This window comes from Lactuca virosa, chromosome 5, assembly GCF_052849685.1.
Source record: "Lactuca virosa cultivar CGN04683 chromosome 5, Lactuca_virosa_CGN04683_v6, whole genome shotgun sequence".
NCBI lineage: Eukaryota > Viridiplantae > Streptophyta > Magnoliopsida > Asterales > Asteraceae > Lactuca > Lactuca virosa.
The window spans coordinates 352,844,939-352,917,027 of record NC_136430.1 but is presented as its reverse complement, the minus strand read 5'-3'; the positions used below and the strand labels follow the sequence as shown (position 1 = coordinate 352,917,027).

At 39.5% G+C, this 72,089-nt stretch overlaps 2 protein-coding genes and 1 non-coding gene across 3 annotated transcripts; 1 reads left to right on the top strand and 2 right to left on the bottom strand.

The window, feature by feature from the left end:
* Positions 1-38,598: 38,598 nt before the first annotated feature.
* Positions 38,599-40,151, bottom strand: LOC145111331 (ethylene-responsive transcription factor 4-like). Its single transcript, XM_079047620.1, has 2 exons — positions 39,350-40,151; positions 38,599-38,817 (listed from the first exon to the last, which is right to left on the bottom strand). The coding sequence occupies exon 1, from the start codon at positions 40,037-40,039 to the stop codon at positions 39,356-39,358; it is 684 nt and encodes a 227-aa protein (XP_078903746.1). The 5' UTR covers positions 40,040-40,151; the 3' UTR covers positions 38,599-38,817; positions 39,350-39,355.
* An 8,011-nt stretch (positions 40,152-48,162) lies between these two features.
* LOC145113422 (uncharacterized) lies at positions 48,163-48,762 on the bottom strand. Its single transcript, XM_079049517.1, has one exon. It carries the CDS (start codon positions 48,760-48,762, stop codon positions 48,163-48,165), a length of 600 nt encoding a protein of 199 aa, XP_078905643.1.
* A 1,028-nt stretch (positions 48,763-49,790) lies between these two features.
* On the top strand, positions 49,791-49,897 carry LOC145118272 (small nucleolar RNA R71). The gene has a single exon (XR_013713231.1). It is a non-coding gene; the product is annotated as a small nucleolar RNA R71 (small nucleolar RNA).
* Positions 49,898-72,089: the final 22,192 nt, after the last annotated feature.

The following is a 72,089-nucleotide window of genomic DNA, read 5'->3' as shown; positions in this document are numbered from 1 at the left end:
GCATGGATGATTGGGCTTGTGCATTAGAGACTTTGAGCAGAGAAATATTATATTGTGCTTTGGGCCCTTGAGTTGGGTTTGCCATTTATATTGAGAATTGGGCCTTGGGAGAGCCCATCTATTATTGGGCCTTGGTGGGCCCAATAGGTTTTAGGTCATTGATGGGTTGGTTAGTGGACTACCTTTAGACCTAATGAGTGAAAGTTTTGGACTTAGTTCCTAATTGGGATAATTGTGGGTTTGGCACAGAGTTAGTGGCCGGTGCGTAGCAGCAGCTTCTATAGGAGCTGTTCGTCATCCGAGGTGAGTCTTCTCACTATACTTACCTAGAGTGGTAACCTTTGTGTGACCGGAGGGTCTTATGTGCTTATATTGAGTATTGTGATATCCTGCATTATGTCTATGTGATTTATGTTGTGTATTATTCTGAGCTTGCTGAGTTAGGACCGGAGGGTCCCACTGAGACACATTGACCGGAGGGTCTTATTGAGTTATGGCCTCGAGTGGCTAATGAGTTGTGTGTTGTATTTTGGGGAACTCACTAAGCTTCGTGCTTACCGTGTTATGTGATATGTGTTTCAGGTTTTTCTCAGGATCGCGGGAAGGCGACGGCTTGATTGTACACACTAGAGAAAGAGTTATGTTTTGAGGATCCTGGGGTCTTAATTAAACATTTATGGAGTTGTGATTTGTGAATTAAATAAATTAGATTTTTGTGAAATGTGTTATGAGAATTATGTGATTTAAACGAAAAATTTGTTTGAAAATTTACGGTGTTACAAGTTGGTATCAGAGCCTTGGTTTGAGGGATTCGGATGCACCTTTCGGGTAAATCTGGACTCAAACTGAAGATTTGAGAAAAAAAAATCTCAAAAGAAATGATTTTCTAAAACGAGCAAGAGTTTCTAAGAGAAAAACGAGAAGGAGCCGTGTGTACAATCAGCCAGAGCCCGAACGGTGATTTCCCAAAATATCCTTACTTTTATGTTATGAGATATTTATGAGATACTTATGAGATATTATGCATGTTATAGGGTAGGCTAGGTATTTCATATTTTAGGACTAGAGTGGCCTGATTTGTGATGCCTTAGTCTAGGAGTTGATGCTATTTGAGATGTGCTTTTGGGTATGAGTTGAGTATGAGTATTTAGCAGGAATCACCTAGAGAGTGTTCTGAGTTGAGTGATAATCTAGGAGGGATACCTAGATGAGCATTGAGGAGCCTACTGAGGGAGTAGTTAGATACCTGCGAGAGGTAGAGTTGCTTGAGTGCGGTGATACCTTTTGAGTATGAGTAGAGCAAGTGGAGTTGTAACCTAGAGTGGTTTTACGTGTTTGTGGAGACTATTTGATGCCCGAATGTTGCTTGATTTGTGCTTTGTGGAACTCTTGATGATGGGAGTCAGCTACCGAGTGAATATGATGATATTCAGGAGGTAGATGGTTGGCATCATGAGCAGTTCTTCAGCAGCTGATGGCAGAGAAGTGTGAGAACCAAGGAAGAGCCTGGGGAATGACTTTAGTCAGAAGAGTACGCTGATAGAGGAGAGTATTCGTTGGATAGCGAGTAGGTATATCGGAATTGGTGATCGAGGAGGTTGAGCAGCTACTTAGGAAATCCGGGACGATCTGTGTGGAAGGTATGTGTAGATGTGACAGGTAGTATAGGCCCATACTACTGAAAGCAGAGGACCCGTACTCGAAACAGGGAGAATCCCAGAAGTTCTAAGTAGCAGATCGAGAAGAGAGATAGCATGGTTCGAGTACCATGATTCGTAGCAAATTGAGAAGAGAGATAACATGGTTCGAGTACCATGATTGTAGCAGATTGAGAAGAGAGATAACATGGTTCGAGTACCATGATCGAGAAGAGAGATAGCATGGTTCGAGTACCATGATTCGTAGCAGATTGAGGAGAGAGATAACATGGTTCGAGTACCATGATTGTAGCAGATTGAGTAGAGAAAACATGGTTCGAGCACCATGATTCGTAGCGGAAAGTACTTCTGACTTTACCAGTTGTTCCGTTGTGATTACTGAAATCAGATGTGATAGAGTGTGGGGCTAGAGGGCCATGTTGAACGAGTTTCAGTGGGACATACCTTGAGAGGGAAATCGAGTTAGTTTTGAGAGAGTATCATTGGTGAGATGCCAGTTGAAATCGCAAGACACAGGGATGAGTAGAGATGAGACTTTATAGAGAATTGCGGCCTAAGTTGAGCAATCGGCCGATAGTTTAGATGTCACTTTATGTGACAAGAGTTGCGCTGTTTCTGCTTCCTGGGAGAAGCAAAACGAGATATTGAGATTCCGGTTTCATAGTTGGAGGTAAACCTCGTAGGGTAGCATAGGGTTGCAACCTTTTCACCAGAGTATTTAGGCAGTATGTTGCTGCGAGGTATTCCATATATCACGAGAGAGCTATTAATGGAGGCTGAGATGAGGACAAGGAGATGCCTTAATCGAGTCAGACATACTTTTAGCAGCGGTTTCAAGTGATCAAGAGGAGTATGTTGGGGCGGTGGCCCTCGTTGTCTACATGGTGTATCGACTGTGATAGTGAGGTCTCTTGCATTTATGATGGATTCTACGATGGGAGGCTGGTCGATGAATCAGAGACGAGGTGCGTGATAGTGCATTATTTCCAGATTGAGAGTCACGACTGCCTCGGAACAGTTGGGGTATCCGGCACTGTGTCGGTCTGAGGCTTCGAGATGACTAGAGGCAGTCGCGTCGAGAGGATTCTGAGATTTTTGTCTGAGTTATCAGATATTTGGAGTTGCTTGGTTTCCATCGAGAAGATCATTGATGTGATTACGTGGTACGTTCCAAGAGTTAAGTGTGATGCACCCGGTGAAACAGTCTGTGGAGTAGACTGTGAGTATGCCAATTGGTGATGGTTCGAACCCTGAGTGGGGGAGGACTGAGTATTTTATTAAGAGGATCGGAGATTTACTCAGGTTCTGTTAGAGAGCTGGTTATGGAGATCTACGGTGCGGACACAGGAAATCTGGGTTATTGGTGGATGAAATGAGGTGCAAGGTTTGCAAATGTTGAGTTCGAGGCGGCTGAGTCGCTGATTTCAAGGTGCAATTGCTGAGAGATGTGGGTATCGGTATAGATTGTGATTTATACTCCAGGAGGGGCAGCTGTTGATTTGTCAACCAATTGCAGAATCGGTATGAGTAGTTACGTATGAATGGTGATCAGTAGAGGAAGGAGCTTTGGATTTTCGTCAGCATGTTTCAGTCGTTGACGATTTCTTTCGTGTTTCAATTTGCGAGATGAGAATATTTCGAGGTTTCAAGTTGCGTAAGTGGAAGATCAGTGGTTGAGGCATGACATCGTGAGATGCTGTGATGGTGTACCGAGGTACCCGAGTGATTTTATTGTTCAAAGTGGGAACCCAACAGTTAATTGTCGTCGGAGTGGGATTGTCTAAGGGTGTATGTTCTGAGGAAAGTGCCTTGCCTACGAGGACTTACATCAGGAGTGGTTGTGCATAAATTGAGTGGGTGTGTGCACTTATCTATGTTGGGTTGCTAAGCATGAGTTAGTGAACTTAGTGTAGTGATGACTTGATGATGAGATTATGAGGTGATAACAGAGCGAATGGATCCGAGTGGGGGGGGGGGGGTAACCACTCAGGATTATCAGAAAAAAAAACCATGGAGTGAGCCCATGGCGAGTCAATGAGTAAGAGAGTTTTGTAAGACTACAGGGAGCCGTACCATCCATGGGTCAGTGAGAGAAAAAGTATCGTGTGACTGCGGAGAGCCGCAGCATACGTGAGTCAGAGAAAGAGTGTCGTGATACTGCGGGGGGCGTAGTATTCACTAGTTAAAGAGAGAGTGTTGTGATACTGCGGGGAGCCTTAGCATACTCGGGTCAGTGAGAGAGTGTCGCAAGACTACGGGGAAGACTGTAGCACTCAGTAGTCGATAAGGGTGAGTACTGTCCCGCCGGGAGCTGTAGTATTCACTAATCCGAGTATGACACAGAGGAGTCCTTAGGCTTGTGCAGCCTTACCACTTGAGTCTTCGGGAACTTGAGTGTCGAACCAGGGGCGAGACTGGGGTCTCCGTGTCGGTCGAGAATTGCTATATCCCAGGTTGAGGAGGTATTATCGTAATCGGAAGGAATTGGTGAGATGGTGTGTGTTTAAATTCGCGAATCTTGGGTCATGAGTTGAGTACCAAATTGGAATAGAGTGGTTCCAATTCTGCTGTTGAATCATACTCTCGAGCTTGAGTTTGGATTCGTTCGTGTGTTGAGTAGGCAAGATGAGGTTTCAGATTCGTAGATGGGTTCATTTTTAGAAGTATTGTTCCTCACTAGATGTCTTAGATCAGAATGAGTCAGTTTCGTCGGTATGGGAAGAACCACGAGACGCTTGGAATCAGTGGCTGGTAGACGACAGAGGTCGAAGGTGAAACGCTTCCACGGGAGTTGTAGTATTCGCTCGGGGTAAAGCGAACTTTGTGACTTGTGTGTCACTATGAGCTGAGATAGTTATTGAGAGGTGCAAGCCGGTAAGTCATTTTTAGGCATGCAGTGGGTAACCTTTGGAGGTTCAAATTGTTGGGTCGGAGTCGACCTGGTGCTCAGTGTTGGAAGGGACAATTGAGAGAAGCTGGGGCTTATGTTTAATAGTATCAGAGGATCGTTTCGAGTTGTCTTGACCGTGTTCTTGCGCCTGAGGGCAGAGTTTTGAGGAGCATTCCTTCAGAAGAGTTCTGATGGTTATTCAGGCGGTGGGTCCTTAAGGGGGGGGGGGTTAGGACCTTTCCATTTCTTTTGAGTTGCGATTGGGATCGATTAGAGAATTAGAGTTTGGAGAGTGGTCTGGCAGAGAGATAGACCACTAGAGTTTCAAGTTCTAGAGAGTCAGATCGAGTATCGCAGCGGCAGTTGGGTTTGTCCTCCTTCGGGGTCGGGAGTTCCTGTTGCGTTCAGGTGTCTTTGAAAGAGGTCGTTGTTTGATTTGGGGTCCTTTCGGTGGGGCTCCTCGGGTTATTGGGTTCGATCTATGTGTTGATAAGGAGCGATTTCGAGGGCGAAATCTAATTCAAGTGGGGGAGAACTGTAACATCCTGCTTCGGGTCGTCCGTGATTGAAGGTTCGTGGTCCGCAACCCGAGCATGTGGAAGCCTCGGGGCAGTGACGAGTTGCTAAAAGCCTAAGGCTTCTTGTCGCCTTTCCATTGATATGGGGTTCATGGGAACGGAAATATAACGAGGGAGTTATGATAGTTTGAAGTCTTGGCGAGATAAGTCCCTTAATTGAGAAAAGTCGCAGTTGAGTACACTGGGCGTACATGTGTGTACGCTTAGCGTACTCATCAGCGTGAAAATGAAGTGGAGCCACCTAATACGTTGGGCGTACCAGAGGGTACGCTGGGCGTACTAGGCACAGACGGAAAACCCTAATTGAGGGGAGTGTGTCTATATAAAGAATGATATGGCCTCATTCCTGGCCACCATCCTCAGTCAATAAACCCTCTCAAACCCTAATCCTCATTCTTGAGCTTGTGTGTGTGGCCATTGTGAACTTTTAAGTGTTCTTGTGGGATTATTAGAGTGAAGAAGGAGCATGGAAGAGAATGGAGTTGGAGTCCAGGCTTTGGATCTGAGCTTTTCTGTGGTTGGAGCATCATTTGAAGTTATAAAGCTGAAAGCTTTCCCATTCTTTTTTTTTGTGCATGATATGGTCCATTTTAGGGTTTTTGGTCCCAAAACTTGAGGCTTTATGAGTTGTTGCACTCCAGAGCTTAATATTTGTCCTTTTAAGTGTTTCTAGTGGAGAGGATTCATAAAAATGAGGTTTTGAACGTGAGAACCAGCCCATGCATGTGATATGAGCATCTTGAGTTAAGAGAGTAAGAGTTTTATGTGTTTGTGACCTTATCAGCCATGTAAAGGCTTAAAGTCACTGACTTTATGGAGTAACAGCTATTAGGGAGTCCAGATTCGAGAAATGAGCTAAGGTCTTAACGTATTAAGACCAAGAGAATGGACTAAGCAAAGTTGGGCGTACGCCCAGCATAATTCCAGTACGCCCCGCGTACTGGGTTGGTGTCCCCGATCAGATTCGTGCATGCTAGTGTACGCCGAGCGTACCAAGGGAGGTACGCCCCGCGTAACCCCACTGTGAGCTTTTGGGCTGAATTTGTTAATGGGCCTGGATGATTGGGCTTGTGCATTAGAGACTTTGAGCAGAGAAATATTATATTGTGCTTTGGGCCCTTGAGTTGGGTTTGCCATTTATATTGAGAATTGGGCCTTGGGAGAGCCCATCTATTATTGGGTCTTGGTGGGCCCAATAGGTTTTAGGTCATTGATGGGTTGGTTAGTGGAGTACCTTTAGACCTAATGAGTGAAAGTTTTGGACTTAGTTCCTAATTGGGATAATTGTGGGTTTGGCACAGAGTTAGTGGCCGGTGCGTAGCAGCAGCGTCTATAGGAGCTGTTCGTCATCCGAGGTGAGTCTTCTCACTATACTTACCTAGAGTGGTAACCTTTGTGTGACCGGAGGGTCTTATGTGCTTATATTGAGTATTGTGATATCCTGCATTATGTCTATGTGATTTATGTTGTGTATTATTCTTAGCTTGCTGAGTTAGGACCGGAGGGTCCACCCGAGTTGTGGGACCGGAGGGTCCCACTGAGACACATTGACCGGAGGGTCTTATTGAGTTATGGCCTCGAGTGGCTAATGATATGTTCGTGGTATTTTGGGGAACTCACTAAGCTTCGTGCTTACAGTGTTATGTGATATGTGTTTCAGGTTTTTCTCAGGATCGCGGGAAGGCGACACCTTGATTGTACACACCTGAGAAAGAGTTATGTTTTGATGATCATGGAGTCTTAATTAAACATTTATGGAGTTGTGATTTGTGAATTAAATAAATGAGATTTTTGTGAAATGTGTTATGAGAATTATGTGATTTAAACGAAAATTTTGTTTGAAAATTTACGGTGTTACAAAAACACAATGGGTAAAATACTAGTTATCTAGGAAATCGAATAACTTTCTTGTGTAGAAAATGATGAAATTTGACATGGTATTAAATCAAATAATCATACAATCCAATTTGTTTATCAAATTAGATCTTTATGTCATTTTAGATCAGTTATACCGGTATAATGTTATCAGTTTTTCAACTGTGTTCCATAAACTTTTATAATTACCTTTACATCATACTAATGATACAGTACACTCTTTCAAAAGTGTCATTATCTGATTTCTTTTTTTTAGATAAAAAATTTAATATATATGATTAATAAGTACTCACTAAAATATAAGTACGGATATAATAAATACTCATTAAAAACAATATACCTAAGTATTTGAAATTTTTAAACATAAAGACCTAAGCATGCATTTTAAGTATCTTTTCTGAACAATTATCATTAACTAGGTTAAAACTCGTGTGCTACAAGGTTGGTTAAAAGAATATTGATTCTAATAGAAACTTGCAAATTATATATAAGTAAATAAAATTGAAGACATGAATGTTATGGTTTCACGTAAATATTCTTGGCAAACATTTTTTATATTGAAGAAACTGTAATGTGAAATAATCCTTAATAAAGTGCTTAATTGTATCCAAACGTGTTAGAAATGATTACAAATGTTTTTACCATTTCATTATGTAATGATGAAATAATCAGTTAATGAGATGTTGAAGATTTTGATTATTTAAGCAATTATTTGATAAGATGATTAAATGTCAATTTTATGCGTACTGTGAATTATTAAGTAAAAGTAATAATTGTCGCTGAATTTGGTCCCCGAAAGAAGAGGGAGGCGGTTGGGGTAGGGTATTTTCAAATACTTTCCCAAGTCGTATTGCCCTCCATAATTGGTGATGATCTCTCTAGGGCCAGGGGCGATTAGAGGAGGAGAGAGGCAGAAGTGATGCGTGAAGAAGAAGAGGTGGGCGAAAGCAATGCGTTAGTATAGGTCACCATTCTTCCAGCGTGGAGTGGGAAGCAAGCAACCATGGTTTTGTTTACTCTGATTAAGTCTAGATGTAGGGATTCGAGGTGGTCTGGTGTGGTTCCAAACTCTCCGACGATGCAGTGGAGAGAGAGAGAGAGAGAGAGAGAGAGAGAGAGAGAGAGAGAGAGAGAGAGAGAGAGAGAGAGAGAGAGAGAGACTAGTATTGAGATAGATACGTAAGGTGTTGTCGAAGGAGAAAAAGTGAATCAGATGTAATTGTATTGAGAGATAAGTTACTGATTTGTGAATGAAGAACGATGGAGTTATTTTAATTAAGGCACAATTATTAATTGGGGAAATGAAAAAGAAAGCCATGTAGATAAAATTTTAATTGTTAATTTCGAAAACAATATAAAAAGCCACATGGATGAAGTGTTACCGGTAGAAATGGAAGTAATTTGGATGGTTCCCCTATTTAACAGGTAAAATTGATATTTTAGGGACATATTGTGTAAAAAAACATTGATGATCAATCCGGGACAAACCCAAAACTTGGTTGTGCTACAGTGTTATTTTCTCATTGATTTTCTAACTCTATAGTCTATATATTTAGAAAATTAGGAAATAATTATTTTACCAAAAGACTAATATCTAATTATCTACAAATTTAAATTGCTATAATTAAATAATTAAGTTAAAAACATATATCAAATCTTAGACAACCACCTATTTCTTACACAAGTTTCCCACCAAACAATCTAATTCTAAAACTCAACCAAACATCATTTATCATCAAAGTAGTTAGTACAACACCAATGTTGGCAACGTTTATTGCTCACGACATTTCGTTCAACTTCAGCCTCAACACTTTGATGACATATCCTTAGATGTATCTCAAAATAATATATCAAAATCAATATAAATCCCCTTAGAACCTTATCATAATTTACATGTATGCCCTTGAAATATAAAAATGAAAGTTACAATGTATTTTTTCTAATTAAAAAAAAAACTAAAAAAAATAAGAATATACATACAAATAATATATGAGATCGGAACAAAAATCAAGAAGCAAAACCTTTAACTCAGCTAGATGAATGAACACTTCAAGTGGAAGAAGCATTAGAAAAGAGTCTGAATTAATAGATTCATAAATGCCTTCCATATATTAACTCTTTTGTACCTCAATGTAATGATGCTACCAACAACATGGAAAATTTTAAGGTATCCCGGTCCATATTCTTCCGACAATCTTGCTTAAGAAAGAAAAATGTTTTCGAAATATGTTTATTCACTTAATTAAGACAAAAAAAAAATACTAAGTTGATAACTATATAACAGTTAACAAATAACATCAAAGAGCAATTATTGAGCATGTAGTTACAGACACTACAAATGTAATTAAGAACCATATAACATATTTTAACAAAGAGTAAACCATATCACCAACCATCAACAATTATAAAAATAAAGTATCAATGGGATAACGATCTACATTATCTGAGTTTTGAAAACTAACAACCAATTGTGTATGTCTTTTTGGGATTGGCTATATATCAAGTATACTTCTGTATTTTCTCACTAAAAACGCATACTAACTGTTCATTAATATGTCAGTGATGATTTAGAATTTAAGTTGCACTTTAAACTTCTCCTAACCACTAAATGCTCATACGACCTGTATTTATCACCTTTATGTAGCAAATAAACAAAATCGAAATCACTAATCTATCAAAGAAAGCACTTAACCTTCGATGCATTGCTTTGTTAAGCGTTAAACTTTAGTATCCTGAAAAAAAAAATCACAACGTTGAATTAAGATGGAGATTTAGTGAGAGAAAAAGAGATATGTGTACCAAATCTAATATTGGTAGTAACAATTTAAAAAATTGTACCAAAGATCAACAAGAAGTTCATTTTGTTGCATTATTTGTAGAAAAAGTGAAGCATGGTTGCATAAATGCATCATAGGAAAATGGTATAAGAGCAGTAGTACCTTTGCCATAGAACATATCAATAGAAGGAACCCTCGCATGGTATAAAAATGGAGCAAAGTCGAAAAATACATCACGTAGTCTCCGGATCTACAAATTTACATTAAAAAATCATTAAATAGATTGTTGTGTTTGTTAACTGCATTTGATTCGTAAATTATATGGAAGATGTTGTATTGAACATACCAAGGAGCCATTAGTAACTTGGACTGCTCAAAGAACACACGACAATGCACATTAGTCAAGGTAAGGAACATCGACATCCAACAAAATAGGAAATACACAATAAAACCTAGATAATTCAAGTAGCCAACAAACACACATCAAAAGCCATAGAAATTCTAGACTTGAAGCCCTATCTGCTTCGGATTCTTCATGTCGTTCAACTTTTTTTTGTGAGTTTTCACTTCTATTTCAAATTTCAAAATTGACAAAGAAAATTTGATGAATAAGGTGATAACTACTTTCCGAATAAAAAGAACAAAATGCATCATTACTGACCTTGGTTAGAGAGTTGAGACCGAGTCGTCGACAAAGCATCCAAAAAAAAGTAAGAGAATGTTAAGGAGAACCAATGACAACTGATCACCAAGAACAGTGGATCGACAATAGTTGTTGTCAGAGACCTTGGGGTAGGGAATGACGTTGTCGGAGGCATTTGGGGTCTATTGGAAAAATGAGAGAAAGCTTAGTAGTAAAAAGGTTAGAAAACATGAAAGTAGAGAGGGCAAGGCTTCTACGTTAGAGTTTTCCAAACCTGTGGTGCTAATATTCAAAAAAACAGAGAGATTTTAGGTTAGTTTGTTGCTGATAGACTTTGGGATTGAGATTCGGATAGGATTTTGATTTTGATATAGATGAAAATCGGATTAAATAGGCAGCATAATATTTTGAGCTGGAAAACATAATTAGGAGTGAGACAGGTGTTCTCAAAACTACTCTTTGTTTGTAGATAGAAATAGAAGTAGACGTAGATATTTTGTAACAACCCGACTCCCAGGTATAAAAATTTGAAGTTTATAGTCATGTTCTTAGACCTAATCGGCGATTTGGATGCCCCAACTTGTCGTGTAGAAACGATTCAGGCCGCGTGACTTTATGAGGTCTACTCGACGAGTAGGAGCTGGAAAATGAAACCCTAATTTCCATGGTTTTGCACCCTATTTAAAGGGTCATTAGCCTCCCTTACCGTCCCTCTTGAGCTCAAAAAACCCTAATCTCGCCTACTCTCCATTGTTGTGTGTTAAGAAGCTTAGAAGGTGGATTTTGCGAAGAAGGCTTGAAGTCTAAGGAGCTTGGAGCAAAGAGAAGCTTGTGGATCTGACTCTACTTCATCTTGGCATCATTTTGAAGGTAACAATTCGTTACCTTGACTTCTCTCTAGCTAGATCTCTTCATGCATAGGTTTAGGGCCATTTTAGCATATTTGTGAATCATTTCGGGTATTGGTCATGATCTGAAGTTGTAACTTCAGATCTGGACTCCTCTAAGTCCCTATAGTCATAAAGTTATCAGATTTAGCAAGCCTTGGCCTTTCTCTTTGGTTTAAACACTTCCCTTAGCTTGGTTTTGGCATTTAGGACCATGAATGTACGTAAAGTTTGCAACTTTACGTGGAAACCATGCCCTAGGAGGTTAGATCTACAATTTGGAGCTTTGGGGTAACTTTAAAACGTCTGAATGAGAAATGGACTGAAGGGACTCGACGAGTTACATGTCCAACTCGACGAGTCGGATGAAGATTGCTTGTATTGGTTCTGCATGAACTCGGCGAGTCAGTAAGAAGACTCGACGAGTTAGTTAGGGTTTTTCCCGACATTTGAACATCGCATGGACTCGACGAGTTGTCTGGAAACTCGACGAGTCAACTAGGGTTTTCACGATTTCTCGAGTTCTGGAAGGACTCAACGAGTTAGTGAGCTGCACTCGACGAGTTGGGTCAACATGGACTGTTGGCCTTGACCGTTGACTTTGACTTTGACCTAGGGTTGACCAGTTTGACTTCTGGGGGTATTTTAGTAAATTGGGAATTTATGGAAGCGGTCCTATGGTGAATATAGGCGGCCGAGTTCGTGGCTGTGATTCGAGAGTTTGATCTTATCACTACAGTTCGAAATTTGTGAGGTGAGTTTTCCTCACTATACTCAAGGGTCTAAGGCACCAAGGCCGGCCCTTTCTGGATTGTTATCCTGATATGTTATATGCTCGAGTATCGTATGATCTGTTAGATAGGTATCTTGGTAGATAGGATGTTATTATGCTATTATGATCTGTTAGATCGGTATCCTAGTAGATAGGATGTATTATGCTGTTATGATCTGTTAGATCGGTTTGTCTGTCTATAGATTGTTATGTGATTATCTGATATATGTGCACATGTTTGATTAGTGGTTGAGGCTTATCTGCTTTGTGCGAGAGCCAACAGACCTGGGCATTCCAACCCGATGGTTGTAGGCTGTGAGTATTCCATCCCGAGGATGATTGGACTCGTAGTATGTGGGCATTTCAACCCGATGGTTGTGGGCCGAGGGTATTCCATCGCGAGGATGACTGGACCCATAGTATGTTGGCATTCCAACCCGATGGTTGAGGGTCTGGGTTATTCTAACCCGATGGTTGATTGGACCCATAATATGTTGTTTATGATTAGTGGTTGAGGCTTATCTGCTTTGTGCGAGAGGCAACAGACCTGGGCATTCCAACCCGATGGTTGTGGGCCGTGAGTATTCCATACCGAGGATGATTGGACTCGTAGTATGTGGGCATTCCAACCTGATGGTTGTGGGCCGAGGGTATTCCATCGCGAGGATGACTGGACCCATAGTATGTTGGCATTCCAACCCGATGGTTGAGGGTCTGGGTTATTCCAACCCGATGGTTGATTGGACCCATAGTATGTTGTTTGTGATTATGTGTATATTGATGTGTGTATGGGTATTTTGGGGGAACTCACTAAGCTTCAGGCTTACAGTTTTGGATTTTGTTTCAGGTACTTCAGATGATCACGTGAAGGCGAAGGCGTGATCGTGCACATCCTCTCATTTTTATGATCTTGATTTCTGGGATAATCTAATGTTTAAACTATTTTGAAAACACTTTGTAATAACTTATTGGTTTTGATTGGTTGAAAAAGTTTTAAATTGGCCTGAATTTTATGGATGTGAGAAGTTGGTATCAGAGCCTTAGTTTGAGTGAATTGGAGGAACACTCGTGTGAATCCAGTCTCAAAGTAAGGAAAAGATTTTCAAAATGGTTTTAAAAATGTTTTCAAAATATTTAAAGGAGGATGCAGAGTGTATGATCAGCCGGAGCCAGTAAGTAGACCCCAAAATACCATGCAGTTATTTGATACTATGATATGTTAGAACAATATGCTAGTGATAGGCTAGGGATCTTCAGGAATTACATGATAGAGTTTCCTAATTATATGATGCCTGATATCCTAGGATTTGGTTATATGAAATTGACATCTTACTGTAGTTGTTTAGTGTATGCATCATAGTTATATATAATTAAGATCTTATAGGCTGAGAACGTTTGGTTTGGCCTTATTTTCTGTTCTTGTTTGATGAAGGGCTTAGGTTAGGATTAGGTATTCAAAAGTCTATATGGTCCAGCGTTATGTATGACTAGCATACACTAGTGATGCAGGGATGGTGGAAGTTTCATGGGTGAGTTATGCGGGGTCAGTAGGCCAGTTATGAGATAGTTAGACTTCCTCTAGGAGTGAGGATTGAGCGATCACCATGCATATGTATATTGTTAGGGCGTTGTTATGATACTTGAGACAAATATGGGTAGGTGTGGAAGGTAGCATGGGCCTGTACTACTGAAAGCACAGGACCCATACGCATAGCAAGGAAGTCACAACCCCTAGGGCTTAGTTGGGAGTTGCTTCCCTGTTATTTATGCGGATTATCTGATATCTTCCTGGTGTATTTTTCAGTATGGTGGTTACGAGGCATTTTGTGACTGGATCCAGATCGGGATCAAGACAGGGCAGTCAGGGTGCCCCGACAGCACCCGAGATTATCGGTCAGGATAGGCCAACATTGACAGAGGACCGTGTCAGGGAGATCATCCGCGAGGAGGTGGTCGAGATTGTATGGGGTCAGGTTCCGAAGATGTTTGCGTCTATTAAGACCGCCATGATGGAGTATTTTGATGACAGATATGCAGCCCTAGCTGAGATGGCTGCCGCAGCAGCTACAATAGCTGTAACAGCGGCAGGGGGAGGAGCCAGTCGGGTTTTTCAGTACCGGGACTTCAATAACACGAAGCCCCCGACTTTTGATGGGACTCAGGATCCGATCATATCCATGAGGTGATTGTTTGACGTGGAGGGATGTTTCTTCACGTGCTCATGTCCTGCTGACCAGAAGGTCAGATGTGGCCTGAACTTGATGAGGTCTGGGGCAAAGGACTGGTGGAGGTTGATGACCGGGTCATATACGGATGATCAGAGAGATGCAGTTACTTGGTAGCAGTTCAGGGAGATGTTCCGCGCTCGCTACATTCCACGGGTCGAGCGCGAGCAGCTGTCACAGGAGTTCTTGGATCTGAGACAGGGCACGGAGACGGTGACAGAGATCACCCGCATGTTCACTGAGAGGGCGATGTTTTGCCCGGATTTTGCTTCTGACCAGGCTCAAATGACACGTTATCTGAGCATGCTCAAGAATGATATCCGTCAGTTTGTTGCTGCCCAGCGATGTGATATATTGTTGGAGTTACAGGAGGCCGCTAGGCGGCGTGAGCTGGAGATTGAGTTACAGTTGTGGGAGCAGAGGCAGGCCCTGGCACAGTCACAACCGGTGCCGAAGTGGTCCAACACCGCTGATACTAGGTCAGGAGGACAGTCGGGCCGCACTTTTGAGAAGTGTGGGAATGCTCATTCGGTGGGAGCAGCATGTGTGGCTGAGATGACATGGGCAGAGTTCGCCATGCGTTTATATTTGGAGTTTTCACCACCTATTGAGGTGTAACGGCTAGTGAGGGAGTTTCATGAGCTCCAGCAGACCACCGAAACTGTGGCGAAGATCACCTCCAAGTTTCGGGAACGAGCATTATTGATCCCACAGTACACTACAGACGAGGATATGAGGAGGACGAGGTATCATTCCATGTTGAGGGATGATATCCGAGAGTTTGTGAGCTTTACAGGGTGCAAAACCCTGAATGAGATGGTGGAGAAGGCCCGTGAGCGGGAGATGGAGTTGGACATCCGCACCAAGCGGAAGCCTGAGCAGGCACAGACAACAGTAGGTCAGGCTAAAAAGCCTAAGACCTCAGATTCTTCTAGTAGGGGCCAGCAGGGTCGTGGCCGATGTGCCAAGTGCGGTAAACCGCACAGTGGGGCTTGTCGAGCAGCAGGCTCGGGATGCTACGCATGTGGCCAGTCGGCCCACGTGATCAGGGACTGCCCCAAGAAGGGCTTGATTTGTTTCCACTGCAACCAGACCGGCCACAAACGGGCCGATTATCCGAGGTTGCAGGGAGGGGGAGGAGCAGTGGCGGCGCCTGCGCCCACCACATTGAGGATCACTGATGGCCGCCCTGCTAAGGCGGATGCTCCAGCGGTGAAGAGCCGTGCATTTCAGTTGACTACCGAGGAAGCTCGGGCAGCGCCAGACGCCGTGGCCGGTACGTGTTTTTTCTTTCCTGCTTGATATTGAATTGTATTGCTTATGTGTATATATGTACTCATGTATATGGACCTTTTTGGTCAATGGTATGTCGGCTCACGTTCTATTCGATTCGGGGGCTACCCGATCGTTTGTATCTCTTGCACTTAGCAAGAAGTTCTGGGATGTGCCGAGGACTTTGGATTCCCCACTTAAGGTTGAGATTGCGGATGACCGCACTGTGAGTGCCGCGAGAGTGTATCGGGACTGTGTCCTGAATGTGCTTGGGGAGAGGTTTCGTGTTGATCTAGCCCCGATACCGTTGCGAGGGCTGAAGGTGATCGTCGGGATGGACTGGTTGAGGGTCAATGGGGCCATGATCGATTGCGAGCGCCAGCTAGTGAGGGTTCGAACCCCAAGTGAGGGAGAACTGGTTATTCATGGAGAGAGGGCCTCACAGGGGTCAACCCTCTGTTCAGTTGCGAGAGCTAGGGACTTCTTCATCAGGGTTGTTCGGGATTTTGGGCGTACATCTCAGAAACGAGGGTTGAGCCTAGAGATGCACAAAGACCCGATCCGATCCGATCCGATCCGGTTTTTCGAGGTCATAGCCGATCCGAATAAGCCAATAATCCGAACCGGTTTCAAACCGGATTTGACCGGTTTTCCGAGGCCCCAATCTGAATCGGTTTAATCCGATCTGGTTACAATCCGATCCGAATTTGGTTTTTTTTTTTTTTTTTTTTAAAAAAAACATTTTTTGGACCTCATATATAACACAAAATGCAACATAGGTTCATTAAAATAGTTAAAACATACATCAAACGTCGAATTAGAAAGAGTTTTTAAACTAGTTAACTAATAATAATAATAATAAAGTGGCGTTATAACGTTTAGCCAAATAGAAATAGTTTTTGTGGTCTTCCACTTCGTGTCGCCTTCACTAAAATATTCTTTAACCGCCACGCAAATAAGTAGGGGTGTCATCAATACCATATTCTTCATCTTCGTCTTCGTCTTCATCGTCATCGTCTTCGTCTTCCGGAGGTGTTGATAAGCCTTGTGCATATTCTTCATCCATGATCTCCGGTTCAACATTTTGTGGTAGTGGGCCTTCTAGTGATGCCAAGTGTTGTATACGTTCCACCGAATCCAAGTAATCCTTCAAGCAAACGCAAACCTCTACCGCAACCGGGGTAAGATTCGTCCTCAACTTTGATAAAACTCTACCACTAAAAGAAAAATCGGATTCCGAAGCTACAGTGGAAGCTTGGACGGTTAGTAAATCGCGGGCCATGACGGAGAGAATAGGAAATTGTGCTTCCTTTTCTCTCCACCAAGCCAAAAGATCCAAATTTTTAAATTGTGGTGCACTCATGTTTTAAAAAATTTGACCCCATATAAATTCCAAGTTCGCTACTAGGGGTTAATGTGCGTGCTCTTTTGTTTTGTTCCTCCAAAAGGTAGTTATAGAGGTCGATATGAAAATTCGTTCGACCCCCACCACTACCCGATGCACCACTAGTAGAGTCGGTTACACTTGCAAAAGTGTTTGACATATTGCCATACTTTGTAGCGTAAATGTCAAACAAATTAGTAAAAGTATTATTAAAAGTGTGTATTTGGTTACGGATGTAGTTTGAGTCATCTTTGTGCAAATTTAAAGACATAGAAATTTTGGTAATCAAAGCCTCTACACCCGTAACATTGATACATGGGTTTAATGCCGCGGCACAAGTAAAAAGTGGTGGCATTTCTTTGAAATATTTGACTAGTTTTTGTCTCATTGGTCTCGTAACCAAAACAAATATTTCACTTCTTTGTTCAAAACGCTCCAATTGTGCAGACATCAACCATAATTCATTTAGTAACAACGGACTTGTAGGGTAATACACGCCCGATAAAAAAGTTGTTGATTGTTTAAAAACTTTTAACATTTCCACAAACTCTTCCATTAAATCCCAATCATAATCCGAAACCGGATTTTTTCCTTTTGAAATTGTGTCGTAAAATAATTGTAAAGCGATTCTTTGACGTGTCAAACTTTCAAACATCATACATGTTGAACTCCATCTAGTGTCAACATCCCAATGAGGACTATATGGAGTTACGTTTATGGAAATGGCAAACTTTCGATATTTTTCCATTGTAGCTTTATTTTTTCCAAAAACTCTAGTTAACACAGTTTTGAATTTTTCAATCGTCGAATCTATCATTTTTAAACCATCTTGTACCGCAAGATTAATAATGTGACAAACACATCTAGTATGAAAAAACGAGCCATCCAAAATAGGTTTATATTTTGCAATTAATCTTTTTGCCGCGACGGTATTATTACTTGCATTGTCAAACGAAATAGAGAAGATTTTGTCGCGTAAATTATAAGTCTCTATAACGCTTACTAAAATTGAAAATAATCGTGCCCCCGTGTGAGGATGCGCAAAAAGTTCAAAAACAATAACTCGTTTGTTCATTACCCAAGTAGTGGGATCTATCCAATGTGCCGTGACGGCAAGATAGCTTTTGGGACAAGTACCGGTGGAGGACCAAACATCACACGTTAAAGAAACACCGGTTTTTATATTTAAAAATCCCAATTGCATATCTTTTTTGGCTATATCCCAATACTTTAAAGCATCACGTCTAAGAGAAGTGCGACTTACTTGCCGGTATTGTGGTTGCATTTTTTCCCGCAAAATCCTTGTTAATCGTGGGTTGTCGAAGTGGCTGAAAGGCAAGCCCTCTTGAATGACAAACTTGCAAAAGCTTTCACGAATGTCATCATTGTTGTAAATAAAGATCGAACCGTCGGGAGTAATATTTGGTTGATCCGGATCGCCTTGACCTTTTACAACCGGACACGTTTTTGTTGTATGACTCCTCAACGTACTATTGCCATCTTTTCCCAAAAACATCCCGCATTGCTTGCACCTTGCTTTTTCTTTCCCGTTCGACAACAAACACAAATCGTAATGTTCCCAAACATCTTTACTCCGAGTGGTTGGTAAGATTTTAACCACCGTTGCATCCGACTCTTGAGCCGCGGTAGAATTTCGGGAGCTCATTTCTTGGAAGATTATGAAAATAAAAGTATAAAGTAGAAGTAGAAAGTAGTAGAAATGTGTGTAAAATGTAAATGGAGCAAATAGGTTGTATTTATATGTGTTTGGAAGGGCAAAAAAGTCAAGAAAAGTCAAACTAGCCGTTTTTTCCCCTTTCCAACGGTTATAAAAAAAAAAAAAAAAAAAAAAAATCAAATTTCCGAAATTTCAACGGTCAAAAAAAAAACCGGATCGGATCCGGTTCTCAATCCGAGGGTCAATCCGAAATGCTGTCCGAATACTCAATCCGGTTTCGATCCGGTGGCCGGTTTAATCCGATCCGGTTCGGTCAAAACCGGTTTTGACCAAATCCGGTTTTCGGATCGGATCGGATCCTAGAGCCCAATCCGGTTTTTGTGCCCATCTCTAGTTGAGCCTATGACAGACTTGGGTAGTGTGTCAGTTGTACGAGATTTTCAAGATGTCTTTCCCGAAGAGTTGTCAGGGGTGCCTCCGGAGAGGCAGATAGAGTTCCGCATTGATTTTGTACCGGGTGCCGCTCCGATAGCCAAGGCACCGTACCGGCTAGCTCCACCCGAGATGTAGGAGCTATCTACACAGCTTTAGGAACTACTAGATCGAGGGTTTATCCGCCCGAGTAGTTCCCCGTGGGGAGCACCGATCCTGTTCGTGAAAAAGAAGGACGGGTCACACATTATGTGTATTGATTATCAAGAGCTAAACAAGCTAACGGTGAAAACCCGTTATCCGCTTCTGAGGATCGATGATTTGTTCGATCAGCTGCAGGGTGTGTCTTGGTTTTCCAAGATTGATCTTCGGTCGAGGTACCATCAGATGAGGATATACCGAAGACAGCTTTCAGGAATCGGTACGGGCACTATGAGTTTGTGGTGATGCCCTTCGGGCTCACCAATCCCCCAGCAGCATTCATGGATCTCATGAACAGGGTGTACAGACCGATGTTGGATCGGTCGGTGATCGTTTTTATTGATGATATCCTGATCTATTCTAAGACCAAGGAGCAGCATGAGCAGCATCTGAGGAAGGTATTGTAGACACTGAGAACGGAGAGGCTTTATGTCAAGTTCTCATAGTGTGATTTCTGGTTGCGAGAGGTGCAGTTTTTGGGGCACATCATCAACCAGGAGGGTATTTCGGTTGATCCAGCCAAGGTTGAGGCAGTGATGCGGTGGGAAGTACCGAAGAACGCGTCTGAGATTCGTAGCTTCTTGGGTCTAGTGGGGTATTATCGGAGATTCATCCAGGATTTCTCCAAGATCGTTGTGCCATTGACCCGTTTGACCAAGAAAATTATGACTTTCCGGTTGGGCCCAGACCAGCAGTCGGCTTTCAAGACCTTGAGGCAAAGGTTATGTGAGGCTCCGATTCTAGTACTACCTGAGGGGCTGGATGATTTGGTAGTGTACTGTGATTCATCGATCTCAGGGTTAGGCGTTGTACTGATGCGGAGAGTGCATGTGATCGCGTATGCCTCGAGGAAGTTGAAGCCTCACGAGGCAAACTACCCCACTCACGACCTGGAATTGGGGGCAGTGGTGTTTGCCCTCAAGATTTGGAGGCACTATTTGTATGGAGTCCGTTGCACCATCTTCACTGATCAAAAAAGTTTGAAGTATTTGATGGTTCAGCAGAACCTGAACATGCAGCAGAGGAGGTGGTTGGATGTACTGAAAGATTATGATTGTGAGATCTTGTACCACCCAGGGAAGTCCAATGTGGTGGCCGATTTTTTGAGCCGCAAAGCGGCAAGTGCTCCAATCAGGAATGTTTGTTTGAAGATGACAGTGATCTCTCCATTGATGGATATGATCAGGCAAGCCCAGGTGGAGGGTGTGAAGAAAGAGAATTGGAAGATAGAGCGGATTCGGGGTCAGTATCCCTTGTTTGTTCAGGATAGCCGAGGTCTTCTGACACAGTGTGGTCGGGTGTGGGTACCGGTAACTGGGGGTGAGGTAGAAGATTTTGGAGGAGGCACACAAATCCAAGTTCTCTATTCACCCGGGGGCCACGAAGATGTACAGGGATCAGAGGTTGAGTTACCGGTGGCCCTGCATGAAGTGGGAGACTGCATGGTTCGTGGAGCGGTGCTTGACCTACAGGAAGGTCAAGGCCGAGCATCAGAGACCTCATGGAAAGGTTCAGCCGTACCCGTTCCTGTGTGGAAGTGGGAATACATCACTATAGACTTCATCACGAAGTTACCAAGGACATCGAGGGGTGTGGATGCCATATGGGTTATTGTGGATAGATTGACGAAGAGTTCCCACTTTATTCCAATTTGCGAGAGCATCTCCGCTGAGAAATTAGCAGATATTTACGTGCGAGAGGTGGTGGCTAGGCACGGGTTGCCAGTGTCAGTAGTTCTCTGATCGGGATGTCCGATTTACATCTAGATTCTGGAAGAAGATCCACGAGGAACTGGGCACTAAGTTACATTTCAGCACAGCGTACCACCCCCAGACAGATGGCCAGAGCGAAAGGACGATCCAGACACTCGTGGATATGCTTCGCGCATGAGTGTTGGATTTTGGAGGAAGTTGGGATACATACCTCCCACTAGCAGAGTTTTCATATAACAATAGTTACCATGCTAGTATAGACCGTCCTCCATTTGATATGTTGTATGGTCGGAGGTGTAGGACCCCTGTTTGTTGGGGTGAGGTTGGACACCGAGTCATGGGGAGCACCGAGGTAGTGCTCAAGACTACCAAATTGATTCAGCAGGTGCGCGACCGGCTACGAGTCGCACAGAGCCATCAGAAGAGCTATGCTGACCGGCATCGATCGGACCTTGAGTTCCAGGTGGGGGACTTTGTTTTATTGAAAGTATTGCCATGGAAAGGAGTCATCAGGTTCCGGAAGAGGGGCAAGTTAGGGCCCTGATATATTGGCTCGTTCAGGATTTCGGCCCGGGTGGGCAAGGTGGCTTACCGTTTGGATCTACCGAACGATCTCAACCAGATACACAACACCTTCCATGTGTCTCAGCTTCGGAAGTGTGTCACAGACGAGGCCACGATTATTTCCTTGGACGACATTCAGGTAGATGGGATCCTGAACTACATTGAGAAGCCCGTTGCGATTCTAGATAGGTTGATTAAGGTTCTTCGGAACAAGGAGGTGAAGTTAGTGAAGGTGCAATGGCAGCACCAAAGAGGCTCCGAATGGACATGGGAGCCAGAAGAGGAGATGCGAGATCGCTACCCGGATTTGTTTGAGTCAATGGACTTCGAGGACGAAGTCTAGTTCAAGTGGGGGAGATTTGTAACGCTTGTTCCAGGTATCATTCATTTTTTTAAGTTTTTAAGGATTTTGCACTGGGACTCGACGAGTTGGAGAGCCCAACTCGACGAGTAGAGATTGAGATTAGACGCGGGACTCAGAGTCTACACGACGAGTTGGAAGGCCCAACTCGACGAGTAGGCACTGTAAAGGAAAACCCTAATTTTCCGGGTTTAGCACCCTAACTAATGGACGCGTCATTGACTAGATCAGAGTTCGACAGCGGCTTTTAAGAGCTACGATTGCTAGTCGGGATTTTGGAGTCGTACTTGCAATAATAGTTATTAGACTTATCTAAGTGGGAGACATCTGGATTAGGTGTCTAAGCCCATAACTATAATTGGTATGTACTTGTCCCGAGAGTAGCATGGTCCATTTCGGGTTGCATATCACCAGGACAATTTGTTAGGATGGACTTTTGAGAAGAGGTTATTTATGATTTATTAATATATTCTAAGTTGTAATATATTAATATGAAATCATATGATTTAATTAGTATTGATCAAGAATTAATTTGGAATTAATTTAGTGATCAAAATACACTAATTAAATTAATGGGGACTAATTGTGTAAATTAGTTATATATATATATATATATGGTTTGGGCTTACGATACATGATGGACTAAGTTTATGGATGAATCCATAAAGAGTTAGCCCACTTGAATCATGGATCATGGATAATAAGCCCAAGGGTATGAATTAGGGTTTACCCATGACTTTTGGATTCCTACATATATATACATAACCCCATGGCTAAAATCGGACAACTAGAGTTCTTGGAGTTCATTAGAGCCGATTTTGGAGTTAGCAACATCTCTCTCAAGTTTTCCTTTTTCCTAGGTGTGTTGTGAACCGTTTGAGGCATCACACTTGGGGTGCTAAGTTCTTAAAGGCCAAATACAACAAGTTCTACAAACTACATAAAGAGGTAAACTCCTAACTAGTATTTTATGTTTTTTATGTCAATTGTTTGCTAGTTGTAGGCTTAATGCTTTGGAAACAATATTGCATGTATAATTAGAGAAAACATAGATCCAAAGTATTTAGGGTTGTATGTGCACCATAGGATGTTGTAGTATACTAAAACCCAACATCTTGTTCCTTGAAGTTTTGAGTGTTGTGGTGTAATTTTTGAAGGAGGTCTTGAAGAGAGAAGTAGCAATCTTGGAGGAGTGATCTTGGATCCAGAAACTCTACATCAAGGGCTGCATTGTGAAGGTATAAAGCCATAACCTTGACATGTAGTGTTCTAGATCTCATATTTTGGTAGTTTAGGGCTTGTTTTGGAAATTTGGGTTGGATGTCCAAGATAAGAGGTTTCCAGAGGTTAGGAGTGTAGATCTGGCCTCTATAAGACCTCTAAAGGATTAAACTTGCAAACTTTAATAGCCTCCATGTCCCATTCATGCATTATGTCCACAATGAAGGCTAAAATGGATCTTAGAGAGTATTTCATGCATGCATGGACGTAAAGTTAGAAACTTTACGTGACTTATCCACCCTTGGACATCAGATCTGTGTTTTGGGTTGATGGGATGAGGGTTTAAAGGCTTAACGAGTCAATACCTTCCTCAAAGAAGATAGGGTTTGAGTTTAAGGCATATTAGATGGTCTTTGGGGGTAAAGTTGGAAACTTTACCCTTCTAGACGTCTCTATGGTTAAGGATCTATTGTATGGAGCTTTAGATTCGACTGGAAAGGACTGAATGCATGAAGACAGGGGAAACTCGACGAGTTGCCCTGACGACTCGACGAGTGGGGACGGATTTCCCTGTTTCTGAATGCTAAGCAACTCGGCGAGTTGATGAGATAACTCGGCGAGTTGGTTGGGGTTTTCCCCGATTTTCTGAACACTGAAGGAGCTCGACGAGTTGCTAGATGCACTCGACGAGTTCGGTCAACATGGACTGTTGACCTTGACTTTGACCATGGTTGACCAAGTTTGACTTTGAGGGTATTTTTGGTATTTCGGGATTTTGACAAAACCAGTCACATGATGATTGTAGGCAGTTGAGTTGGAGCTGCGCGTTGGGACTTATCTTATCTTATCTTATCAGTTCAACATTTTTGAGAGGTGAGTCTCCTCACCATACCAATGGGTCGAAGGCACCAAGGTTGGCCCATTTTATGATATGTGGTACACTAGTTGGTGTAGTGTTATGTGACATGTTAGTTGGTTATGTGCTAGGAGGTATGCTAGTCGTATATGTGGTATACTTGTATGGAAGACCATGGGAGAGCCCATGGCACTTGGATGTAAGACCATGTGGAGAGCCCATGGCTTTCCCATTAAAGACCATGGGGGGAGCCCATGGCACTTGGATGTAAGACCATGTGGGGAGCCCATGGCTTTCCCATTAAACACCATGGGGGAGCCCATGACACTTAGGTGTAAGACCATGTGGGAAGCCCATGGCATCCTGGAGTAAGACCCTGGGGGGAGCCCACGACATCCTTATATGTTGTATGCATGGCTTATGTGGTTTATGTAGCTTTTATAGCTAATATGGTATATGTGACTATGTAGACTGTGTGGGGTATGCTCTGGGGAACTCACTAAGCATTAGCTTACAGTTGGTTGATTTGTTTCAGGTACATCTGAGCCAAAGGGCAAGGGAAAGGCTTGATGGCGCGGCATGCACTCTTCGGCATTTGTTTTGATGGGACACTCTGATATTTGAAATAAAATGTTGATGTTATGGATTTTGAAAACAATTGTCATTGATATTGATGGGTTTTCAGCACTACAACAATCCTATGGTGCACATGCAACCCTAATGCTTTGGATCTAGGTTTTTCTCAAGTTATACATGCAATTTTAATTATCCAAAGCATAAACCCTAATCTAGCATACAATTTCGAGATTTATAACTAAAACAAAGTTAGATGAATACATTTTCCTTGTAGCTTGTTGATCTTGACCTTCAAGAGCTTAGTGCCTCAATTGTTGCACCTCTAACGAGTCACAAACACCAAGTAGCAATTGGAAGATTATGAGAGAGAGGGTGAGGCTTTGAAAATCGGCTAGGGTTCTTTCTTAAGTGCATTGGCCGATTTCAAGGAGCCAAGGGATTCCTTATATAGCTGAGGATCTTAGGGTTTTAGATGGAAACCCTAATCTGATTACTTAAGCCTTAAGCAGTCCATGGAAAGCTTCTGGAAGGCCCCCTTGGACGAAATATTCTATGGGCTTCCCATAGATTTCGTCCAAGCCTCTCCAAGGTGATCCAACAGCCCAATTTGCAACTATCAATGATTTGCACAACCAGTCCCCTTACTCTTAATCAGTTCCTTTAATCACAAAATTAATTTCTGATTAATACTAATTAAATAATATGATTTCTCAATTAATATATTATTCTTATAATGTATTAATAAATCCCAATTAACATCTTTCTCCATAATTCATCCTATCAAATTGCTATGGTGAAGGCAACCCAAAAGGACCATGCTACTATCGGGTCAAGTACATACCAATTATAGTTATGGGCTTAGACACCTAATCCAACAGTCTCCCACTTGGATAAGTATAATAACTATAACTGCAAGTACGACTTCAAAATCCGATTAGCAATCGTAGCTCTCAAAAGCCACTTTCGAACTCTGACCTAGTCAATGACACGTCCTTTAGATAAGGGATCATATAATCCTCCGTTCTGCAAGATATCGTGTGGACAAAGACATGGAATATAATCATTCTCATTGTCCAACAGTTTGTTTCCCGACTTCTGATTTGTTTGACATAGAACTTAACTGAACACATTAATTTTGTCCTGACCGGGCCCGACACATAAGTCAACACAAAATCATCGAGGGGCCCAAGATATCGCTTTTACCTTCTTAAGATAAAAGGAACAGATAAGCTTTGACTTATATGTTTGTACTATTTACTCGTTAAATCATGCACAACAACATGTTTTATAACATCAAGTTACTGATTCGCACGTTGAATCAGCCACAGTCTCCTCCTTGGAACTTTTCCAAGTGATCGCTCCTCCATTCAGGGTAAATACCCAGGCCGAATGAGAGCGGAAGTTATCTCTATCGGTCTAAAAACTGGCGTCACTATACCCTGTCACTCTCTAGTCATTACTCCCACCAAGGGTAAGGACCCAATCCTTAGTCCTTCGCATGTACTTAAGAATGTTGTTCACTGCGGTCCAGTGAGCTCTACCCAGGTTCCCTTGATATCGGCTAACCATGCTCAACGCAAAAGCCACATCAGGGCGAGTACACATCATAGCGTACATGATCGAGCCAATGGCAGAAGCATATGGCACTCGACTCATTTCCGCTATCTCGGCATCGGTACTCGGGCTCTGAGTCTTACTCAGCTTGGTATTGCTTTGGATCGGCAATTCCCCTTTCTTGGAATTCTCCATGCTAAAACGTTTCAGCACCTTGTCCAAGTAAGTACTTTGACTAAGTCCTATTAGTCTCCTACTTCTGTTTCTCAATATCCTTATCCCTAGAATATAAGCAGCTTCTCCTAGATCCTTCATAGCGAAACACTTCCCAAGCCAGGACTTAACCTCCTGCAAGGTCGGGATGTCGTTTCCTATGAGTAGTATGCCATCAACATACAAAACTAAAAAGCTAACTATACTCCCATTAGCCTTGACAAACACACATGACTCATCCTCGCTTCTCGAAAATCCAAACTCTTTGACTTTCTCATCGAAACAAAGATTCCATCTGCGAGACGCTTGTTTCAATCCATAAATGGATTTCTCAAGCTTGCACACTCTATTGGGGTACTTGGCATCCACAAAACCTACTGGCTGACACATGTAAACATCTTCAGCCAGCTTCCCGTTAAGGAAAGCGGTTTTGACATCCATCTGCCAAATTTCATAATCATGAAACGCAGCGATAACCAAGATAACCCTGATAGACTTGATCTTGTCCACTGGTGAGAAGGTCTCATCATAGTGAACCCTCGAGGTTTGAGTAAATCCCTTCGCAACCAATCGTGCCTTGAACGTATGCACTTTCCCATCCACGTCGGTCTTCTTTTTGAAGATCCAATTGCACCCGACCGTCTTACGACCCGGTACATTATCAACCAAGTTCCAAACTTGATTGTCATACATGGACTGAATCTCGCTATCCATAGCCTCTTTCCACTTTGCAGACTCTGGGCTGGCTTCCTTGTAGTTGTTAGGTTCATCCATATTCATCAGTGTACTATCATTGATAAATGTATCACCCTCAACAGTAATATGGAAACCATACAACACAGGTGGAACACTAACTCTACTGGAACGTCTTAGAGGTAAGGACTCGTCAACTGGTTCAACAGGAATCTCTTCCTCAAGTTGAGCGCTAGTGTTAGAGGTTCCTTCATTGCTTGATTCTTGGAGCTCTTCAAGATCAATTTGTCTCCCACTATCCTCTTGGAATATGAGTTCTCTCTCGCGGAAAACCCCTCTCCTCGCTACAAAGACCAAGTTGTCACTTGGTCTGTAGAAAAGATATCCAAAAGATTTATGTGGGTAGCCGATGAAAATACACCGCTCACTGCAAGGTTCAAGTTTGTCGTGAGTCTCTCGTCTTACGAAAGCCTCGCAACCCCAAACCTTGATATGTGCCAACGAGGGAACCTTCCATGTCCACATCTCGTGAGGTATTTTGGCAACCTTCTTAGTTGGGACTAGATTAAGGATATGGGAGGCAGTCTCTAAGGCATACCCCCAGAATGAGATAGGTAGCGAAGCTCGACTCATCATGGAACGAACCATGTCTAACATGGTTCGATTGCACCTCTCAGCCACACCATTGAGTTGCAGTGTCCTAGGCGGCGTCAATTGTGAAACAATTCCACATTCCTTAAGATAGTCATGGAAATCGATACTATGATACTCACCACCCCTATCAGATCTGAGCATCTTTATCATCCTGTCCAATTGATTCTCCATTTCTTGTTTAAACTCCTTGAACTTTTCAAAGGTTTCTGACTTGTGCTTGATTAAGTAGATATAGCCATATCTTCTATAATCGTCGGTGAACATAACATAGAAGCGGTTAGCATGCCTTGTGGTTGATCGGAAGGGCCCACACACATCAGTGTGTATGAGATCCAACAATCCCTCACCTCTTTCACAAGTACCAGTAAAAGGTGATTTACTCATCTTTCCAAGCAAACAAGATTTACACGTGTCATCTGACTTTAGGTCAAATGACTCCAACACTCCATCCTATTGGAGTTGGGCTATGCGCTTCTTGTTGATATGTCCAAGACGAAAATGCCACAAGCATGCCTTGTCCAAACCATTGGACGAATCAATATGCAACACATTATTTCCTAAGTTGTCTACAACCATCACATTTCATATATACCATTACAAGACAATGCTTCAAATAAAAAATACCATTATAGAAAGCATTAATAGAACCAACTTCATTATTAAATGAAAATCTAAAACCTTGTCTATACAAACCATGAAAGGAAATAATATTCCTCGTCATTTCTGACGAGTAGCAACAATCATTCAAATCTAATCCTAACCTACTATTAAGCACTAAATAATAAACTCCAATATTGGTGACATGCGACGCTCTCCTATTCCCCATGATTAAGTTCATCTTCCCATGCTCCACATCCCAACTTCTTCTTAGCCCCTGCAAATCAGAACAAATATGAAAACCACATCCTGTATCAAGGACCCAAGAACTAGCATGCAATGAGTTATTAGATTGAATAGTATAAATACCTGCGAATGTGGGCTTTATCTTCCCATCCTTGATATCTTGCAGATACTTCGGGCAACTTCGTTTCCAATGCCCTTTGTCGTGACAGTAGAAGCACTTTGCATCTTTTGGATCGGATGATGGAGCAGCAGAACCACCTTTTCCTTTGGACCCATTTGAAGAAGATCCATCATGAGACGTTCCCTTATGATTCTTAGAGGGATCTTTCCTATTCTTCCCCTTCCCATGTCCAATAGCCAAGACTGGGGCAGCAGCAGTAGGAGTGGTTGCGACAGCTTTGCCTTTCAACCCACTTTCATCAGTTCTTAACAACCCTTGAATCTTGCTCAAGGTGACTTCCTCCTTGTTCATATGATAAGTCATCTTGAACTGATCATAACAGGGAGGTATAGAGTGGAGGATGATATCAATCGCCAGCTCTTCGTCAAAGTTGACATTCAACTTGAGCAAAGATCCACATACCTTTGCATTCTTTGCAAGTGGCTCGTGATGGACTCACCATCTTTCATCTTGGTCGTTATCAACGAGGAGACAATCTCGTACCTTTCTTGACGCGCACTTTGATGGTATTTTTCCATCAAATCTTGGCACATCTCGTAAGGCCAGTAGTCCTCGTAGAACCGCTGGAGCTCAGGAGTCATAGTGGCTACCATTATACACGACACCTTTGTCGCGCCTTTTTCGTGAGCCCTATACTCAGCTATCTCTTCAGAAGAAGCATTGGTTTCGTCTGTCTCTTTGAGCTTTTCGTTGAGGACGTATTCTTTCTCCTCGTATTGGAGGGCCATGCGGATGTTGCGGATCCAATCATTGAAATTGGACCCATCGAAGGTGACCCTCCCACAAATTTTCATAAGAGAAAAGGAGCTTGAGGGGTTCGAGCTAGAAGCGTTGTTTGAGCCAGACATCTAAAAAAGAAAAGAGACAAAGTTTAGATTAGATAAGCAATCCTTAATATAACACCCATATGAAATATTAAGGCTAGGACCCAACACTATAATTCACATTTCGGAAGAGGGATGCCGTAATCCAACTGCAAATTATATGAAGGTAGGTAAATGACGATTTACCAAATCCACCACGAAAAACGAAATGAACAATTAGGTTTTAAATGAAATGATATTCCTAGATTCTTTTGAGATTCATTGAACTTTTCAATGACATGTTTAATCTCGATTATGCCCTTCAAGTTTGTGACTGGGATACCGAGGATCACAAACAAGGTGTGAATAACCATGCAAATTAGCTTGGTACTCTCGAGTCATTTACCACCTAATCAACGTGCCGGTTAACCACACACGCTCCATTGATCTATGATAATTCTCGAGCTACCCTTTGCCACCCTTGTTAGTCCAAGTTTGTGTGCCGATTAACTACACACACTTCACTAACGACTTTGACAATGTGCAAAGTGCAATTTCATGGAATAACATCATTTTCACATTTTTCCTAAAGTAACTAAGATTTGAAATTTATAAAAACATTTAGTTACTTTATAATAATCATTATACTTATTAATGAGGAATTAATGTCCTATCCTACACGTTCGGCTAACGACCCTCCACTAGTCAAGAGTGCGGTGGGTAAGAGTAGATACTCAATGACGGTCATTTTATAGGTCGCTTCCTTAAACACCCCTTATAGACCAACTTCGTGAATGAGGCCTACTAACGGTAAGACTGACTCATCTTATACATATATATAAGTATTAAGCTTTTAATATTATAATAATATAAGGGTTGTATTTTAAACCTTTTAAAACACTAGGGTATTAGAATTTAATATTTTAAAATTAAAACTTTTTAAGCAAATTTTAAATTCCAAAACTTGAGGGCAAGTTTTGAAACTATTCAAAACTTCTAGATCAAATTTAAAATAATTAAAATAATCATATAATTTTATCTTTATCAAAATTTGACCTAATCCAGTTTTATTTGGTAAGATCAATTCAAATCAAATTTTACAAATAATTAATTTATCACATAATCTTGTAATTATCTTAAAATTTGACCATTATCATCCAATTAGATGAGGATATTCATTACCATATCAGAAAAATCGATTTTAATCAGTTAAAACAACTTATGGTAATTATCCTTATCTAATTTAGGCTTAAAATCCGAAAATTCTACAATCAGACGAGTCAACTCGTCGAGTCAGGCTTGGACTCGTCGAGTTGCCTTTATTCGTCGAGTTGCCTCTACTCGTCGAGTTGCCTCTACTCGTCGAGTTCCACATTGGACTTGACGAGTTCATCTGGCAGAGTCTGGATTTTGATTTCTTTCAGCTTTGAACAATTAACCATGACATCAAATATAACAAAAAAACACCCTAAGCTTTGATACCACTGATGGGTTTTGAGCACTACTACATTCCTATGGTGCACATGCAAACCTAATGCTTTGGATCTAGGTTTTTCTCAAATTATACATGCAATTTTAATTATCCAAAGCATAAACCCTAATCTAGCATACAATTTCGAGATTTATAACTAAAACAAAGTTAGATGAATACATTTTCCTTGTAGCTTGTAGATCTTGACCTTCAAGAGCTTAGTGCCATAATTGTTGCACATATAATGAGTCATAACCACCAAGTAGCAATTGGAAGATTATGAGAGAGAGGGTGAGGCTCTAAAAATCGGTTAGGGTTCTTTCTTAAGTGCATTGGCTGATTTCAAGGAGCCAAGGGGTTCCTTATATAGCTGAGGATCTTAGGGTTTTAGATGGAAACTCTAATCTGATTGCTTAAGCCTTAAGTAGTCCATGGAAACCTTCTGGAAGGCCCCCTTGGACGAAATCTTCTATGGGCTTCCCATAGATTTCGTCCAAGCCTATCCAAGGTGATCCAGCAGCCCAGTTTGCAACTATCAATGATTTGCACAACCAGTCCCCTTACTTTTTAATCAATTCCTTTAATCACAAAAATTGTTTCTGATTAATACTAATTAAATAATATGATTTCTCAATTAATATATTATTATTATAATATATTAATAAATCACAATTAACCTCTTTCTCCATAATTCATCCTATCAAATTGCTATGGTGAAGGCAACTCAAAAGGACCATGCTACTATCGGGTCAAGTACATACCAATTATAGTTATAGGCTTAGGCACCTAATCCAACATATATTTCATATTTTATTGGAATGTTTTGGTTAATTAAAAATGAAAATTTTATTTGAAAATTTGGGTCGTTACAGATCTCTAAAATCTAATCCCCTGCTGGACAGATATCAAAATTAAACTTATAGGTGAGAAAATAGAAGAACAGAAACAGGAAACTTCTTACCTTCGTTGCTTCTCCTGTCGTCTCCGACAAAACCTATGGAGTCTCCGACATCTGTGAAATTTGCAACAATAATCTATGGTGGATGTCTGATTTCCCCCATAAAAATCGATGAAATTTGAATGGAGAAGAGAAAATGATAGGATGAAAGGAAGAAAGCTTACCTGGTCATCGACAAAGTCGGTTTTATCGTCGGAATGGTCATCAAAGAAGTGATGTAAGGGTTTGGTGGAAGGTGAGAACGTAAATGAGAGGGTGGTGGCATTATATGATAAAACGGGGAGTGGGGTTGTTTTTATTTCCTTTTAATTAATTAAAAATATGATAAATATATATTAGAAAATAAAAAATAAATTATTAAGGGCAAAATAGTCTTTTTATTTTTAGTAGGGACCAAAGAAGCAACAAAAACATATTGTAGAGACTGTTCGAGTTAAAAACAAAAGTTAGGGACTAAACGTACAAATTACCTCAAACCATAGGGACCATCACTGTAATTTACTCACTATAATATATTTTTTCTTGGTGGTTGTTTATAAATTTTAATTCACAACTAATTAATTAATTTTCTTTAGCTTCTTTTATAGAGTCGAATAATACTAAAGTTATATATCGAATAAAATGTCTTGCCTCTTAGAAAACGAATTATAAAAATCGAACCAATCAAATTGTAATTTGGTTGGATTGGGTTGGATTTGAATTTAGTTTAGACTATTGGATCTATGTTTTGAAAACCAAAATCAATTTGTATTAATCTGTTCGGATCGAACCGATCGATCTAAATGAACACCCCTAGTGGTGCTTAAGGTTGGTTGTATATTTGAGAAGATGGAATGGTAAATAAACTTTCAACGGGGTTGAGTTATGGTGTGTTTTGTTGGATAAAATTCATACTACTCTGAATCTCGGTAAGAGAGGTATACATATTCTTTTGGTTTCTATGTTTGGTTTTTTCTTTTGAGACTGAGCAACTTGATCACCTGTTTGTTATATATGAAGTGGTGTTAGATATGAAGTGGTTGCAAGAACTTAGAGTGCGATTTTTAAATGGTTAGATTTGAAACTTATCAGTTTCAATTCAGCGGCAGACTTGTGTTTTCTACATTGATAGTGCGAAAAATAAGTCTTTATTTATGCGATGGTCTGTGTTACAGTGTGATATTTATGGAAGTTTAGAAATGATAAAGTTTTTTGTTGGAGGAAAGCTTAGAAAATTTTCAACTCCATAAAAGAATTTTTTTTCTTTGGTATTCTATTAGTATCGGTCATGTTAGTTGGGTGATTTGGTTACAAAACCCTCTAAACAATTGTAATTGTTTCTCTTTTCTAGCTTTGTCTTAGTTTTTCTTCTCTCTCTTTCTCTCTCTCTCTCTCTTATATATATATATATATATATATATATATATATATATATATATATATAGGCTTATGTTATTCTATTCAAAGTAAATATTGTGTTATTGTATGCATAAATGTGGGCCAATCAAATTTACTTATTTTAAGAAAGTGATTAATATATATTATTGAATTAAATATAATTGAAAAATATCATCTTAATTAATTACAAGGGTAATTTAGTCAATTAATATAGATTTAATAAAGGAAAATTGCATTTTTTAAGGGATCATAGATTCTATTAATTTTAAAAATCCGATTTTACAAATTATAATTCTTTTAATTCGGACATTCTGACAGAATATGTTTATGAGTATATTCAAAAATAAAAATATTCTTAAACCATAAATAATAAAAATATTCTTGAACCTATTTCTTGATCATGACTTTAAAAACTTCTTGTAGAATAACAAATTCTTGAACAATCAATTGAAGAATAAGAACAAAAAATACATTATTTCTTATAGAATACGGGTAACAATTGTTAAGAATTATATTTATTGTTAAAGAATAAAACTAAAAAAACTTTCAAAACAGGAAAGAAAACATCAAAATCTAACAACGACACTAATACATTCTAAAAGACTAATGTTGCTTAGAATTTCTTTCAATTTTTGTGGTCCGTTCTTCAAGCATCAACTTCTGTGATTCCAACAGAATTGGAATTCGTGATTCCATTCCAACAGAATTGGAATTCATGATTCCATTCCAATAGAATTGGAATCTCACCAATATCATCCATTGAATCATCTACATAAACAAATTGATTTTTATCATATAAGAATAAGTAAATTTGATATGAAAATAGTGACAAACTACCTTCACTATTATGGACACCTGCCAAGATTGATGCACCACCGAAAAATGAAAATGCATTATAAAACTTCCGTCCAACAAGAGGCCATGGTTTTCCCTAGTATTAAATTATAAATTAATAATTTGGGAAAGATTATATATAACTTGACCTACAAAAGTGAGCATTTTTAATAATGATCTTACAGAATGGAAAACACACCTCAACAGGAGTGAAAACAAGATTATCAACAGGATGGAAAGCCAAAGCAACAGTAGTTAAATGTTCCAAACATGGCTTCAATCCACATATATCTTTCATCATCTCAAAGTACTCCTTCCCTTTCTCAGTCAATCCACCATGACTACACACAGTAAGAATTGTTGTAAATGTCAGTCCATCTGGCACTACCCCATCACCAACCATTCTCTCAAACAGTTGAAACACTTCTTCACATCTCTCGTACAATCCATACCCACTCATCATAGCCGACCATGTAACCACGTTTCTTTCGGACATTTCATCGAACACCTTTTAGGCACTCACTAAATCGCATCCTTTGCTATACATTGTTACTAAAGAATTTAAATTAGCAACATCGGTATCAAACCCGTTTGATAAAACGAGGACATGGACGTTGCGTCCGAGTCGTAGAGCTGGAACACCGGCGCAGGATTTGAGGACCGGGGGTAGATTGTGGCGGTCTAAGGGTTTATGAGCACGGAGCATTTCGCGGAAAAGGATGAGAGAATCGAAGAAGTGATTTAGAGATGAGAAGGCTCGGATAAGGGTGTTGTAGAGGAAAGTGGATCGGCGATTAGTGAGTGTGAAGATAATGGATGCCTCGAGTAATTGAGCACAAACTGAATACGATGAGACGAGTTTTGCACGAATGAAATCGTCGTGGGAGATTCCTGTGATTATCGTTCGGGCATGTAGTTTTTTGAGTATACGTAAATTTCTTGTGGAAGAACAATAGTCGAGCAGAGTGGAGAAGAAGGGTATAGTCCACTGAGGTGTGAGGCCGATTTATGGAGGGGATAAATTTAGGGTTAGAAAAAGTCAATTAGATATAAACTTGGAGAAATTAGGTTAAAAGTTAATACCATGATTATAGGGATTATTTTTGGAAATTATTAATCATATTACTAAATTACCCTTATTTATTTATTTAATTATTTAATTATTTATTTAATTTTGATTGACCCACATTTATGCATACAATAACACAATACTTACTTTAAACACCTGAACCTATCTCTATATATATAAGTTTGAAAAATAGATGAAAAAAATATAAAAAAAGACAATATAATCATTATATCTATGTTAAGGACCAAACCATGAACCTTTCAAAATTAAAATATAAGAGACATTTTGAGTAAGAAAAGAAGAATTGAATGTATTTTTTTTAACAACAAATATAATCTATTTCTAAATTACTCTTTAACTTCACTTATATCCACAACGAAATTTGAACCAACGACCTCAAGGAGAGAAAACAACATCTGATATCATTGACCTAGAACGAGAGATAACTGGTGTAATTTACTTTAGATTTTAATTATATTATAATATTAATATTTTAAAACAAATTAGTAAGTGTTAATAAAACTCATTTCAAGAGTTTGTTTTTAGGGAAAATGACACATATAACCCACAAACTTTCTAGGATTGACCCATTCAGTCCCTTATGTTATTTCCATGTCTTTTAAGGGAATAAAGTTGATTTTGTCGGGTCCAATATGTCCTTCTGGAGAAAATGAAGGGGTAATCCGGTTATCCCTTATGTCAGCTCACTAACTTTTATATTTTAACAATTAAAAAAATAAAAAGGGCCCACAACATCCCTCTCTCTCTCTCTCTCTCTCTTCGTCTTTTCCTTTTCTTCTATACTGCAGAAAAACACACAAGCATACACACACTAAAACCAGTTTCAAGTGGATTTAATGGTTTCCAGAGCATTAAATTAACATACTTAACATATGAACACGGCCGACCTTTTTCATTGATAAGTAAAGGTAGGGCTTAGGGCCACCAATTGTAAGGGGCCCCGTTTTCTTTGATCCAAGCTTAGTTGTTTCCACTTTCCAAAAAATCACGCGTTGATCGATTCTTCAAGGCTTCAAGCGACGAGTACATACGGCCATTAAACTTCCGTTTTTTTCTCCATTCTCGTTCTCCATTCTAGGCCTTCTCCAATCGCTTCTTCTACTAATCTACTCTTCTGTTGAGTCGCTGTCTTGTTGATCAATCGCTGCACTGCTGTTCTTCACGTTCTTCTTCCTTCTTCACTGAATCGCTGCACTGTTGTTCTTCACTTAATCACTTTTGATGATCTGATGCTATTCTGTTGTCATTGAAAGTTGAAACGGTAATATGCTTTGCTTGTATTTTCACTTTTCAGTTTTAATTTTTCTATTATATCTGATTATCTAATTGGGGTTAATAGCCATTAGCCAATTAATTAGGGTTAATCTTTTCACAATGGACAATTGGACATGACACAATCACTTATGTCATTTGTTAAAGGACTGAAGAACCGATACATACATAGAGAATTTACAAAGTTAGTCTTGTAGGACCAGTAGTTAACTAGTTATTAATCCACTTGATTGCAGCCAGGAATGTTGACACTGAGAGACTACATATGAATGATATTTTTTTCATAATAAATTAACCTTTTTTGCAATGTAATGAATGGTTTTTTTTTTCATAATAAACTAACATGTGATAGTATTGGACAATGTTTTGTTCCTCATTAATGACAGAATCATATGGAATTGCATGTGAGATTTCAATTCGATTGTATATAATTGATTTTATTAGAAATATAGCATCCAAAATAGAAAAAGTTTTTAATTTAGATTTTTGGTGTCACATAACTGTTAACTTGATTGCCTAAAAAGTTTAAGTTGTTTGGCCTCATAATTTGGTTTTGTTTTGAATGAGATTCTTGTTTGACATCATGTTATATAATGTATTATTAAAACACAATGTTTTATTATTAAGTTACGTAATTTGTATTTTAATTGTTTTTGGATTTATCCAAATGGCATGAATGATCAAAGTTGTTAATCTTTTCAATTTTATGATTTTTGATTCCAGATTAACAGATTCCATTGTTCATTGATTCCATTTGTAAACTTTTTAGTTTATTATTGCCGGTCCCAAGCCCGGATAAAGGAGGAGGGTTTATTGTAACATTAAGTATATTAAATGTCAAAGGGCCCCAAAATTTTGGTTCGCTTAGAGCCCCAAACTCGTTGAGCCGGCCTGCATATGAATCAAATTAAAAAATTATATACAATAACCTATGCTCTAAACTTGGATCAGTTTCGAAAAGAGAAAGACAAGACGAAAAAAGAGTGGAGAAGGGTCCACGAGATTAATCGGAGGCACCAGAGGCAAATGTAGCATCGTCGTAAAAGATAACACAGTAAAAAAGAACACCATTTTCGACCTGAGGAGCAACGCATGAACAAGGGTATGGATCTCTTGGAAAAATGAAGCAACGACCCAAAGCCTTGAAATCACCGATCTTATTTTCTACCGACAGAACCAAACCTTCACTATGAAACAACAACTACCATTGCATAAATTCATAGCCGACAAAAACCAAACTCGTTGCCATCCCTGGACCTCCATATCCACTATCGTACACCACCGTTCCTACCGCCTTCATAAACCACCAAAACCAACCGCCCACACCGACCGCCACCTTTACAGACATACCCATCACCGCTATTTACTCCGGCCGAACTTCCCTCGTTGAGCAAACCCACATGCGGTGACCACTTTCAACAATCACATACCACCACTAAACCTTCATCACAACCACCATATACACCACCATTGCCGAGAGCCACAACCGCATATACACCACCATTTCCGAGAGCCATAACCCCGTAAAACATCTACTTAACAGGAACCACCACCGTCAACAATAAAGAAGAATAGAATAAGATAAAGGGTTGTGTTGCTGTGAAAAGGAAAAGGGATCTGGGGTTTAGAACATCACCACCTCTGCCACCCCACAACCGAAACCAACTTCCATCAGAGCTACGATCGAGCACCACCTTCAAACACTTGTTAAGAAGGAAAAGGAAAAGGGATCTGGGGTTTGAAGAATCAAAAGTGTATATATATATATATATATATATATATATATATATATATATATATATATATATATATATAGATGAGTTTGCCCTAAGTTTTGTAATAAGTTAAAACAAGTAAAGAGACTAAAATGACAGGTTGTCTATAACTTGGTATTCTCATAAAACGACGAAAAAACTTAAATTACTAAAAGGCTTAACCTTAGAAAATTCGTAGACTATATGTATCATTTTCCCTTTGTTTTAATAAACATTTACAACTTAAACGTATAAAAAATCAAACAACTAATATATTGGAAAATTTAATTCATAGTCATCAAAAACAACTATCACCCATATCGAAAAATCCGTCATTAATAATTTAATATTATTGTTTTTTTAGAACTAGAAGCAACAATAAAAAGTAAATGTGGGCAGGGGTTCATTTTAAGTAGCGTACACCCCAATCATACACCGTCGGATTAGATATGTGCGTTGAAATGTGAAGACCGTGAACTCAACTAACTTTTTCTATTCTCTTTTATTCCGACAGTCGGCGCAGACTGTTGCTCTTGCTCATCATTAAACCACCGTGCCCTACACGTGCGCTAATTCACTTTTATTTTCAGTTTATCCATTCTTATTATAAATTATACTGTTATATTGTCTTATTAAACACAACTATAATACTATATATCATCACAAATTTATTCGAGGCAGATTAAAATATATGCCAACAAAAATATAATAAAACGTATAAAAGCAATTTCACGATAAGAACAACTTCCAATGCAAATGGTACAAGTAAATGAGTCAAGGCAGCTATTTCTGTCCACTCGTAACATTACGATACAAGGATCAAAACGATTTGGCTCAGGTGCTTTCACATCAGGTAAGAACAGCAACCAATTAATGAGTCATTTGTATGAAATCAAAGGAAATCTGCAGAGATTTAATGTTTTCTTTATGTACATACAGATCGATGAAGGATTTTTAAGTTTTTAGCATATTATCAGCGCATCAAAACATTATCAGGCTGCTTTAATCCTAACAGATTGACTTTTATCTGTTTTAAAAATGGTTAAATCCGATCTAAAAAGCCGAAGCAGAAATGCACAAAAGCAAAAACCTCTGTTTAGGCAACTTCCGGTGGAGGGAAATTGAGATCGAGATCGAGAGTTAGAGATTTCTCTTGTTTAAAATTCACGACCGGAGAAGAGTCGGAATCGCTCTGCTGCCCGAGGCCGCCGGTAGCGACGGTGAGATGAGGATCGCGGACGACGGATCTGTCCGATCTGAAAACGTTGAGTCGGTTGTGATTGTTATTGTTGTTGATATGGAGATTCATTTGTGAATGATACAGGAACATTGAATGAGGCATCGGGAACCCAAGGGGATAGTGCGAGAGGCTAAGGTCAAGTGCTTCAGGCGGAAGCAGAGCGGTAGAGATAGGCCCCGGCGACGGCGCCATCGAGTTCGACGACGCCTCAACCATGCTGCTCTCGCTAGGAGTCTTCGTGAGGAATTTCATTCCGCCTCCGCCGACGACGGCTGTCGGAAGCAACAAATCCGTAGGGAAAGGAAAGTTGGTTTTGGCTTTAGCGCCACGGAACTGACGAGCGGCGGAATCATAAGCGCGAGCCGCCTCCTCGGCAGTATCGAAAGTACCAAGCCAAACACGTGTTTTCTTACCGGGATCTCGAATCTCCGCCGCGTAACGGCCCCAAGGACGCTTACGAACACCACGATAGCGAGTCTCTTTGCCGCCATTACCGGCGGCGTTGTTGGCGTCAGGTTTATCGCGAGGAGCCATGCCCATGGATGGGTAATGAGAAAAAAAGGGAAGGGCGACGAGGTTCGTTTATGTAGTCGGGGGCGCGTGTGTGTTTGTGTGTGACATATTTGGCTCCTACTCCGCGGCCTAGGGAACAGCTTTTACACCCCACCCAAACTTTACATGTGAACATGAATTTAATTTTTTTTCTGTTTAAATTATTATTTAATTTCAAGGACTCCAATTATCAAAATTATCATTTGCATCCCTAAACTTAAACCAATATATCAACAATCAATTTTTGGAAATATATTTCAAATGAAACTCTAATTATTTCAACACATGTAATATCAAAATAAATATACATTTAATTAAGAGAATTGAAACATACAAGTATTGTAATAAAGATTAAGACAACCAAAGTATGATATGGTTGTTGTATTTCTCTAAAAATGACAAAGTAGGAGCTACAAAGATTATGAATAACATGTCACAGATTCTTCGAGGAGGAAATAGCAAAAAGAAATGTATTAATGTGTTTGTTGACGATAATAGGCGTTCTGATTGCGTGGGCATAATGAGCTCACAACGGGGGACCCGCTGCCTCTTATTTTCGGACAATGAAATGTCGGTTTCAAAAGTTACTAATACGTGAATCATGTTAAATTCTTTCTATTTTTTTTTGTTGTATTTTAAAATGAGATTTATTATTATTTTTTTTTAATTATTTTTTGTATTCATTTAAAATGATGATGAAAGTGTTTTAAAATATAATTAATTTTATCAAAATATAATTAATTTTACCATTTCATATGGATAAAAAATAATAATAAAAAAAGAATGGGAGGATATTTAATTTCTAGTTATTTCATATTAGCCTATATTCATTGTTTGAAACACATTAAAGAAATGGTGATCGGTCGAGGTATCAGGAGTCCAAGTATGAGGCGAGAACGTGAGAAAGTAAACGACCCAAAGTATTAGTGGTCAAGCGGGAATCACCGAATCTGAAATCTGATGAGCGGGAAACAATTTTTTGGGGGAAAATGAAAGCGATGCTTTGGTTCCTTCATTCTATCGCATATACTGATTACAAATTAATGATGCTTAAAAGCAATGGTCAACTTACTCTGTATTTTCTTAAAATTATAATTTTTGAAGAAGGAAATCAAAAACTTCGATCCTTGAAAATCATAAGGGTATCAAAGCTTTGAGTTAATACTTCTTCATTCTTACTTTTTTTGCATAATTACTCAAAATCATTGAATCACAATCAAATCAGAAGCTTTGAATCTTGAAACCTTCCAAAATATGAAGGAAATTGAAAGGGAAGTGAAGTTTGGAAAATCAGAATATATGTCTCAGATAAAATCAAAAGGTATTTAACATTTTTTTATCTATATGACACTTTTATGATATTATTTAGGTGTTTATGGTATAATTTATGATTTTTTTTTGGAATTCACATTAGTTTTTTATTGGGTGTAATTCAGAAATCAGAATTCTAAAATCATAAAGTATTTTCTATCCTCAGAATTTGTTTATAAGAAGTAAATCGGTTTTGTTTTTTTTTTTTTCATTCTTTTTTATTCCTATTTTTCTGAATTCAGAACATCTTTGAGTTTAAGAAGTTTCCGATTTCAGATTTTTTGAAGTGTAGATGGATGTTTTTCATGTAAAAGGATAGTTGTTGTAAGTAGAAAACATTTTTTGTGTATTATTTTGAATGGAACTTTAATTTATAAATTTTGCACTAGAAAACAAAAATTATAATTTTTTTTTGCTTTTTTTTTTAGATTTTTCAAGTTTTATGGTTTTCTTTTATATAAATTTGCACATATATATGATATTTGAATTTGATATAATTCTTCTTTGAATATGATATAATTCTTCTTTAAAATTCGTATCTCCTAATTGATCACCACTAGTACACGTTAACTGTGGTTAACTATCGTTTGCTCATTCTTAATACAACTCCAATGTAAAATATTTAATTTCCAAGTAATTACCATTAGCTTTTTTTTTTCCTTTTTTTTTTAATCCGGTACCCAACTAATATTAAATTTGTGGTTCCTATTTACAAACCAATCGAAAGATATCAAAAACTAAATCCAAAATTGAATCCTTTCTAACATTATTTGTGTTAAATTTGTGTCAAATATCTCATATTGGTGCGATTATATAAGTGATTATGTATATTTGATTCCTCTTTCTCTATAAAAGCTTTTTTGAAGAAACAATTTTGGATTTCACATATATTTTATTAAAAATAATCGTTGTTTTAGTTTTTGTGTTTAGTATTTTTACATTTACGACTAATACTCGATGTGGCTAAAAAGAAGAGGATAAAATGCCCCCGTCATCATTGCTTCTAGACAATACCGGAGCCACAAGCTCAGTGTGCACATCTGCATTTTCGACTACATTACCAAATTCAACATGCCTTTTTTCTCAGCCTACACCAAGTGCTTGACACCATCATCATTTACGGTGAGCAAATGCAGGTACACAACCAAATTGCTTGGAATCAGAACCGGAATCGAAATCGCTAGGTTCTTATAATATTGGAACCGGAACTGTCTACACCGATTATTTAGATTTCAGAATCGGTTGGAACCGGTTCTAATACCGGGTACCTCGTGCTAAAATACTATTGAAATTGTCTCGCTATTAAGCAAGGCTGTAATACTTGAAAATAGTTCAAACTCGGACCAAGTCGGTCCTATAAAAAGCAAGAATTTGTAAATTTTAAGTAAAAACAGTTTAAATAGGTCCGTTTTAAATGAAAGCTAGTCAAATCGGTCAAACCTATAAAGTGAAAGATCTTTATGCTCAAAAATCATTATAGAATGATACTTATTAATAACATATGATCATATATGGTCACATCTTATAACAAGTAGACACTTATTGATTGGTTATTAGAATTTGAGTAGTAATAAATATTATTAAATCTAGTATTTAATTGGAAAATTATATTTTTTATGAGAGTAATATTTTCCAAGAGAGAAATCAACTAGAAACTCATAAGGTATGATTTGTATGTTGTGTACATCTTTTTGGACTTATTAAAGTTCATTTATATATAGATAATTCTTTTTATATAAAAATGTACATGCAATTTAATAAATGAAGTAAAAATCACTTCTCCATCCATCTACTTGCTTAATTGTCTTCACTAGACAAGGATTGAATGTCTTGTATCTTCTTACACTCACATGCTTTCATTAAATGCAAGTATATTGCCTTATATATAAGTGTTAGTATATAAAGAAGTGGATAGCTAGTTGAAAATTTTAATCATTCTTCTTCGTTTTCTCTATAATAGTCGAGCACTATATGATTTATTCTTCTTATCTTTCGCATTGTGTAGTGTAGAGTTTAAGTCTTTATAAGTTCTTATCCTTAAGACTATTAGTTCTTAAAGGCTTAAGAAGTAGTTAATACAAGAGAATACTAGCATCTTTGGTGGCTAACACTTGCTTGGCGGATACATGTAGAGGAGCTCTACTTTGGGTCTATCTTGTTATCTTCATCAGCTTCCAAGTCTCCCCTTGAAAAATCAAAGTCTACAAATGTTGTCATACTTTTCATTTTATGTTTGGTTTCATCTTTTTACGAATGCAAAAGGATCATTGGTGGGTTAAATGGTTTTAAGTTTATTCAAATTTAAAGCTTCTATTGTCGTGTTTAACGTTTTTAGAACACGATTTAGAATAAAACCCAACACTTGGTATCAAAGCCATGTTTGCATGCATGGTTAGATTTTATGATTATTTGGATAATATTTGTTTTTGGAAAACATGAATGATTTTCTTTTGTAAGAAAATATCATACATATTTTCTATGACAACTTTAAAATGTTTATAATTGTTATTTTGTGACCAAAGATTTTAACATGTATTTTTTGTCATAAAAATTGCCTTAGAAAAACAAAGTTTTGTTTTATATTTAAATATGTGTATGATGTGTATAAACTAGCCATTGACTATTTATGATTATGTTTATGTTGATTTGTTAAAATTGTTAAAATATTTATTTATTCATATGGTATATTATTATATATATATTAAAGTTACGAAAGATTTTAACAGTAAAATGACACCTTTTTTGTCAATTTTGGTCCTCCAACTTACAACATTGACCCTTAATCTTTATGCTTTTGTTCACAAACAACCCTTACACTTTGGTTTGAATTTTTCATAACTCTCGCCTTTTATTACATATTATTAGTATTTAGTCTTTTGGCAGAAATGGTCCCTCATCATTATTATTATTATTGTTAGACAAAATTACACGATTGGTCCCTGTGGTTTACCAGATTTAACATTCTCTTTTTGGTTTTAAATTAATGTTTTATTTATTAGAAAATACACACCCAATACCATAAACCCACCCACCATCTGCCATCACCACCACCACCACCACCGCCAAAATTATATAAATGGTCCATATGGTTTACCCATGGTAACAAATTCAGTCCCTACTACCTAAAAAGACCAAATTACCCTCACATTAACGGACAAAAAACAACCAACATGCTACTTTATTTTACAAAGCAATACCTTCCGACCCCGGCAACGCTGGGGAATCTTTTCTAGTTAATAATTAAATAGATAGTTTTCATCTTGTTTATTTTTATAAGTAATATATTAGTTTTAGCATAGTTTATTTTTATAAAAATAAAATAAAAATAAAGATGGTGAACATTTTGAATATTAAATGTTCATGCACTTGATTTTGGTAAAGTTCATAAACTTTATAAATCATTTTATGAACTTGCTACAAGGTGTTGAAGCAAGTGAGAACATGAAAAACTTTATATAACTTTTAGGTCCCTTATGTTCCATAGGAATGTACTTAGCATTTTGTGATGGTTCATAAAATTTCACTAGCTTATGGTTAGTTTATACATATATATTTTATGTTTAGTGATGTTTTTTTATTTTATTTTATTTTAATATCATGTAGGCTTGTAAAATAGGATTTTAAATGTTAGCTAATATTTTAAATATAAAAAAGGATCACGTGGAGTTTGGTTTTAACAAAATTTGTCTTTTAACATGAGATGGTAAAATGTTTTTAAAATAAAAACGAATTTTATCAATTAAAACTATATAATGACAAATTTTGACGATTAAAATTTGATAAGTTTAAAATTGATATTTTAGAGACGTATCAAACTCCAAACCTTATAAAAAGACATGTTTTATTAAAATGTTTATAAATGTTTCTTTAACGCTCAAACGCCAAACTTTAATATAAGATATTAATTTTAAAAATTTGACCGTGTCGAAAATATAAAATTGGATTTTATAAAAGAATATTGCAATAAAATGTGATTTCAATAAATTGATACCATGGCCTAGGGGATGTATGCAATAATCATGATATCATATATATGTTTTTTAAAACAAGAATTATAAAACATATAAAGACCTATTTTGTGACATCCCCTATTTTTAAGAAACAGATAAAACTTTTTCTTTACACTTTAAAATATCATTTGTCTTTGTTGCAGAAAATCTCAGTTAAATAAAACATTTTTATGAGATAACAATATTGTTTTGAAATATTAAAACACTACGTGTCATAATAAATATCCAACATAGGTTACAACGTGAAGACATAAATGATGTGTTTATTAGGTTACACCAAAATGCTCAATGCAGAAAATCACTTAACAATTAAGAAGATGACACATGCAACCTAAAAAGATCTATGTCTTTCATATTAACGCAACATACTTCAAATAACAAAACTAGCATAAACCCTAGCAATTTAGAAATTAAGAAATCAAGGTTAAGGGTTTACATATCTTTGATTTGTTGTAGCAAACAAATCACTTTTCAATCCTTCATTTGTAGAGCTTGGAAAGCTAGCACCAAAAGGATGATGTCTCTAATGGCTCACACCCAAACCCTATGTAACATCCATAAAAATCATGCCAAATTTGAACTTTAAAAAAAAACATTTAAAATCATTAAATTATTACAATTCGTTTTCAAAATAGTATCACATCAGAGTTCCCATAAAATAATAATCATAAATCGAGGAAGTGTACGGTCACGCCTTCGCCTTCCCGCGATCATCTGAAGTACCTGAAACAATAATCGATTAATGTAAGCTCGAAGGCTTAGTGAGTTACCCCCAAAATACCAACGCCATATAATCATAACCATATCATATAAACATATAAGCAAACAACAAGCATAATGAGCCTTCAGCCTGACTGGTCTGCCTCACAGGCCTTCAGCCTATCTGGACCGCTCTTCGAGCCTTCGACACGTCTGGACCGCCTCGCAGGGCCTAAAGCCTTTCCGGACCGCTCGCCGGGACTTCGGTCTTACTGACATGCCCTCCTGGGCCTGTAGTCTATCCGGACCGCCCTGGGTATGTTGACCTTCAGCACAAAGCAGGTCCGCCTCAACCCAAACCCCAATCAAACAAACATGTGCACATAATATCATACGCTAGCATATATAACAGCCAAACCGATCTAACAGATCATCAATTATAGCAACATCCTATAACCAGGATACAGACCTAACCGATCACTAACATAGCATCATCCTATATACCAGGATACCGACCTAACCAGGTCACTAAGCATATCACCATCCTAACTACCAGGATGTAAATCAATAAGCATATCATGCAATAAACCTGGATACAAATCCAATAAGGGCCGACATTGGTGCCTTAGACCCTGTTGATATAGTGAGGATAACTCACCTCACAACTGTCGCACTGAAGTGATAAGCTCAAACTCTCGAATCACCGACACGAACTCCACCACCTATATTTACCATAAGACCATTTCCATAAATTTCCAAATTACCAAATACCCTAGAAGTCAACTAGTCAATCCTTGGTCAAAGTCAAGGTCAACGGTCAAGGTCAACAGTCCATGTTGACCCGAATCGTCGAGTGCAATTCACCGACTCGTCGAGTCCTTCCTGAACTCGAGAAGTCGTGAAATCCCCGGTTGACTCGTCGAGTTTCCCTGCAACTCGCCGAGTTCATGCATGTCCAAATGTCGATAAAACCCTAGCTGACTCGCCGAGTCACCCTACTGACTCGCCGAGTCCATGCAGAAGTCCTTGCATTCTTTGTGACTGCTGTTGTATGTGTTGTATTCTTGTGTGTCTGTTTGATATATGTATGTGGGGTGAAATAGATCCGCGGGTGAAATAGACGCGGTACAGTCTTGTGCTGACATACGAGTTGAAATAGACTCGAGGGTGAAATAGACCCGAAGGTATAATAGACCCGGTATGGCTTGCGTCGATGCATGAGTCGAAATAGACTCGGGGTGAAATAGACTCGGGGGTGAAATAGACATGGCACAGCCTTGAGCTGGCATATATGTATGGTATAAGGTATTTTGGGGAATTCCCTAAGCTTCGTGCTTACGATTTTCAGTTTATGTTTCAAGTACTTCCTGATCGAAGGGGAAGAGCTCGGGATGATCGCATCGCACACACCATGACTTTTCACTTATTTGACTCTGATGTGTTTTTGAATGATTATGAATACATTATGATTTCCATTTGGTTTTGATAAACACATTTTGTTGATGTTTTATTTAATATGAAAACAAAAAAATTTGGTTTTGAATTTTGGGACGTTACAGTACGGCTGGAAGTCGTGAATGGTCGATCAAAATAAAATTGCCACGACGTGGTGTAGATGGCCACGACGTGGTGTAGTCGAATACAGTCACGATTAAAACTTTTTCCACAACGTGGTGATGATGTCCACATCGTGGTTCCTTCTCGGATTGTCTTTAAAGATCAATAGCAAGGCATCGACTCTTTGTAACGTGTAAGACCATTCCCAATCTTCTTTTTTTCAGTAAATATCCTTCAAAATTCACTTTTCTTCATTAAGTGGGAACCCTACACTTATCTAAGCACATGGTCTTCGATTTTGATCTTCAAAATTGCACGGCTTCATCATCCATTTAGCTCCTTAATTGATGCACATCCTTTTCTTTCTAAAACTACAAAACAAATTTAGAAGACTAGAGAAAACACATGATCAACTGGTTAGACTAAAAATAAAAACTACACCAAAATAAAACTAAAAACGAAAAAAAAACCAAAAGGAAAATAAAATGCAAACTCTAAAAATCGGGTTGCCTCCCGAGAAGCACTTCTTTTTGGTTAGATTGCAACTAGCTCATCGCAATCTACTTCCATGGAATCCATCTTTGACACTTCATCTTTAGGCTCTTCATGATTCACTCTATGACTCATCTCAAAGGTAATAGCATCATCATCCACATGAAGTGTGACCTTCGAGTCATAAATGTCCACTAATGCTCTTGCGGTACTTAAAAATGGTCTTCCCAAAACAATGGGAAGGTAGTCATCATCCTTCATATCTAGAACCACAAAGTCGACCGGAAAAACAAAATTCCCCACTTTAACAAGTAAGTCTTCAATTATAACTCGTGGGTATGTGGTCGAGTGATCCGCCATTTGAATGGTCATTCTTGTATCTTGGAGCTTTGGTAATTCGAGCTTTTGATAGAAAGAGTATGACATGAGATTAATTCTAGCCCCCGAATCAGCTAGAGCATTAATAGAAGTCGAGTTGCCAAATTCACAAGGCAATGTGAGTTGTCCTGGATCTCCCATCTTGATTGGTAATCCCTTGATAATTGCAGCAGAGCACAACTCATTTAGAACTATCGTCGAGCCCTTTTCCAACTCGTTTTTATTGCTCATTACATCTTTTGCGAACTTGGGAAGTTTTGCCATCGATTTGAGGAATGAGTAGTTGATTGAGAGTGTGAGTACTTGTTCCATGAATTTTCTTTGTTTGGGTTCCATAGAATGCTTGATTGCGCGAGATGGGAATGGTAATGGAGGCTGAAACGAATTAAGAAGATCAAAGTTTCCTTTAGCTCGGAACCACGACGTGGTGATGTCACCTTGACGTGGTGACTCATCAGAGAACGTACCAATTTTTGCTCTTTTTGCTCCGAGCTTCTCTTATTCCAAGCTCGACTTGGGTTGCATTGTGGATTATTCATGGGTCACAAATGGCTCAGAATGAACCTCTTTTTCAGTGTAGATTTCCATAACATGTGGTTGTGCTTTTGGGCCTTGATTTCGAGGTGGTAATCTTTCATTGACAAGTGTAGTAAGTTGCCCAAGTTGTCTCTCTATGTTTTTGATGGAAGCTTGATGATTTACTACATTAGCATCACTTGTATCATGTCTCTTTTCAGATGCTTCCATAAATCTTTGAAGTGCCGACTCGAAATCTATCTTCTTTTTGGTTTGTGGTTGCTCTTTTTTGGTATAAACCCCGACCGGTTTGTCTATACTTCTCATTTTTCTGTTTCTTGTACTCTTCATAGGGCAACCATTCCTTCTTAGGCTTCCTCCAATCTTCATCATACTTGTCACCACTCAAGTAAAACACTTGTGCCTTGTGATTCCCATTTTCATCTAAGTCACAATCCTTGGTAAAATGTAGGCCACTACAATTATCACAACCAACTCTTATGTCATGAATGGATTGATCTAACTTTGTCATTCGCCTATCCATAGAGTCGAGTTTAGCTATGATTGCAGCCAATTTCTCGTTTCCTCAATCCCCGTTTCCTCTAGTAACATCCTCTTTTGGATTATGGTACTCTCGTGAGTGCTTTGCAAACTCTTCAATTAACTCTTCGATAGCAGCTGGATCCTTCTTCGTCATTGGCCCTTGGGAGTCAAGAAGTTGTCTAGTTGTGACATTTACCCCATCATAGAAAATAGAAACTTCTTGTTGGACATTCAAATCATGTTGAGGGAAACTTCTAAGCAATCCTTTGTACCTCTCCCATGCTTCATATAGAGACTCTCCAACCTCTCGTTGAAAATTAGCTATCTTCTTTTTGAGCTTTGAGATCTTGGAAGGTGGACTAAATTTTTCAATAAAAGCTTCACGAAGGCTGTCCCAAATATTTATGGATCTGGGCGCAAGATATTTCAACCAAACTTTTTCTTCACCGGTAAAAGTGACCGGAAGCATCCTTAGTAGCACGGTTCTCTTGGCACATTAGGAACATGAAAATAATTGGAAATATCTTTGACCTCATCAATGTGCTTAAAAGCATCTTCATACTCTTTCTTGACGAAAGGTATGTCCTTTAGCATGGATAGAATGTGTCCTTCGAGCTCAAAACTTCTCATAGGTAGTATTTCAGGTGGAACTAAACCTGGTCCATTATTCTCTCGGATCCGTTTCTTATAGTTTCCCTTCGTCATTCTCGCAATATCCGTCATCTTGTCTTCTTGGAATTTTAGCTCTAAATCATCTGAAATTTCTTCGGTAGGTGATTTTGGTTCGTATCTGATTCCCTTCTTATCCGACGACCTTTTAAAAAGTTCGAATTTGTCGGTTTTGAAAGTATTGCTCGATTCACCCTTCTTGTATTTCTTCTTGTGGAAAGTCGATTATGGATCTTCTAGTGGAGTAATAATAGGTGTTTTAGATCCTCGGGTCATATATCACTAAAACAAAACAAAAACAAAACAAAAACAAGTAAAATGAATAAAAATCACTAAACTAATAATTAACTGAAGCAAGACCACAACTTGGTGAAGATAACCACGACATGGTTACATCTCAGAAAGAAAAACAACTAAGACAAATGCAACCAAAGTAACTTTTTGTGGTTTTTACCCCACAAAAAAGATTGAATAACCAAAAGCAATTAAAATCTAATTAAAATAAACCGTTCCCAGGCAACGGCGCCAAAAACTTGATGCTTGCAAAGGTACCTATCTAGTTTTAAATTTATAACCTAACAAACTTTTTTATCTATGCACCTATAGGCAGTGTACCTAGTCATTTTATAGTGTAGCTCAGGTAAGTTGGGTGTCGATCATAGGGAACAAAATTCAATTTAATATATTAAGTACTTCTAATTAAACTATAAAACAAACTTTGATTTGGGGGTTTTTACTTGTAACGTCCTGAAAATCATGACATAAAAATTTTTGTTTTTAGATTAATAAATCGTTAATATCTATCTTTCCCATAAACCAAGGTAACCAAGATTTAGTAAAACATCATCAAATCAGAGTAATTCACAGAATGCGGAAACATGTGGTGTGTGCTCTGCAATCATCCCGAGCTCTTCCATTTGAAAACCTGAAAACCGTAAGCAAAAAAGCTTTGTGAGTTCCCCAAAATACCATATAACATACAACCACAAAATATCATGCGACATACATATAGTTGCCATGGGCTCCCTCATTGTCTTTACCTGGAATACCATGCCCCCCCCCCCCCCATGGTCTGATATCCAAGTTTCATGGGCTCCCCCATGGTCTTTACCTGGAATGCCACGGGCTCCCCCCATGGTCTGATATCCAATTGCCATGGGCTACCCCCATGGTCTTTCATGCAAGTATCACACAGACAACTAGCATTCCACATAACAAGTAATGGGCCAACATTGGTGCCTTCGACCCATGGATATAGTGAGAAGACTCACCTCGGATAGTTGAAACCCACAAATACTCTCTAACTGTAGATCCGCTAAATCCCCGCGCTATCAAACAAATAACACCCAATTAACCATTAGGTTCCAAACCTAATCTAATAATCCATATATGGGTTAAAAAGACCATTTTACCCTTCACCTAGTTTGGTCCAAGACTAAGGCCCAAACTCTTAATCATAAGACCCACAACCCAATAATCATCCAAAGCCCACTTATGGACCAATTTTCCAAATTGGGCCCAAACCTTTACATGGGCCTTACCCTAAATCCCATAAAATTTTCCCCAATCCAGACACTTGTTTACAGGTGGCCCAACAAAGCCTCAAGCAACCCAAGCCCAGAAAATAGCCCAAACCGAAGCCTAAACGCATAAAGCCCATTCAGACCGAGTACGAAGGGCGTACAGGCACGTAAGTGTAGCGTACTCGCTTGGAGGCTTGTACGCCCAACGTACTCACCCTAATCAACCCAAACTTGATTTTTCACTTAATCCAATAAGACAAAGCTCTAAAACATAGATCAGACTTCCTTGAGCTGGAATACCACGTAAAGTTGCCACATTTACGTTCATACATGGCTAAAAGAAGATCTTAAGCTTAAAAGGGGCTTAATGATTGACTTAATGCATGTATGATACCAACATACACATAAATCTTGCACCTTTATGCTTAAGGATACCAAAATAAACTCAGATATGAAAGGACAAACCCATAAGGAACCTAACTCGTCCATAAACCCAAAAAGAAGACCAAAATCATAATAAACTAGCCATGAAGAGATCTAATCATACACAAGCCAAGATGCAAACTTGTTACCTCAAAAAGCTTCCCCACAAGATGATGATTCTGGATCCAAAGCCTTTCCACCAAGCAAAACAACATCAAGCTTTTCTTCTTTCCTTCCCAAGGGCAAAATGTGCACCAAAAACCTTCTAAGAGATTAAGAACGCCATCAAGAGGCTAAAAGGGTCGATCTAGGGTTTTTAGGGTATGGAGGCTAGCTTATAAATGAACCAAATGGACTATCATAAAGCTTATATATGGTACATCTCTAAAAATTAGGGTTTCATACTAACCCTCATACGACCAGCGTACGAGGTCTCGCACAATCACATATCTACATATAACATAATCAAAACATAGCTAGCATAAACAAGCAGTCATACAGATCTAACAGATCACTACAGCAAAGCACATCCTATCTACCAGGATACCGATCTAACTGATCACTACAACATAGCAAGCATACGATAAATCAAGATAACAATCCAAAGGGTCGGAATTGGTGCCTTCGACCCGAGAGTATAGTGAGGACAACTCACCTCACACTGCTGGATCACATTGAAGGTCTCCGGCTGCTAGCTCACTAAATCCCTACACTGACACAAGAAAATAAACATCCAATTAATAATTGGATTACTATTCCTGACTAACAGACCATACTTAGGGTAAATGGCCAATTTTACCCTTTCCCTAGATGGGCTTGTTGGGTTATGAGCATTCTAACACTCCTAAGTGTACATGCAACCCTAAATACCTTGGATCTATGTTTTCTCTATTATACATACAATTATGAACATCCAAGGTATTATCCTAATCTAGCATACAAAATAATAAATATAACAAGATAGAATACATACCTCTTTGATGTAGAATGTCTTCATGAAGCTTGAGTGCCTAGTGCCCCAAGTGTGACACCTCAAATGGTTCACACAACACCAAATACACTTGGAATAACTTGAGAGAAACTTGAACACTCCTTGAAATCGTCTAGCCCTCACACTCACACATTAGTGCACGATTTCTTGAGCCATGGGATTCTTTTATATGGTGGCTATTAGGGTTACACCATGTAACTCATAACTTTACCCATTCCTTATGCTCCATGGATTTTAACCTTCACCCCATGGACTTAGTCCAACATAAGGAATCTTGGATCACAAGCCCACATATATAAGAATGAATGATGTATACAATCAACCCATATATTTAATTAGTCTCCTTTTGATCACTTAATTAATTCCAAATTAATTCTTGATCAATACTAATTAAATAACCTTATTAATATATTAGAACTTATAATATATTAACCAACCTTAAGTGTTATTTCTCTCATTATAGTCTATCCAAATGCATGATGCCATGCAACCCAAATGGACCATGCCGGGTCGGGTCAAGTCTTACCAATTATAGTTATGGACTTAGACATTAATCCAACAGTATTCCACTTGGATAAGTCTAAAACTATTATTGCGTATGACTTCAGGAACCGATCAGCAATCGTAGCTCTCAAAAGCTTCTGTCGAACTCTGACCTTGTCGATGAACTCTGACCTTTGTCAATGACTTGTCCATTAGATAAGGGATCATATATTCCTCCATTCTAGATATCAGATGGACTGAGACATGGATTATCAATCATTCTCTCTGTCCATTTGTTGTTTCCTGATTTCCGATTCATGATGACTGACTGATTGAACAAATCAAATCAGTCCTGGCTTGGCCAAGCACTCACATGTATCATCTTTAAATCATCGAGGGGCCCACAGATATCGCTTTTATCTTGAAGGTAAAAGGAATGGATAAAATTCGACTCATATGGCTTGTTCTACTACTTGTTGAATCATACACAAAGGCACGTTTTATAACATCGAGTTACCAATGCGTTTTCGTGCAATCAATGTATAACCAACTCATAGTAACAACTCATATCTCTAGGTTTGAAGAATATAAGATATTATCGTCTCATGATCACTCGTGATAAAATCCATGAAGTGATTTAAATGAGCGCGGGTTGAATCCAATACTCAGAACTTATGAGCACTCATGAGTGTTGTAGCACCACTTTGTCCACCAACTTGGACCTCTACAAACCAACCCATGACAGTCTTGATTCATATCTACTTCCAACATATGACGGACTGTGGATGGTTTGAATAACTTAATCATTCAGGAAGAGCGACTTAGTTATTCTGGAAGTCAAAACATGCAAAGTGAAACACAAGAATAAATGAATCAAATATGGTATCAAACCCTATGAATATAAATAAACACTTTTATTTATCACCATACTGATTACTCATTATTCATTGTTTCGGTTTTATCAACTTTATACTTGAATTTGAAACAATAGTTGTCCCATGCTCCAAGCATGTACACTATGTTTTCTAAACACTAGTCATGCCATACACCAAGTATGCATACTATGTTTGTCTATGATCTTTACTTTGTAAAATAGATCAATTGAACATCACTCCAATGATCCTCTTTTCACAGTCCCAAATCCTTACTGCAAATGCAAGAATTCCAAATTCATGCCATTTACTGAAATCTGTTAGATTCTAAACTTATATGCATTGATCCTCTTAATGATTATGCACAAAGTCAGAAAGACTTGACAACAATCATTACAGAGCATTCCAAAGGAGATCAGCTCCTTGGAAACATCCTTCTTTCATTAAGTTTCCTAATCTTACACAGATTGAATAATTTCTAACTTTGAAACATTTCCATATTCCATTTTGACTATCACTTTTGAACAAGAGTTGCCTCCTTACAGATTATGTCAATATGGTCCTTCCAGAATTAACATTATACTTCCAACTGTCCTTGAGCAACCAATCTTTGGTAAACCTTAGATTGTCCTCGACAATTGCTTAATCATTTTAGTCATATCCAATTCTAGACCTTTTCCCTTCATAATGCCCCAGGCATTTGGAAAATTTTAGAAAGGATGAATATAGCACATGTAATCGATCCTATATCCGAAGCATATGGGACACGATTCATGATGTCTCACATAAAGACTAAACCAGTCTTTTGCTATAATATTTCCATTTCAATTTGCCAAGTTCTCAAAATTCAGATTATGAAAAGGGATGCCGTAATCATAATCGAATTTTAGAACGCAAATAATTGACCCATATATAGAATTTCCTTATGTTGAGCCATTCCAACATGAAATTCATATATATATCCTTGATTAAATACGATTAAAATCTCAATCTAAGCTTTTTAGAATTGAAATGAAGTATAATTTCCTCTCCCTTAATTATAGCAAAACAACTTTTTCAACCCCTGCAACCTCACGAATTGAAACTTTTGTTTTCTATAATTAACATTGCTAACTTGCAACCTTTGTCATAATTATCATGCTCCCACTAACATGATGATTATTAGCATAACACTTATGCTCCCACTAGCTTTGACATGTACTCAGAAATCAGCTGACTTTCTTACCAAAGTTCAGATTTCTGATACTAGATTGTTTTGATAAAACTTTATCAAAATCATACACCTCTCTTAGATAGCTCACATGTGTGTCTAAACAATTTTAGAACTATGAAAAGGGATGTCGTAATCATAGTCTCAATTGTTTAGACCTTTGCCACTTCTCACAAGTCCATGTTAGCGTGCCGGTAAACCACACACGCTCCACTAACGACTTTGAGAATGCAAATATCACAATTGCTATCTAGCTAAAATCTACTTAGTGAAAGTGTTTCCTCACCATCATTTTCATGAATCGGAGAGAAACCTTATGACACTTAGATTTAATAGTGTATGTGTTCTTATCCATGTGAATTTGTCAAAACCATAATCACAAGACAAGGTTAGTGACAAATCCAAACTCATATTGATTAAACTTGTGCAATCTTAAATTCTTGCCATTTGGCAGCTCAGGTGCCTGCCATTGCTTCCAAGTAGTTGTGCAACCAATGGAGAACTCTCAGAACTCCTATGCAAAGCCAACTTGAATAGGCACAAAAATTTCAACACGATAGGTTATAAACCTCAAGTCGTGTGCTAGTGAAGGACTTTAGGTTTTATTCTTGATTAAGTCTTGAAACTTTCAAGAGCTTTAAGACTCCCACTGTCCTCTTGACATATAAGACTCCCTTGTCAAATATTCAAGAGATAGTGCAGATTCTTTATCAAGACTAACACTTTACACAATTGGCCTAAGTTGGTCTCTGTTTTATCCAAAACATCACAACTTACCAATTTCAAATGTACAAGAGTAGATAACCTTTTACTCTTACATTTGACTAGTGTTAACAAACCCTCTTTAAGATATGTCACTCAAGTTACAATCTTGGAGTATGACTCTAAGAACTGTTTTGGAATGAAGTATGACTCATCTTTTTGATTTAACCATTTCAACAATTCATGACTCCTCTTCTTAGTCATAAGAATACACTAAGATGACTTTAGAGGACCAATTGTGATATGGTATCTTAATCATTAAGATGATCATAAACATGATACTAAAGTACTCTCCCATCTCTTCAGATTTGAGAAACTTTTATCTTTCTGCCATACTTTGATTCTTCTTATTCGTTCTGTCTCACATTGAAACTTCTCCAATGCTACAGACTTATACTTAAACTTATTAGTATAATCATATTTACTGAACTTAAGTAAATCATGACGAATAGTCTTCTTGATCTTTTGTGGTGGACTTGACCAGTGCACAAGAATGTGTACTCGATCCCTTAGTCCTTTCCTTATTCACATAAGGAATTAGTCTTAATTTTCCAAGCTGAAAGTTCTCATTCATCATACTATACAACTTGCATGATTCCAAGTTTCGGTCCAATTGAACCTTGGGTGATGAGAATCTTTCCTTATTTGGTAATATTAGACACTACCACAACCGAAAGAATCAAATCCATTTTTCCAATATTGCTATCAATGGAATCTTATAAGCAACAACTTTTCACAAATGCCATTGTAAGGATACTTAAAATAAATAAAATCAAAACCTTTTTCTTTTATTTTAAAACTTTGCGGAAAAACTTATCCTTACAATCCATATGAAAACCTTGTTGTTATCTATTCCTAAGCAATATAAATATCATAACTCTTAAGTAATAGCCCAAAATTCTGATCACCGAACCATGCGATTGAAATCCATCTTCGCGATCAGAATCAGCATGTACTTAATAGAGTTAGACAATGGACTTTACCTGAAGTAGAGCCAAAATTATTGACTTTAACATCCTTAGGTAAATTTGGCAGCTTCATAACCAATGCCCCTTCCTTTGGCAATAGTTACCTATGGACCCTTGATAATGGGACTATCTCAGACTTCGCCTCTCTCTTTACCATTGGGTCAACCGAGTTGACTATGGCCGATCCCTTTCCATTGGGAAGAGAGAGCTTTACTGGATATCCAATGTCATCATTGTCAATGTCCATAGCGTTTTAGGAAGTTGATCTTAGCAAATAGATAAGATCATTAAGGGTCTTGTCTTAGTCTGTTTCATAGGATTCCCAAAAGAACTCACTATGTGACTTAGAAAGTAGTTGAGCCACCAACTTTCTCAAGACTTTGACACCCAACTCTCCCGGCTTGTCAATATGTGACTACATCTCTAAGATGTGATCACACATAGACCTTGCTTGCCATTAGGGCTTGAGTGACCTTGAACTTGTGGGTTAGGGAGAATAATTGGAGGAGGTGGAGGAAGTAAAGTTCCAAGAGATTTGGGAAGATCATAGATGTCTGAACTAGACATCTTTTGGGAGATATTCAAGATAGTTGATCTAAAGTCCTTAATATAACACCCAATATGAAATATTAAGGCTAGGATCCAACAACCTATTTATAACTGGAAGAGGGATGCCGTAATCCGAGTTATAAAATAGTTGAAGGTAGGTAAATGACGATTTACCAATTTCCACCATGAAAAACGAAATAATGTAATTAGGTTTTTAATTGGATTTGAAACTCCTAGATCTTTTGAGATTCATTGAACTTTTCAATGGCATGTTTCAATCTCGAGTGTGCCCTTCAGGTTTTGTGACTGGGATGCCGAGGATCACAAAACAAGGTGTGAAGTAACCATGCAAATATACTTGGTACCCTTAATATTTACTCCTTAATCAGTGTGCCGGTTAACCACACGAGCTCCACCGATACTATGATAAATATTAAGTTACCCTTTGCCTACTTTGTTAAATCCAGGTTAGTGTGTCGGTTAACCACACACGCTCCACTAACGGTTTAAACAAAGTGCAAAGTGTAATTTCATGGATTAGCACCTTATTCACATTTTCCTAAGTAACTAAGATTGGGTATTAATAAGAGTTTAGTTACTTAGTATTTATCATTAATACTTTTAATGAAAGGAGAATTATAGTCCTTGTCCTACCCGTTCGGCTAACGACCCTCCACCAGTCAAGGAAGCGGTGGGTGAGAGTGGACACCCATTAAACTGCCATTTTATAGGCAGTAACCTTATACCCCCCTTATAGACCGGCTTCGTGAATGAGGCCTACTAACGGTAAGATTGACTTTACTCTTATACATATATATAAATATTATTAACTTATAATATTATAAAGTATAAGGGTTGAATTTTAACTTTTAAAATTCTAAGGGCTAACTTGGAATTAAAGTATTCATAAGTGAAAACTTTTCAAATTCCAAAACTTGAGGGCAAGTTTTGAAACTATTCAAAACTAATTAATTCCATAACTTATGAGTTTAAAGTAGTTTTAATTAAAACTACTTTAAACTAATTAATAAAAAAAATAACTTTTTTTATTGTAACTTATGGAACTAATTAAGGTTACACTTTTTTTTAATTTAATGAAGAGACTCTTGAACCTCCATAACTTGAGGACAAGTTATGGAGTCATAAAACCATTTAATTAGAACTAGACTCTTCATTTTGTAACCTTTGCCAACTTTTATGAGTTTTATGATTCTTAAATGTGACTTTTCATATAACTTGAGGACAAGTTACAAAAACACACTTTGGAATCAAATCTTAGATTAAAATGGATTGAAAACAACTATTTCACACAACTTTTCTATTAATCTAAGAACCTCATAAGAACAAGATAATTCAAATCATCAATCTTCAAGAAATTAGCATGAACATACAAACTAATACAAATCTTGAAATTATGACAATTATCTTAGAAATTGGATTAGCATGAACATTACCACATCAAAAACAAGTTTATAAGTCCAAAAACATCTTAGGGTAATGTTCCTAGTCCAATTCCAGCCAAAACAATCGAATATATGCATCCAACTCGATTTTTTCAGCTACTTTTGCAAGTATAACAAGAAAACAAGCCTAGGCTCTGATACCACTGTTGGGTTATGAGCATTCTAACACTCCTAAGTGTACATGCAACCCTAAATACCTTGGATCTATGTTTTCTCTATTATACATACAATTATGAACATCCAAGGTATTATCCTAATCTAGCATACAAAATAATAAATATAACAAGATAGAATACATACCTCTTTGATGTAGAATGTCTTCATGAAGCTTGAGTGCCTAGTGCCCCAAGTGTGACACCTCAAATGGTTCACACAACACCAAATACACTTGGAATAACTTGAGAGAAATTTGAACACTCCTTGAAATCGTCTAGCCCTCACACTCACACATTAGTGCACGATTTCTTGAGCCATGGGATTCTTTTATATGGTGGCTATTAGGGTTACACCATGTAACTCATAACTTTACCCATTCCTTATGCTCCATGGATTTTAACCTCCATGGAGTATCCATGGGTCACCCCATGGACTTAGTCCAACATAAGGAATCTTGGATCACAAGCCCACATATATAAGAATGAATGATTTACACAATCAACCCATATATTTAATTAGTCTCCTTTTGATCACTTAATTAATTCCAAATTAATTCTTGATCAATACTAATTAAATAACCTTATTAATATATTAGAACTTATAATATATTAACCAACCTTAAGTGTTATTTCTCTCATTATAGTCTATCCAAATGCATGATGCCATGCAACCCAAATGGACCATGCCGGGTCGGGTCAAGTCTTACCAATTATAGTTATGGACTTAGACATTAATCCAACAGGGCTAAGATCCATGACCAAATCTTGATCCAAAATGGTCCAACAACAAATAATTACACAAGGACCATAATTTGCTAATTATCCAAATTGGGCCCAACTCCTAATTGGGCCTTACTCCAAGGTCCAACACTTCAATTGGACCAAAATATTCCTGATCATATTGACCAATAAGGGCCCAAGCATTCAAGCCCAAAAGGTGGCCCAAAACTTGAAGCCCAAAATCCAAAATCTAACAGTAGGCATATGTGGGGCGTACTCCTTCGGTACGCAAGGCGTACACCGAGCCTCGCATTGACCCACATCGGGGTGGCTGACCGAGTATGCAGGGCGTACTCCTCCTTACGCGGGGCGTACCCTCGCACATCCAAAAGTCCCATTTTGTGCTTAATGGCTTAAGCACTTAAGCCTAAACTTCATATCCATGGTCCAAATGCACCCTAGAGTCATAAAGTCTCCAACTTTATGAATTTACACATCCAAAAGTTCTTAATACATGGTATTAATCCATTAAGACCCTTCTAACAAATACATGGGACACTTCTAGCCATTGGAACCTTATTTTTATGATTAAGGACCCCCTCCAAGGGTCTGAAAGGACGACTCAAAACATCCAGGACATGTCGTGCTCAAGATGGAGCATTTGGGACCAAGAAAAAGCGTAAAAGAATCCAACAAGATATCTATCAGTTAAACCATAAAGGTATGAACTTTATACCTTAAGATGATGGAGAAGGAAGCCAAACTCAAAGATCCAAACCTTGCTTCAACCTTCCAAGCTTCATGATGCACTTCCATTTCCTCTAAATCACCAAGAACACACCAAAACCACACACTTGAGCTCACAAAGGCCTCTCAAAGATTAGGGTTTGCAAAAACATTCCAAGGGAGTGGAGGATGAAGGGTGGAAAGTAAATGAGCCAACATGTTGCTTAAATACCTTTCAAACCCTAAAATTTAGGGTTTCCCTCTGACGTGAGACACCCAACATACGTGAGTGTACGCCCAACGTACACACATGTACACTTAGCGTACTCCTCCACCTCAATTAGCAAAATGCCACTAGGGCTTCAAGGCATAATTCTAGGACTTAGGGATCAAATTGACTTATAATTTAAACCAAGGGACGAAATAAAAAATAACTGAAATCCGGGATGTTACAACTCTTCCCCACTTTAACTAGATTTCATCCTCGAAATCTGCTGCAAAAAACAAATCCGGGTAATGCTCCTGCATCTCAGCCTCCTGCTCCCAGGTCCACTCTTGGAGAAATCTAGGGTACCACTATCTTGGACAAATCCTGAATGAATCTCTAGTAGTACCCTGCTAATCGCATGAAACTCCTGATATTCGAGGGATATTTCTGAACCTCCCACTGCATCACCGCCTCGACCTTGGCCGGATCGACCAATATCTCGTCCTGGTTAATGAGGTGTCCAAGGAACTGAACATCTCGTAACCAAAACTCGCACTTCGAGAACTTGACATAAAGTCGTTGTCGTCTCAAAACCCCCAGAAGCTCTTGAAGATGCTCCTCATGCTGCTCTTTGGTCTTGGAATACACCAAGATGTCATCAATGAACACGATAACCGAACGGTCGAGCATCGACCAAAAAAATCGATTCATCAAATCCATGAATAGTGCAGGCGCATTGGTGAGCCCAAATGGCATCACCACGAACTCGTAATGCCCATAACGAGTCCGGAATGCGGTCTTCTCCACGTCCTCCTCCCTCAGCCTGACCTGATGATAACAGGACCTCAGATCTATCTTCGAGAACCAAGATGCACCCTACAACTGATCAAATAGGTCATCAATCCGCAGAAGGGGATAATGGTTCTTCACCGTTAACTTTTTAAACTCCCGGTAATCAATGCACGTCCGGTGTGAACCATCATTATTCTTGACGAATAAAATCGGCGCTCCCCACGGAGAACTGCTCGGCCTAATGAACTGCTTGCCTAGCAGTTCCTGCAGTTGAGATGACAACTCCTACATCTCATGCGGTGCCAAACACTATGGCACCTTGGCGATTGGGGCCGCACCTGGCACAAGGTCGATCTTGAACTTGACCTGCCTCTCGGGAGGCACACTGGGTAACTCCTCTGGGAATACATCTGCAAACTCCCTGACAACTGGGACATCGGAAACTGAAACCTGACCCCCAACACGCATATTTACCACATAAGCCAAATAACCCGCACACCCGTGCTGAATATACGGTCGAGCTCTGGTAGCAGAAAAAAACCCGAACCCATCTTGGTGCCTTCTCCATAGATAACCAGTTCTCCCCCACTTAGGGTTCGAACTACCACTCGCTGGCCCTCACAACAGATCAGAGCACAAAAATGGCTCAGCCAATCCATACCCACAATCACGCAAACATCTCCCATGGGGATAGGGATCAAATTGATCGGAAAGGATACCCCGAAGATCTCCATATCGTAACCCTGATATACTACAGATGTTGAAACCCCGTGTTCGTTAGCGATATAAACTCGCAATGGACACTCCAACTCCCCGATAGGCATATAAAACTCCCTACTAAACGAATGAGATACAAAGGACCGAGTCAAATAACACTACAGCAGGCAAGCGTTCACTAGGAACGTACTTAATAGAGATACATAAATATAAGCATAACACAAGGAATAATCATCAAGATAAGGGATAGAAACATACCCGTCACCACATCTGGTGTTGCTCTGGCCTCCTCAACAGTGAGAAGAAAAGCATGACCCCGAGCCCTCGGGGGCTCCCCCCTGCCGTCCATCAGTGATCCTCAACGTGGATGGCGCTGACTTGGCGGAAAGCAAGGGACACTTGACCGTCACATGGCCAACCTGATCACAATGATAGCAAATCCTCATACTCTGAACTGAGCTAACTAGAGGTAATCCCTTGCATAGTTCCCCTCCTTTCCACACTTGTGGAACAATCTACCACATCGACACGCTCCATCATGAACCCTACCGCACGTCCCATAAGTGCGGCCTCGCTGTCCCCCAGATCTAGGCTTATCGACCTTGAACCGATTCGGCGCCGACTGTGATTGTGTCGGGGCCGGTCTCTGCTCCCTCAACTGAAGATATATCTCAAGCTCACGCCACCTGACGGCCTCCTACAACTCCAGCAAAGAATCATACCGCTGGGTGGAAACAAACTGTCTGCTATCCGTCTTGAGCATGCTCAAGTAACGGGCCATCTGAGCCAGCTCCGAATCAAACTCAGGACAAAACATGGCCCTCTCAGTAAACAACCTGGTGATCTTCGTCATAGACTTTGTATCCTGTCTCAAATCCAAAAACTTTTGGGCTAACCTCTCGTGCTCTACCCGCGGCACAAAACGAGTAAGGAACATCTCCATGAACTGCTCCAAAGATACCACCATCCTTTGATTGGTAGAATACTATCCCGTAACAAGTCTCCACCAATCCTTCGCTCCGGACCTCAGGAGGTTTAGAGTGCACCTGACCTTCTGGTCAGCGGGGCAAGAGCAGGTGAAAAAGCATCCCTCAATATCAGATAGCCAGCTCGTGGCTACGATTGGGTCCTGGAATCCATTGAAAGTCAGGGGATTTGTATTGTCGAAGTCTCAATACTGAAAAACCTGCCCCGGTCCAACACGTGTAGCCGAAACGGCTGCAGAGGCAGCAGCAGTTGCAGTCTCTGCAACACCTGCGTATGGGTCATCGAAGAAATCCACCATCGTAGTCTTAATAGACCCAAATAACTCCGGTATCTAATCCCTGACAATAGCCACAACCTCCTCATGGAGAATCTACATAATCCTGGAATCCAACGCATCTCCATCCCGACTACCAGCCCCTGATACCGATCTGGATCCAATCTCAACTCGCCTCGTAGTCACCATACTGAAATACACCAGGCTCAAACCAAGGCTCTGATACCAACTTGTAACATTCAGAAAATTTCAAAAAAAAAATTAAACTTTTTCAAGCCAACCAAAATCATAATTGTTTACATCGTAGTTTTCAAAACATGTTTGACATCAGAGTTTTCCCAAAATCACAAAACATAACATGAGGAGGTGCATGATCAAGCCTTTGCCTTCCCACGATCATCTGAGGCACCTGAAACATAACCCAAAACTATAAGCCCAATGCTTAGTGATGAGTTTCCCGATAATACCACCACAACACATAAGCATAGATATCACAGCAACAACATGCATACGGAACCTTCAGCATATCTGGACCGCTGCACCGGGCCTTCAGCCTGTCTGGACCGTTCTACGGGACTTGGCCTAACTGGTCCGCCTTACAGGCCTTCAGTCTATCCAGGCCGCCCTAGGTCTGTTGGCCTTCTACACACAGCGGGTCCGCCGCAACCCAACCTACCATCACATATCCACATATAACATAATCAAAAATAGCGAGCATAAAAAAGCAGTCATACAGATCTAACAGATCACTATAGCAAAGCACATCCTATCTATCAGGATATTGATCTAGCAGATCACTACAGCATAGCAAGCATATAATAAATCAGGATAACAATCCATAGGGACGACATTGGTGCCTTCGACCCGAGAGTATAGTGAGGACAACGCACCTCACACTGTTGGATCACACTGAAGGTCTCCGACTGCTAGCTCACTAAATCCCCGCACTAACACAATAAAATAAACATCCAATTAATAATTGGATTACTATTCCTAACTAACATACCATGCTTATGGTAAATGACCATTTTACCCTTTACCTAGATGGGCTAAGATCCATGCCCAAATCTTGATCCAAAAAGGTCCAACAACAAATAATCACACAAGGCCCATAACTGGCCTAATTTTCCAAATTGGGCCCAAATCCTAATTGGGCCTTACTCTAATGTCCAACACTTCACTTGGCCCAAAATATTACTGATCAGATGGACCAATAAGGGGCCAAGCATTCAAGCCCAAAAGGTGGCCCAAAATTTGAAGCCCAAAATCCGAAATCCAACAGTAGACATATGTGGGGCGTACTCCTTTGGTACGCAAGGCGTACACCGAGCCTTGCATTGACCCACATCGGGATGGTTGACCGAGTATGTAGGGCGTACTCCTCCTTACACAGGGCGTGTCCTCGCAGATCCAAAAGTCCCATTTTATGCTTAATGGCTTAAGCACTTAAGCCCAAACTTTAGATCTATGATCCAAATGCACCCTCGAGTCATAAAGTCTCCAACTTTATTACTTTACACATCCAAAAGTTCTTAATACAAGGTCTTAATCCATTAAGACCCTTCTAAAAATTCATAGGACACTTCTAGCCATTGGGACCTCATTTTTATGATTAAGGACCCCTCCAAGGGTCTGAAAGGACGACTCAAAACATCCAGAACATGCCATGCTCAAGATGGAGCATTTGGGACCAAGAAGAATCATAAAAAGAACCAAAAAAGAGATCTATCAATTAAACCTTAAAGGTATGAACTTTATACCTTTAGATGATGGAGAAGGAAGCCACACTCCCAGATCCAAACCTTGCTTCAAGTTTCCAAGCTTCTTGATGCACTTCCCTTTTTCCTCTAAATCACCAAGAACACACCAAAAGCACACACTTGAGCTCACAAAGCACTCTCAAAGATTAGGGTTTGAAAAAACGTTCCAAGGGAGTGGAGGCTGAAGAGTGGAAAGGAAATGAGCCAACATATTGCTTAAATACCCTTCAAACCCTAAAACTTAGGGTTTCCCTCTGACGTGAGTACGCCCAGCGTACTAGGGCGCGCCCTAGTATGCTTAACATACAGAGATCTACGCTTAGTGTACTCCTCCAACTCAATTACCAAAATGTCACTAGGGCTTCAAGGCATAATTCTTGGACTTAGGGATCAAATTGACTTATAATTTAAACCAAGGGATGAAATAGAAAATACCTAAAATATGGGATGTTACAACTCTCCCCCACTTGAACTAGACTTCATCCTTGAAGTCTGCTGCAACAAACAAATCCCGGTAATGCTCCCGCATCTCAGCCTTCGGCTCCCAAGTGCACTCGGAGCCCTTATGGTGCTGCCATCGTACCTTTACCAAACGTGTAACGCCCTGTTCCAAATCGCTTTCTAAATTCAGGACTGTGGCCTGAAGATTGGTTATCATAAGGCTTAGGGCCTTTGGAAAAGAGATATCTAGACCCATTTAGGTATAGATAATATAATTAAGGTGATTCGGGAGTTCGGGTTGTGCCGTGGAGCCAAGGGGTATATCGGTAAAGTGGAAGTTCGAGCTCTTTACGAATTTGGATTTTTGTTCGGAAGGTTTTGAGGTGATGATAAGTTGATAGATGTGTAGAGGTTCTCTCCACCTTACCATGGATATAAATAACGTCAAAAACGGAGTTGAAACGAAGAAGTTATGGCAGTTTGAAGTTTGGGTAGTTCGAGTGAGTGATCATTGACTTCCTGACCAAGCTCATTTAAGGCTCAAGACGTAAGCATGAAGTGTTCATGATGTGAGGAGCTTCTGATGCACCAAAAACTAATTTTCGGGTATTTCAAGGTATGAGATGATTAGGGTTGCTTATCCTCGGCCTCTTTCACTCCCAAGACCTCTGGAAACCCTAATATCAGCCCCCATTGAAGACCTTGGTCATTCTTGGTGTTATTCTAGAGATTTTGACGCTTTGAAGCCCTTGGAAGAAGAAGAAGATCATTGGTGGTGCATTTGTTAGCTTCTTGGTTGCTTCATCGACTAGTTCTGGAGCTTTTGGACCTTTGTAAGTCCTCAAGCTCATGTATTTCCTTTCCTTGCTTGCTAGATCTAAGTTTCCAAGCATTTTATGGCTTGTAATGTTGGTTAGCATGCATGGAATCCATAAAGTTGGCAACTTTATGGATTATGATGGTATCTTAAGTCATATAAGTTCTAGATCTGGATTTTGATCATGGTTTTGGAATCCAAGTTTGAGTCTTGGACCTTTTTCCTTCATTTTGTGCCCTAGTTGATGGTGGGACATGTATTGGACATGCATGTCCAAAAAGCTTTGATTTTTATGGTCCTTTGGGTCAAGGAAGACCCTCTAGACTGTCCCATGTCAAGGCTTAATGGATTAGGAGCTTAATGCTCATTTATGTCAGATCTGGACTCACGACATGAGGGATAAGACCTCACGACGTGAGAGCGTACCCGAGGAAGTTTCTGGGCAGAAATCACGACTTCACAACGTGAGCATAAGGTGCTCACGACGTGAGCATCTCCTGTGCATGTTTTAGACTCGTTAGATGTTGGCTAGTTTGGTCTTAGACTTATCCTTTGGCTTGGGCTCATAATGGACTAAGGATTTTAAAGTAATGGACTTCTAGTTGGGATTGCCTTGCTGGGCTTTCCCTAATGGGCCTTAGATGGTGAATTGGGCCTTAGTGGGCCCAATGGAGTTGGGCCTTGTTTAGTCCCAATGGGCTTGGGCCAATTGTGGGCTAGGTTAGTTGGACCATTTATGGGATTAGTGCTTGGTGGTTTTGCCATGGGTAATTATTAAAGAATGGTTTGGTTGTTTGGGTCAGTTTGTGGAAGCCGGTTCGTAGCAGCTGCAACAATTGTGGGATTTATCTGTCGTTCGAGGTAAGTTGTCCTCACTATACTAACAGGGTTGAAGGCACCAATGGCGGCCCTTTTCGGATTTGTATCCGAGTTTATTGCATGTTGATATGCTTAGTGACCTGTTAGGTCGGTATCCTGGTATATAGGATCTTGCTCCGACCACCTGCTCTGAGGATGTGCTTCTACGCCGGAGACAGATCTACGAGGTCACAACAGACAAGGTCGTTAGAGCCGCCCCAGGGACTGTGCCCCGGGAGCGGACTCCGACGATCAAGTTAGATCAGCTAGTAGATCTGAGATGGTTCTCCATAGCTGGAGAGAACCATCTTAGTGTTGGTGGTGGTGTATGGTGGCTGACGGCGGCGGGTGGCGACTGAGCCACCCGACCGGAGTATAGTGTGGCGGCTCAGGCATGGGGAGCGGTCTAGTGGTGGTTGAGCCACTTGGGGGAGAGTCCTCGGGAAAGGTCCTAGGGAAGGGTCCTATGGAAGGGTCCCCCTTCATGGAGGAGGCACTATTCTTCTTATAGTGGACAATTAGGTCAAGGAGAATTAGGTCAGGCCTTGGGCTAGCCCAATTCAGGCCCAACTAGCAGGGAGCTGGGCAAGGCCGCCTGGAGGCACCGGGCAAGGCTGGCGAGCGCGCCCCAGGAAAGGTTGGCGGGCGCGCACCAGGAAAGGCTGCCAGGGGAGCGCCAGGCGAGGGAGCGCCGAGCTGGGCCAGCAGGAGAGTCCCCAGCACGGCTGGCAAGGGAGCGCCAGGCATGGCTGGCAAGGGAATGCCAGGCAGGGCTGGCAGGAGCGCGCCAGGTCAGGCTGGCACTCTAGAGCACTCTAGGCCATGCTAATGGACCATATATCATCAAGTCCCCCCAGTCTGATGTTATTGGTACGCGGCCAATGACATCAGACTGGACTTAGTCATATAAATCGTGTGTCGTCAAGTCCCCCTAGTCCGATGTGATTGAATTGCTAACAATCGGATTGGACTAGACAAAGCACCAATACATTAAATAATAGAGAGAACGACCGAACCTCGCCCACGAGATCCGTGGGGTTGTGCGATGAGCCAAACATTACTTATGCAGCTTGAGCTGACTTGATACTCCTTTATTGAGAGGAGTGTGATCCGGTTGGTGCGACGCAATGTAACTGTTGCTACGATAATGCACACCAAGGCTGCTAAAGAGTGTTATGCGACACTGATGTCGATAAAATGTCGGGCCGGGGTAGCTAAGAAGCGTAACCTCGCCATACAGTCTCTAAGACCGTTGTCGAGCTCCGAAGTCTGTAAATAGATACAACGTACTTGGTCCATGATTCCCGCGTTCCAATCACAGCTGAAAGTTGTTAATGAAAATAAACGCTCTGAGCGTCACGGGCGCACCCCGGTGAGGGGGACGAGACCCGCAGCCAACACCGAGTGGGGAATTATATTTCTATGCCTGCTGGATGGGAACTTTGAGTGACTGGTCAGCGGTGCACACTTCGCAAGTCCCCTGTAAATGCTTCACAGATCGAGCTTTGCTCCGCGAGTTTGTTGTTGGCGCATTCTGAGTGTCACGACGCTGGAGCGATTATATGAAAAGACAACTCGATTAAATAGTTAGTATTTTCTCTAAATCATAAACCAATTGATTTTCTGCCGAGGCTCTTTTGAAATGCTTCACGAGTAGTAGTAGCGTACTACTCTTCTCCCTCCTTTTTTTTGAAAATGTCGCGGGTTCGGGCCGCAACGTGTATTCTTGAAATGTATTTGTTGAGCGGGCTTGCGGCATACTAGCGTTAAATTGTTGGTTATTGTCTTTGCAATGAGTGGCCCATTAAGATGAAGAACTGGTGTAGGATAAGCCCATATTGCTAAAATAAATTCAGGAGCCCATTTGACTAATAGATAGTCCGATTTTTTTTTCATAGTTGGACCGCAATGTGTTTTTTGAGAATGGATTTTGTTGAGTGGAATTGTAGCACCCGGACGCTGAGCGCCTGATTCTTGTTTTATAAAGTGGACCATTTGCTGAGGTTGCCTAATTGGTTGAGAAGACCAAAATAAAGGAAAACCCAATATAAAACTATTGTAGCCCACTTCGAAATACAACCCGAATTCTCCTTTTTTATTTTCTTCGAATTTTGAACATAAGAAATTGTCAAACTTAAGGCCCACCATACTTAATTTGCCAGTTTTTGAGGAGTAGAGATCCCCCATCTCGTTTGTTATTGCTTCATTTTTTTAAAACTTTGTGAATCCACCAACAGATACCAAATTGTGGGCCCAACAATTTTTTGTTGTTTTCTTTTGAAATGTAATGGACACACAAAATACCAGAAATGGGCCTACGAAGCTTTTGTTCAGTTTTGACCTTTGGGGAAGTTGTATCTTGCCATCACTCTCACAGTCTGTTATAATAAGATGCCCAGGAATAGAGGAGCCCAAAGATACATCTATTGGATCCCATCTAAGATAAAATATGAAAGTCCCAATTTCTTAACGGAAGTACAAATCACATTTTGTTTTTGCTGTGGAATATATGATATCCCAATTGGTGAAAGATCAGCCCAAATTCTTATTATCTTTTTGACTACGAGAGTATGGGCTGCAGGCCTTTTAGGTTACCACGTGAGTCCCATCGTGTTTTCTCAATCAGATGTCTTTCCTTTTCTCCTCCTTCGTTCTCACTATCTGACGCCAAAGGAATAAAAGACAACGACGTCGCTGGAGGATGCTTGCTGCAAACGGACCGTCGGATTGCCGGTGGAGCTAATACACCGGCCCATCGGTGGTTGCAGGTTTATTGGTGACGGCAATTGATCAAGAAAATAGGTGGCCGGAGGCGCTCAATTTGTTGGTTCATCGTCAGGATTTTTCAACTGTGACAGAGGTCGTAGCTTCGAGTTTCCCCAGCGATGATGGTTTGTTTGCTCGTTTCTTGAATATGACTGCGACAGGTGGACGTCTGGGTTGTTGGGATGGACCGGTCATAGTCTGATTTCGACTGCTGGCTGCCGGCTGGTGGCGCTTTGGGTCCGGTTTCAGTTGGCGGTGATGGCGACTGTGAAGCGATGGTTGTTGTCGTTTGAAGTCAACAGGTGCTCCAATGGACTCTGCTTCGTCAGAGTTGTGGTGGTTGATTGGCAAAACATTGGTTCCAGCTGGAGTTGGAGGTCACTGCAACTGTAGAGTCGTTGAATTGAAAGAAACCAGGCGGTTCTCTGGTTTCACTTGTCGGAGGTGAAAAGAAATAGAGCTCTGGTGGTTTATGGTTTTCTCCAGCGATAGCTGCTTCGTCAGAGCTCTTGTGTCGGTTTACCGGAGACGTCCGTCAAAGATGATCGAACTTCAAACGTCGGTGAGGTGGTTTCTATGGCTACTGTCGGTTGGTTTAATCGGAAAGGATGAAGGTAAGCTCCCAAAATGGACCAAGGTGGGACCCGACTCTTTTGTCTTTTCTGCCATGTGAATGGTTTCAAACCACGTGGGACCCCCTTAGCGCTGCTGTTGTAGTGCGTATAGCTAGCTGTCGTCTCTTTTTTTTTTTGTAAGTTAAAAAGAAACATATTGTAACTGTAACGTGTTTTTCTTTTTTCTTCTTTTTTTATCAGCTGATGAGGGTTAGTATTTAGTATTGATAGCTCATTTTTGTAACATTTTTGTACAATTTACTGTAAAGAGCTGTAAAGATTTTCCGTTGCCCATACACTTGTTTTTGTCTGCATCCTTTTTTTTGTATCACTTCTTCCAATAGAAATCACTTGCTATCTCTTTTTTTTAAAACCATTACTTAAAATGGTAGATTATTGGGTAAAACTAACTTTCATTTGTTTTGTTTTAAACAAACTTCTTTCTTTCTCAAACTTGCTGGACAAACCCCAAAGCATAAACAAGACATATCTGAGAGAGTCTTGTAGCTTAAAGTATTGAATACTTCCATCTCCCCTCATTTTTTCTAAACAATAAACTATGAAAAAGATGGGGTATATCTTTGAGGTAAAAATGAAAGGATATAATTTGATGGGTTTGGTGAGAACAAAAAAGTGAATTTTTGTGGGTTTTGAGAAATGTACAAGAAACACAGCTAGGTTTACAAACAACTGCTATGAGGAATGAAGTTGTTTACAGAAAATCTTAACTAAAAACCAATTTCTGATAATATATGGACTGAAAAATGAGGTAAAAACTCATAAA

What these genes read in the sequence shown, in the direction of transcription:
- LOC145113422 (XM_079049517.1), bottom strand. Translation starts at nt 48,762, where the DNA reads ATGGCAAAACTTCCCAAGTTCGCAAAAGATGTAATGAGCAATAAAAAC.
- LOC145111331 (XM_079047620.1), bottom strand. Translation starts at nt 40,039, where the DNA reads ATGGGCATGGCTCCTCGCGATAAACCTGACGCCAACAACGCCGCCGGT.